Raw genomic sequence first — 70965 nt, forward strand, 5'->3', positions numbered from 1 at the left:
GGGGAGGGGAGGGGAGGGGAGGGGGGAGCAGCAGAGCAAAGCAGCAGGGACCCAGACAGAAACAAAAAGGAAAAAGAAAACAGATTTTCTTTCTACTGGCAGCAGGGAAAGAAGCTTTTATGTTTTTATATAACGAACAGAACGCTCAAAAAGAAGGGACGGGGAGAACGCATGTTTAAGAGTAGCTGGGATTCAGTAGATGGTAATGGTAAATGCTGGACTAGAGACTGGGCTGTGCGTGTTGTGGACAACAGAGGGAGATGGAGAAAGGACAAGACAAAGACAAAGGGTTTTCAGACAGTACGAGAGCTTATGTGCAGTGTTCGTTACACCCCACAATGTGGAAGTGTTACTGGTAGTGGGGCTAGATGTGTCTTTGTCCTGAGGGTGGCGCTAGAGAAAAGGTCACAGGGTCATTAACATGAAATGGGTTCATCCTCCGGGGAGCAGGAATCTACTCGATGAATGGAATAGTCTGAGATGCAAGTATTTGTTGGGCACAAGAGGACATTGCGTCACCCTCATCCTCTGGAGACCTTGAACATCCATACCTAATTTAATTGCAATGGTTTCGAGATTTCTTGCTTTTTGGAAGTGTTGGACGGACAGATGAGCGGTTGGACAGACCAAAATTGCGCCACGCTGAGTGGACCGACAATACAGACAAGTTGCAGGAGAACTCAGCATGGATGTATTAAATGAAAACTATGCTTTCTAAAAACCTGAGTTTTATTTTTGTGGCTCTGGCAATCGGTTATATTGGTTATGGGAACATTGTCTTCACCAAAGTAATTACTGAGCTCTGGGAATGCAGTAAAATCACTAAAAATAGGTCGACCCAGTTGCAATCAAACCAACAGTTTATACGTACATAATCTAAACCACTTTATTTGGAGGTCAAACTGAAAGTGAGAACACCCATAATGCTGCTAATCATTTCTCATTGCACAGGAAAAAGTGAGTGTGCACAACTACGCGGTGCCAGTTCTAGCTTAGGTTGCGCTCGAGTCAGGATCTGACAATAATATGATGTACAGCATTCCAAAATTGTTATGCAGCTCCGAGATATGATTTCATGGTTAAATGACGAAAAAAAGAACTGCTGTCACAATTTAATTTACAAAACGAGACTAAGGCGGCATTCGGACGCCAGTGCTCCCATTCATTTTGAATGGGGGTAGTGCGTTCAGGCTGCGGAGGTTAGGACCACGCAGGACGCCGATCAGACCGGAAGACGCCCTCAAGAAGAAGAACTTTGTTTACTTTTTAACGGCTGCATCTGGCTTGCAAAACAGCGGCTGCAACAAGCTTCTTTTTGTTTGTGTTTGAGTTGAATGGAGGATAAGGGGTTAAAGTTCTTCTTCTTCTTCTTCCCTTTTGTTGTTCCTTTGCTTTTAAGTGCATTACCGCCACCCTCTGGATTGGGGGGGGGGGGTTAATGTTCACAACATGACGTCACACAAATGGGCCACGTAGTGTCACTCCCACAATGCCGCACGACCCTGCGCTAATCGCCGCAACCTGCCGGAATTTGGTCTGAGTGCAGCCTAAGAGTCTACAGCCACGCTAACAGCTCCGCGCTAATGTCAGCATACTCACATGCTCACAATGACAATGCTAACATGCTGATGTTTAGCGCTGATAATGTTTACCAAGGTCACCTTAGTTTAGCATGTTAGCATGCTAAAATGAGCTAATTAGCACTAAACACAAAGTACGGCTAAGGCTGATGGGAATGTCATTAGCTTTGCAGGTATTTAATCATAAACATAAACATTGGAGAAATGTTCACCTGATGATGGCGCTAGAGTAAAAGTCAGAGGATCACCAAAGTCATTTGGATTAATCCTCTGGGGACCATGAATGTCTGTCATGATGGCTTATAATAATTAGGGCTACAACAACACTGCTTCTGTGTAGTGATGTCGCCACATTCCCAGATTTCAGCAACTACTTTGATGATTACAATGTTGTCATATCTGATCAGAACCGCTGCACAGAGCTATGAAAACGTAAGCAAAGTTGGAGCGAACCATCGCTTTCCTTTCAAGGCCAAGCTTTCAGCAGAAAATCTCACGAGAAGACCAATACCAACAATGCAGTGCCAGTGAGCCACGCTGTCACGCTGTCACGTACACAGTCCTGCTGCTGGAAATACCAGATGAGCACCGAATTGTGTGTTAATCCGCCGCTGAAAATAGTCCCCGACACACTCACCGTTTCCTCCTGTTTGAGTAACGTTTAATAAAAACTCCAGTGACCAGCTGCTTTAGGAGATTACTGAGCCCTTTTAAAAACAATGAGACTATATATTTTTGAGGTGTTTTTTGAATATTTACATCTTCAGTAGGAACCAATGGGCTGCCTGTCACAGACAGATTAGGAAAGTCAGAAGTCCTGGAGGACACTCATAATGTTGCACTCAATTGTTCCCATGAAACTTCACGCTACATCTTGCATATGGAGGAAGCACTGCCCTCTGTAGGTTGAAAGTTTCAACACGTTGGGGCGTGGTCAGGCGTGAATGGCTATTAGTTAGCTAGCAATTGCGTTGGAGCCTAGTTTCAGGACATGTGATTGAAAATGGCAATTTCATCAATATATATATAAATATATATTGAATTATCACTACATAGCATTTATTAAAGCTGCACCAAGGAATACTTTTATACTCACAATCGGTGAAATGAGAGAGGAGAATTATCACCCTGTTCTGCAGTTTCCCTCAGCTCTACAGAGCGTTTTAGCATCTTTCAGCTCCTTGTTTCGGTTCAGTCTCACCACTCCCATTCGCCTCGTTTCCAACTACAAACTCAGCACCAAACAGTTAGCAATCAGCTGGGCGACATAGTGAAGTGCTTATTAGCGATTAGAGTATTAGTTAGCCATTTTTACACTTCCGGTTCCCTCATCTGGAAGTCAATGGGTTTTTGATTAGACGCCTGAGATGAGGTCTGTGGTTACACACGAGCTTAAGAGATTTTCACGTTTTTGTTCTATGACATAAAATACGGTCAGTAGATGCCCCCACTCGTGAGCTTTGAAGGTTTTACATGTCTTAAAAAAGGCGGTTGCTTCCAAGTGGCAGTTCGTTTGTTTTTTTCTACTTCTGGCGATTTCCATTTACGCTTCAGAAGTCATAAAAGCTGTGTTCATTAGTGAAGATGATCTCGCTGAACATAACGTGTAAGTATCATAAACTTTTGTTTTGCCACAGAGCTTATTTTCTGCAATAATCCAAAATCCCATGGAAAAAAAAAACCATTGGACTGCAGCTTTCAGGTGTAAGCCTTGTATTAGTGTTCTTCTGTAAAAACTGTGTACAGTGGAACTACGCTGTTATGTAGTGTTACTAGTGTAACACTGCTTCTGGGTTTGTTTTGAACATTCACCATTCACCTCCATTATGTTGAGGTGGAAGGCAAAAGTCTCAAAACATGGACAGATAAAAATCCAAACTCTACTAGTAGTACATGAATGAAGTTTTTGTGTAATTTGGGTGGATTAACCCACATTGTGTGAAGTCTCTGATTTTACCTAAAGACACGCACGCAATAAACGTGTCCTCCCCTGTAAGTTAAGTAGAAATTACTACACGTTTAACAAATCAAACGTTATTTTCTCCCCTTACGCCAATCACTGACACGCATTATTCCCCCGAAGCATCATTAAAATCCAATCACTAGCATCTGATGTATTTTGTGTGATGGAGACGTTCAGGCGTGACAAGTCCCTCCCAGTACAGTTCACTGCCGTCTTCTCTGGGATACAAAATAATAAACATTCACATGAGATCGCATGATTGAACGATCGGCCGCAAAACGTTTGCTCTTCTACGAGACTGAGCAGAACAGCCGGGAGGGAGGGCTGGCGAGAGGCGCAGTAATGAGGCGCTGGCCGGGGGAAAGATACAGAAATAGATGAAACGAGGAAAGAGGTGGAGAAATGTGAAGTGGGAAGCGGAGAGGCATGGGGAGTAATGAGCACAGGGCCGTGGCGACAGCACAGACGGATACCTCTGCGGTCTCCGGTGCTGGCCGCGCACTGCAAAGGGAGCCTGACATTGCGTTGCAATGCTGCACTGGCTCTGTCTCGCTCTCTCCGAGGCGCAGGGAGAGAAACGAAAACAACGCTTCGGAAAAGAAACCGAGGGGTGAAAAATAAGACGTCAGTGGAGTAAAGCAGAGGGGTGGTAAAAGGAGCCAGAGACAGTCGAGCAGTGAGGCTGAAAGGATGAGAGAGGAGGAGATGGGCGAGGGTGGGAGGATGGCTGCGAACGGGGGGGGGGGGGGGGGGGGGGGGGGTGCAGATACAACGAGGAAAGGCTGAAAATAGAAAGAGGCTGCAATATAATAGAAGAATTTGGGGAGAGACAGAGAGCTTTTTGTTCTGATATTGTGTTAATATCAATGTCATGTGGGTTTACTTTTATGGGACAGGGCTGTATGTGTTCACTATATATATATATATATATGCAGATATGTGTGTATTATGTGATTTTCATTCATTTTGTGACCCACAGCTGTCAAAGTGGAACAGTCCGGCGGTGAAATCGCAGACCAATAATTCAAATAGTTCCATCTGGACACACATACGGCCAACTGTTTGACATGTATCGCGTTTGTTTAGTTAGTTAGTGCTTTTTACGCGGCGTCCTGTGCTGAAACGACTTTTCCGAAGAACGGATTGAGAACCAATGAGATCCAGCGTCTTAACTAGCGAGCCGAAGAGGTTTGGTTGGTGTGGTCCGCTTCCGGCCTTTATGCTAAGCTAGGCTAGCCACGTTCTGGCTCCAGCTCCGCGCTGAACACAGACGTGAGAGTGCTACCAATCTCGTCATTTCACCCGCCGAAAGAAAGCAAAGAGGCGCATTTCCCCAATATGTTGAAATTCTCCTTTCAATATTGTGCGCATTATGTTTGACAGACTTACTTTAAAAGACAACACATATTTGAAATGTTTATTAGGTGTCAACAGTTTTCATTGGAACTACTTTCTACCAAAGAAATCATCCCTATGAAATTGTTTTGAAATGAATTCATTCGAAATTATTGTTTAAAAATGAAATTATGATTACACAAAATTCCATTCACCTCCACTGTATTGGAGTGGGAGCCGAAATCAATCTCTAAATAATTAAATAAAAAGAACACAACTTGTAGAAGTATGTTTTGGGGGAGTTTGGGACACTGACCGGTGTCTCAGCCTAACAGGCAGCAGCAACCCAAATACAGTGGAAGTGAATGGAATTTAATTTGTGGTGGTCACAGTATTAGTCATTAAAAAGAAACATTGTCCTGGTTACTCTGGGTAATCCACAGACCACACTGTCAACAGCTTGCATTGGAACAAAGAAATCATCCCTATGAACTTGTTATTAAATCATTATTACACAAGATCCCATTCACCTCCATTGAATCGGGGTGGATGCAGAAATCTCCAAGGCAAATAAGCGTGTTTCCCAATAGGTTGAACTATTCCTTTCAATATTATGCATGTGTTTGACAGGTTTGCTTCATAAGACAAAGTGTGCAACATATATATGAAATGTTCATTCGACGGAAAGTACAGAAAGAGTGATAAAAGAACCAAAACAAAACATCAAAAGAGCGCATTTTTCCTCATTGACCTCTGGCTGTGTCTATGCTTTTTTTCCTGTTTTTTTGTAAACTGCACTGCACTCGTTTTTTGTTCCTAAACGTGTCATTCAAAGGTTGAAAAAAAAAAAAAAATGCTTGAAGAAGATTCCTTACTGAGAGCTTTCCTCGATAAATCAATACGGCACAGTTTACAGTGTAGGGATGCTCTTGCTCCAGCACCTCCAACGAGCCTTTATCTAGGGAGCGGTGATCTTTATACATGAAACTGAAGGGAACCTGTTCCATCACAGGGACCCTCTTGGGGCAGGCTCCCCTTTGCAAACAGCTACCTCCTCTGGAAGAGGAGACGAGTGTCTGTCCCGCTCTGCATCACACACTCATCATTCACAGAGAACACATCACAATCAGGCGTCCTTCAGCCCTCCCTCGGCGTGGTCTCGGCCTTATCCGGAGGGAGTGCCACCTCGGGGTTCATCCCGTGTGAAAATAAATATCTCGTCGCGCTCTGCAGGCTGTAGAAGCACTGTCCCGCCTCAGAATGAGAATTTGGAAACAGTAACAAAGCACTAATCACACAGGGCAGAAAACTAGTGCTGCACTGGCCTCTACAGGTTCAACACAGGTTATTGCACTCGCTTGGCAAGCATTGGAACCTGTGATTAAACCTGTAGAGGCACTGCAATGCTGGCTTCCTGCAATATGTGACTGAGTGGGTTTGGAGCTGTTGTACAGCTCACACTCATGCACAAAACTTGTGTTTCTTTTCACTCACATCCCACCATCCTTTATTCGCTCCAGGCATTCAGCCGGAACCTGGATATTCAGGTTTGAGAAAGCAGAACTGTTTCATGTTCTGAAGAAGTCACTGCGGACATGTCAATCTACTGCGTCGTTTACGCAGAGCCTCGAGCTTGCTGCCATGTGTTCTGCGGAAAAGGAAACGTTGACATGATGTCTGTGATGATGTGTTTGTTTTGAAGCCTCTGGGTTTGGGTTTACTGTTCACTGCCACCTGGAGCCAGAAAACCTTTATTCAGTCCAAGAGGGGGGTGGTCTGAGGGAGACGAGCACGGGGGGGGAGAACCACTGCTGCTGCCTATTAGGCTGAGACACCTGTCAGTGTCCAAACGCCTTCAAAACATGCTTCTGTTTAAAGTTGTGCGCTTTTTATTTATCCTGAGATTTCTGCTCCCACTCGGATTCAATGGAGGTGAATGGAATTTTGTGTAATCATAATTTAATGACAATCTCATGGGGGTGATTTCTTTGGTGGAAAGTAGTTCCAATGAAAACTGTTGACAGTGTGGTCTGTGGATTATCCAGAGTAACCAGGACAATGTTTCTTTTTAATGACTAATACTGTGAGCATCACAAATTAAATTCCATTCACCTCCATTGTATTTGGGTTGCTGTTGTCAGTGTCCCAAAAACGCAAAACGAAACATGCTTCTATTCAAAATTGTGTTCATTTAGTGTTTGGCCACTTGGAGGCAACACAGCGAGGATACAAAAACAACACTGACATATTTTAATTTCATAGAGTTGACAATCGCATACCTGCTTCACGGCATTCCCACGTGTTAGCCGGTTAGCAGCGAATGCTACTACATCAAACTGCCCCTCCCAGTCAGTCGTAGTGCTGAATGAAAACATACCAAATTCAAACAGCCACAGTCAGCTCCTCCTTATAGGGAGTGAGCAGATCGCTGTCCACTGCCTGTGTTTGTTTGCGTGGAAGACGATGTCATCTCCTGGGGCATTTGCTACACTTTTATTTGCAGCTTAATCGAATCGTATATATATAAAAATCGGCTTTGAATCACGGTGTGTCGTTTTTTTTTTTTTGTATGCAGATCGTTTAGTATTCACACAGCCAGCAGACACGGAGGCATCAGCATTCATTTGTTGAGTTGTGTTTCTGGCCGCCTGGTGGATGTCCAAGTCCAAGTCCGGCGAGTCTCCAACTGTGTCTGTCTGCCGTTTGGGGCCGGCAGTGTACAGTGGGGGTCTATCACATCACTTCTCACTGGAGGTGAAGCTGATGTGAAGCATGTTTCCAGAGAGAAGCTGGGAGCATTTTCAGTGGGATCCCGTGCCGCCGGAGTCCTTTTTGGCCATTAGTGGTTTTCAGCCATGGTGGTGTCCGCTTGTGTGTATCCATGAATGAAATCTCTCCCTCCAGACAAAAAAAATGGAGTTTGTTGTCTTTTTATTTTCTTATTTATTGTGTGGGACTTCTGCTTCCACTCCGATTCAATGGAGGTGAATGGGGTTTTGCGCAATAATAATTCAATAACAAATTTCATAGGGACGACCTCCTGGGTAGGAAGTAGTTCCAACGGAAAACTGTTGACAGTGAGGTGTGTGGATTATCCAGGAGTAACCAGGACAATGAAAATACTGGGAGCGCCGCAAATTAAATTCCATTCACCTCCATTGTATTTGGGGTGGAGGCAAAAATCCCTGAGACAGTCAACAGACGAAACCAGACTAGATACCACCAGAGGTAAGCAGGGAAAACATGCTTTTGTGTGTAATTTGGGTGAAGTGACCCTTTAAACAGGTAGTTTCCTCCTGGTCTTTGTGCTTCCTCTGAATACAAAGGTGTGAAACACAGTCGTCGTACGGCGGCGCCGATGTGCCCGACCGCACCAGTCCACCTACGACGGAGGACGACTTCAATAAGTCCTGCCCGCACTTCCAAGCAGTTTTTTTTTTTTTTTTTTATTCTAAACATGTAATGTCTTTATCTTCTTGAAATAGTTGCATGATATCAGCCCCTGACCTTGTCTTTAAAGGATACGGATGGCGTTATCGGTATATTTTTTCCATAAATTGTAATGTGCGCTGAATTAAAGAGCGATAAAAAAAATACTGACACAAACAGAAGACATTTTTATCACATTACATCAGAATAAAAGCATCTATTGGGTTTATAAAAACTATTATTTTTGCAATTCTGCCTCACGGGAGTGCCATAATTTGCAATGTTCCGAGGATTGGGTCGCTATAAATGTCTTTATTTTACTCATTTGTTTCTTTCTTGTCATGTCTGTTAACAACATGAAGTCATTAGTTCAGTGGTGTCGGTCCCAGTCATGGTGGGTGGGGGGGGGGGGGGGGGGCAGCTGAAAGCAGGACGTTCCTGTTAGACAGCCTGGGTGGAATTTGAATAGTACAGAGGAACCGCCTGACGCTGATTGGTCGAGAACCACATATTTCCAGAGTGCCATTCTATCACTCAACCGAGCCCAGGCAGCTGATTGGTTCTCCCTGAAGAGGGCGGACCCTCTGCCTTGCCTATATATATATATATTCCGGCTTTCAGGCCATCTGCAAATGAATGCTGACGGTGAGGGAGGCGGATCGCTGTGTCCAATGTTCCCTCACGGAGCTCACTTGAGCCTTTCTCCTCGAACAAAACCAGATAGCTGAGAGTCGGCTTTCCTCTCCCGGAGAGGAGCTGGAGGTGGACTTGGGGGGGGGTGGGCACATTATAATGATCAACACCATGGAATGCGCAGCAGACGCGCAAAGTCTGATCTCCATTTCCCTGATGAAGATCCACAACTCCAGGACGCAGAGAGGGGGGATCAAGCTGCACAAAAACCTGCTCGTCTCCTATGTGCTGAGGAACGCCAGGCAGGTCTACATCAAGGAGAAATACGCGGAGATCTACAGGATGCAGCAGTACGAGGAGGTGATGGCGGTCTGCAACGAGATCCAGGAGCTCAACCCGCTGGATCTGGACGCAGAGGACGCCGACGACGGGGAGCAGGCTGCTCGCTGCTGCGAGGAAGAGGCGAGCCTGTGCGGCTCTGCGTGCCACCGAGGCGCGGCGCAGCCGGCGGCGCACGGCCGGACAGCGAGCGCTCTCCCCCACTGCTCTCCCCTCGAGGACGACGGCAAGGAACCGGAGCCCCACTACTACCGCAGCTGCTGCATGGAGGCTTCCCCCGTGTCACACCGCGACCAGTTCCCCGCGAACGGCGGCGCGCACTGCAACAAAACCACAGTGCTGGATTTGGACACGCATGTGGTGACCACGGTGGAGAACGGCTACCTCCACCAGGACTGCTGCTGCGACGCGCTCCAGTGCGGCCAGGGCGCGCAGTCCCCGGCCAAGAAGCGGAAGGTCGAGTTCGGTTGTTGCGTATCCGACGCCGAAGAAGTGTCGGATTTTACAGCCGCTCGCAAAAGGGCGAAACGCGAGGACTGTTCCTACACCAGCCTGGACTACACGGACACGTCCAACATCTCCAACCTGATCTCCATCTTCGGCTCGGGGTTTTCGGGGCTGCTGAGCAGACAGACGGACTTGGAACAGATCTGTAGCAAGCAGGTCCTGGCCAGTCTGGGAGCATGGACCCGGGCGATTGTGGCTTTTTGAATCGAACACTTTTATGTTTTAGGGGGGTGGTCAAGGTGGTCAGTTGTAACATGTCCCCCCCCCCCACACACACACACAAAGTATTGGTAAACAAAACCCCAGTGGAGAACTGTTTTCAACCGCCAGTTTGTTTCCAGCTCAGGAGAACGCGGCAAAGGAACGTTCCCACACCGTTCTCCGCTTACGTTTCTACAACGTTTCATGTTGAGAAAAAAGAAAAAAGAAAAAAAAGAAAGAAAGATGTAAATTGTCGAACTTTGCATAGTTACACCTTCAAGGAACGTCCAGCAAAAGGGTTTTGTTTTTATTTTTTTATTCAACAAGAATTAGTGAATGTTCCACGACGGAAAGTTTTCTTGAACCTTCCGGGAAAATCTTTTTTTTCTTCTTTTCTTTTTTCTTTTTTCGAAAATGAATGGGAACGTTACTCATTCAACTGGGAGAACTCACAGTTCCTAAAGTACGGGTTCCACATCCGTTCTATGCCGGTACCGTCGCAACAACTCTCTAACCCCCCCCCCCCCCCCCCCGCCTTTTTTGTTTTGTTTTAAAACATCGCAAATGTTCATTATTCAACCTGCTAAAGCGCCGACAAGGCAATTTTGAGCATTGAGCTAAGTCTGCGTTAGCATACTGTCACAACTGACCCCACAGCCTCAGCTGTAGTAAAAAAAAATACCAGGTGGTAAAAAAAAAAAAAAAAAAAGAGATAATAAATCTGGCGTTAGCGAGCCTCCGTACGTACGCCTAACTCACAGAAGTGAAAATAAAGGAGAGTCAAAGTGTTCGGCAGATGAAAAGAATCATACCTCAAAGCACACCTTTGTCTTAAAACAAACAAAAAGAAAAGAAATCAATAATATATGTGAGCCCGGTTTTCATTGGTGGTGTGCACAGGGTGACATCACTCACACTTGCTTCTGATTGGAGGAAAATGGAGGTGTTACAACGGACCCCCATCTCCCCCTAACAAGGTCTGAACTTTACTTTTTTTTTTTGCAGGACCCCCCCCCCCCCCCTCCTAGAAATGCTATTTAAAAGATTTAGCATTTTAATGTTTTTTTTTTTATTTGGGCAGGGAGAGGAAAGAGTTTGTGCCATATAGTGTGCATCATACAGAATGGGGGCGGGGGGGGGTGAACATGTCCACGTGGGATGAAACTGATTTGACTTCTGTTGCCTTAAAAAGAAAAAAATTCCGAATGCACATACTTAGCTAGCTATCGCCGTGGAGAGTACGTCGAAAGTGACTGAATGTCTCTTGGGAGAACCCCCCACCCCCGCCACCCCTCCCTCTCCGGTTTGAAATGGACCTTGCACATTCGGAGCAGTTTGTCGTCGTCGTCGTCGTTGCGTGAAAAGTTGGAGACCCCCCCCTCCAGAACACCGCCGTTGAGGTGCACGGACTGAACCGGCTTGCATCACTTAATGTGGTGCCAACGCTTAAAAAAAGAAAAAAACACTTTGTTTTGGGGAGGGCGTGTGGGGGGGGGGGGGTGCTATTACTGCGGTCACCACTTCACCTCTCCTCCCAGTGTGTGATAGTAAACAGTCCGGGGGTGACTATTTTCTGGCAGTTCGACTTCCTCCCTTAATCACGGTTGTTGCTCAAAGCCTCCACAAAGCAGATTCAGAATTCCAACATGTCTTGGTTTTGCGAGTTGTTTGTTTGTTTGTTTGTTTGTTTGTTTGGTTTGTTTTTGTTTTTACTTGTTCCGTAAAAGAATGACCCTAGTCCTTTTGTTTTAAAAAGGCAAACTCGTTGATTTAGCCATAACCGGAGATCCCCACGCGTTAGCTTTACGAGCACTATGTGTACCAAAATAAAGAGAGTATTCAGCCATTCTCTACATATTTTGTTGTTATTCTTGTATTTTTGTGCTTACTAAATTGTATATCACCGGGTAAAACTGTTGCAGAAAGTATTTGTTAAGAATTTATAATCTTAATAAAAAATGAAAACCTTAAGCTCAGCTGTTGTGTTGTGATTACAGGCTGATGGAGTTGCCGGCCGGCCTGTAGGACGCCGTTTAGGGGGGAAAAAAAACACACTTTGTGGCTTTATTACCACTTAATAATGTCTTAGTCATTGATAAGAACAAGACCTGAGAGCGGTGTTGATCTTGTGAGTGTATTCCCCCCCCCCCCAAAAAAATGTTGAACTGTCCCCTTTAACAAGATGTTCCATAAATGGATTGGGGTCCAAATTCTGCGCACGCCTCGTCCACAAACCTGGCAACCTCGGAACTCTTTCCTATTAACCATCTGTAACTGATTCATAGATCATTACTGAATGAATTGGCATTCATGTAGCCATTAGCAACAACTTCTGAACCCCAAGAAAGTGGGAACTACTTTGGTAACTACAAGTAGCACTTTTCCCCTGAGCTTTCAGCTGCATGCAAATGGTCTTCCTCAGTGGGCGGAGTTTGCGTAGTCTATATATATATATATATATATATATATTCCGTTCGTCATATTGTAGGATATTTCACGCTTGGGTGGCGTGAGGCGGCGAGGGAGCTACTCCCACGAGCAAACTCTGCTCCGCCGCGAGAGGCAGTAGAAAGCTCCGGAAGTACGCTGTTAAGTGGACCTTGAGTCTTCCTGCTCCCACGGTGGGAATCCCGTAGCAGGTGCTGCAAAGACGCTGCGCAATGATCCGAAATAGCTGAGGTGTTGTCATACTATCTTTGCTAAACGTTATTTTGTTTAAAAAAAAGGCCCCATTCTTCATTTATTAATTTTTTTAATGCCTGCCCCCACAATGCACCACTTGCACTACATGTGACTCAGGCCCACATTTATTTCTCATCTCAGCCTGGAATTCCCTCCCCTGTAGCCAAAAAAAAACCCCCCCAAAAACTTTTCGGAGTCCTGTTATCTCTGCTCTGTGCCACTTGGTGGTGTTCTCTAAAATCAATGAATGAAGATATCAGTGTGTGCAGAGCAGAGCCACCTCAGGCTGACCCTCCCTCACCAGCCCACCCCCCACCCCCCCCCCCCCCCCAACACCCACCCACTCCTCCTCCTCCTCCTCTCTTTCGTCCTCCTCCTCTTCCCGGCTGGCTCGTTTTTTAGTCCCCCCCCCCCCCCCCCCCCGCCTCTTTGCAGAGCTCCTCCAGCTCTGCGGCTCTGCAGTTTGTGAATGGGACGTGGCGGGGTGTGCTCACGCAGTGGATGGGATGCTGGGGGGTGGGGGGGGTAAACAAACAAAAAAACAAAACAAAACATGACATCAGAGACAAAACCATGGTGGTGTGGACAATGGGAGTTTCTTTTTTGTCGAGGTGTATCAACAGCTCCTCCATCTGGATCGGGGGACGACTGACACCCAGCGAACCCACCACAGCAGAATCTTTGCACTTCCCATTCTGGCGTTTTAGGTTTTCTTCCTTCAGTATTTTGATGTTGTTTGACCCTGCTGTAAGCTGCTGCGCGTGTAACACATACGTAAAATAAAAAATATACACACAAAACAAAAACCACAACAAAAAATGATGCGTTCAAACGCTGAAAGTCAACTTATTTTCGTATTTCTTTTATGTATTTTACTAATCACTTCTCTGATTACCTGATCCACACTAAAGGACAATACCAGGTGGCGGGGGTGACTTGGGGGGGGGGGGGGGGTGTGGGGATACTGTGCAAGGAGGAGGAGGGGTAGACGACAGAGGGAGCCGTGATGGGGGTTAGCAGAAGGGGGGGGGGGCATGCTTTGTCAGGACAGGGGGTTGATGTGTGTGGGGGCGGTTTGCAGAGGAGGAGGAGGCCACATGTGACAGCAGAAGGAGGGGGTGGGGGTCGGACTGTAGGGAATAGGTGAACTGGGGAGGGGGAGGCAGACTGTGGCAGCAGAGATCGCACAGGTCAGCCAGGTTGCACAACAGAGGTCTGCAGGGGGTGGGGGTGCAGAGGAGGGGGTGGGTGGAGAGGGGGTTTGTAAGAGGGATCTGATGCAGACCAGGTCCAAAAACCAGTTTCGGTCTTCCACGTAAACCAGGCGGTTTCCTCCCGATTGGATAAATTAGGACCAGCAGCTCCGTGAGGCTGCACTTAGGGGCAGCGGTGCCTTGAGCTGCATGCTAGCGTCACCATGCCAACGCTCTCACTGTGACAACGCTAACATGCTGATGTTTCGCAGGTCATTTTTCACCGAGTTCACCAATCTCGGGTTGGCACAAAATACTACCGAGGCGAGGGCCGGTGGTTGTGTGGGTGTTTGGTCATGAATCGAAGGATTGGACAAGTTTAAGTTTTGACCCGATGATGTCGCCAGACGAAAAGTCAGAGTTATTACTGTTCGTCCTGAGGGGGACGTGAATGTCCAAATCCAAATTTCTATTTTGCAGTCTATCCAATAGTTGTTGAGACATTTCGCTCCAGACCACACGCTGGCGCTACATGACAAGTCAGCGGATCATCAAGGTATAGAGTGTTGCGGGAATGAGTCCTAAAACCCGGATATTGGTTAGCATTATCCCTGCAACGCTCTATTAGGGTTCGTCCCCCGGGGACCCTGATTATCTGTACAAAATAAATTCTTCCAATAGTAATTAAGATGGACCAAAGTGGTGGACGGACTGACCAAGACTGTCAAACCAAGAACCCCCACGTCTAATGTATCATGTCTTTCTAGTAACAATGTGCTTGGTCACTCTGGATAACCCACAGACTGTGAACAGGTCACTGGAACTACTGGAACTACTGGTACTTCTGCTCCATGGCGACACTGTTCACTGCAGTTTGCTGCTTTACCGAAACAAATGCTGAAAGGCTGGATGCCACTTTAAAATATGGCCACGCCCATTCAGGGTTGCGCTCTTATTTGCATACCACATCATATTTACATACAGGCCACTCCCTTATTTCCATGACAAAAGAGTAGACCACTCTACTTTGCATATCAACTAGGCCACGCCCCCAAATTGAAAAAATAAAATAAAATAGACCACGCCTCTTGTGCATAAGGAAGAATTGTTTATGCTTATTGATGAAAAAGACAAACCACGCCCACATTTTAACATTCAAATAAACGAACCCCCCCCCCCTTTTGGAATATTAAATAGCCAATTGGATCCTATTGCATATTGAAAACTAGGTTATGCCCTTTATTTGCATGTGGGGCGCGAGCTATGCTTATTTTCATTATTTATTATTATCATAATAAAGAACTAATTAGGTCACAGTCTCCTAAAAAAAAAAGTAAAACAGGCCACACCCACAAGGAAAAAACAAATAAATGAATGAATTATGGTGGAGAGCAGTGGAGGAAAGAAAATGAAATAAAATAAATCAATCAATCATTTTGCATGTACATTTTAAAATGATAATAACATGGCTTCTTTTCGCAATGAAGCGTTGAACTTACTGGTGACTGGACTGTGCTGAGTTCAAGTCAACTCAGTTTTATTTACATAGCGCCGAATCACAACAAAAGTCAACCCATGACACTTTACATATAGAGCAGGTCTAGACCGACTCTTTATAATGTTATTACAGAGACCCAACAGTTCCCACCATGAGCAAGACCTTTGGTGACAGCGGCGAGGAACAACTTCCTTTTGAGAGGCGGAAACCTCGAGCAGAACCAGGACTCTAGGTGGGCGGTGGTCTGCCTTGACCAGTCAAACTGTTTTTGATGGAAACCTTTTGCGTATTCACCACGTCTAGCTCTTTGGGCAATAACCAGTCCTGCTGAGGTTAGTAAAGTGGCTGTATCTCGGTTGGTTCGAGACGGCCGGCCGTTGACTTCAGGGTTTGGGATTCCTGTCCAAGCAAGACACCGAACCCCAAATCGCTCCCGATGAAATGTTAAGTGGCTTTGGACGAAAGGTGACCTGTAAACGCTGGATGACAGTGGGGGGTGGCGTTGGTGTCAGCGCTACATGTACATACCCGCAATATATCGCCAAGAGCACGTCCGCCCGCTCGTCCGGTTAATGTCTGAAACCTCCGAAAGATCCAAATAAACGGGTCAAAAGCCATAAAGGTTGGGACTGTGTTTAATATATCATTTCATTGTATTTTATAATCTTTTTTAATAGAAATTGACGTGGAAAACAACTGTAGCTGTCGGAGAATTATGGTGGAGTAAAAAGTACAATATTTCCATCTGACGTGTGTGTAGTGGGATGGAAGTATAAAGAAGCATCGCATGGGAATACTCAAGTAAAGTACCTCAAATTCTACCCAAGTCCAATACTTAGTAGTAGTAAATGGTTACTCTCCACCATCTCAAGTCTGCAGCTGCATCCCGTTTCAGAAGACTGCCTCCACGGAAGTCCGCATTTCAAGCCCAGGCATGTGAGAACGGGTCGGCGCAGCTGTCCCATTCCAAACATTCTTCCAAAACGAGGCCTTCCTTAAACCCATGAAGTCGGCGGCCATGTCCTTTGTTCCATGCTAGCGCCGCAGTTCTGTGATACCACCGAAATGACTAGCAGCGGTGTTTCACTTCAACGCAATGCACAACTGGGAAGCTGACTTAGCTTTCGAGGCCTGCTTGTTAGAACGCGCATGTTGAGTATTCGGGAGTCGACTGCTGGTTGAGCAACATGTCCAGGCTGTTGAAAGCATGGCAGAGACGCCCCCCCCCCCCCCCCCCCCCCGATGATTGTCAGAGCTGAAGAGGATCTGCCTGATCTGGGGAGGCTTCGCTCCTCTGAAGGGACCCACCTTTCGCGGGCTGCGTCATACAACAAGTCCCTCGGCCTTAGGACCGCCGCGCTTTACTCCACCACTCTCTGCACTGCGGTCCAACATCCTGTATGTACGGGGGAATTCCACCTCAGTTCCTATGAGGACTCGTAGTAAGCCAGAGGGTTGCGTGTTGTTTTGGAATTGTAAATTTGACATGAATCGGAGTTCCCCCTACTCCTGGTAACCACATCTGTTAAAGAAGAAGAAGAAAAATCCTCCTTCACATGGAGGAGTAGTCAAAGTATCCCCGACTCATGCAATATTCAACGCTTTTCTCCCCTCATCTCAGAATCCATCTGCCTCACTTCTGGGTTCATCTCTGGGTCACACGAGAAAGTCAGGAGTCAAATTCATTTGAGGTCCAGACCTGTCGGACGAGTCTTGCACGAATAGCAAAACACCAGTTTGACCTGAAATCATAGCTCCTTCATAATAATAATATTTTATTTATAGTGCGCTCTTCAGGGTACTCCAAAGACACCAAAGATGGTCACAAGAAAGCAACACACTAAAAACATATGACACACAACATAAATCACACTAGTAAAAAGAACATGGGCAGTTCGGGCGCAGTCTCCGATGTGTTTGGGGAGAGAGTTCCAGAGGGAGGGGCAGCTAGGGAGAAGGCTCTATTGCCCCACTGTCCGGTGGCTGGTCCTGAGAGGTAGAGTCGGGAGGGTTAGCATCAGAGGAGCAGGGAGGGAGGGGGGGGGCTTTATGAGCGAGGAGAAGGACTTTGGAACTGGAATCCGTCGTTGAGTGTCAGGGAGCCCGTGGAGGTCCTGGAGGACAGCGCCATAAAGAACGCTGTTGCAATAGCGGGTTCCGGAATGTGACGAAGGCATGGATCATAAAAGAGAGGGATGGACGGAGAATGACTTAGAGTTCAAATATGATCAATCAATCAAATTAAGACCAGACCTCGCGGTTGCCAATTTACGGGGCATTCTTTTAGATTCAGGAATTTGTTTTTATTGACACATTTCAGCACACACGCTTACATTTCAGTCGTCTCTGTGGACATCCGATCCCCACCTTGGCAGCTGCCTCAGCATCTTAAAGCAGGTCTCTGTCCAGAGTCATCCTCCGTTACAACACCTGACCATCGCCTGCTGCAGGCAACCATGACTTTCACATAGCCACCTCTCATATCAGTCGCGGGCTGCCCGGCTGTTTTTTTTTTGCCTGTCCATTTCCAAACCTTCTTTTTATTGCTTGGTAGATGTTTTGGTAATGAAACACGGCCACACGTGGAGCGGAGCAGGCAACCTTATATGGGAGTTTTTTCGGCCGTCGATTACGCAATTCATGAAATCTAAGGAGGGCGCATAATTCACCCGGCCGGAAGGAGCGATTTACAAGTTTGTGCAGCTAAGGCAGTTGTTGTTCACCAACAAATAATTTAAGCCTGGCGAGCTGAACGAGGACGAAAAGACAAAACAATAGTGTTGCAGGGGTGACGTGTTTTTGGAGGCGAACCCGGGAAGTTAGCGTCGCCCCAGTCCCCTCGACAAAAAGCCAATGGGACTTTGGATTATTGCAGAGAATAAGCTCTGTGGCAAAACAAAAGTTTATGATACTCACACGTTTTATTCAGCAAGATAATCTTCACTAATGAACGCCACTTTTATGATTTTTGAAGCGTAAATGGAATCGCCAGAAGTAGAAAAGCTAACGTTAGGCTATAAAGGAACTACAGCACGGTCGCATTACTTCAACGTCACCACCGCTAAGCTTCACTTTGAAGAGAATATAGATAGATATAGATATATAGACAGACAGATATAGAGTATAAACACAACTAGTGAGTAGATGACTCTCTGTGTTCGGATGTTAAGATGTTAATGTAGTTAGCAACCGCCTTTTTTAAGACACGCAAAACCTTCAAAAATTCATGAGTGGGGGTATCTGCTGATGTGTTTTATGTTTTAAATGTGAAAATCTCTCAAGCTTGTGTTAACCACAGAACTTATTTCAGGCATCTAACCAAAAACCCCATTGACTTCCAGACGAGGAAACAGGAAGTGTAAAAATGCTGACTCATTGCCGGGTATTAGGGCTCATTTCTGCTCTCTTTCTCACTTGAAACCACTTTGTGGTAGTTTTTATGTGTGATTAAAGCATCTTTCAAATAAGTGTGAGCATCGCTGCCTTATTACACTACCACGGGGGGGGGGGGGGGGGGGGGGGGGGGGCAAGTGGGAAACTGAGAACAAGATTCAATTGCCAGACAAAATACAAAATCCCCCCCATGAAATGTATTTAAATCAGGTTGGACAGGTCAATATAATAAACACAAAAAGTGCTTTTCTTTTATTAGACGATTTTGATCTTTAAAACAAATTGAGACACGCAAAATTTAATATTGATTTAAATCTGGAGTTGAATCTGGGGTAAAAAAAACAAAACAAAACAAAAAACACTACAATACTTGAAGTTTGAGAATTTCGAGAAAAAAAAAGCTGCACGGTACAACCACGAGAATTTATTCAAGTATGGTTTGTCAATTTACAATGTCTACTGTAACATAACAGATGAAAAATGACATAAATTTAACTTAAGTCTGGGGTGAGCTGGGACGGGTAAGGGACAGACTGGGAGGGGACAAATAAAACTACCTAGAAAGCTTTCATGCCACAAAAACCGAAACGGACCTTCCATGAAATGATGGCAAAATGAAATCCTGTACATGTCCATTTTGGATGAGCCGTTACGGAAGCTTTAAAAATCGAAATCTCTTGAGCGAGACACTGAGACGTCGGGGCATTTGGAGTTTTAAGGAAGAAACACTCAAACACAGTCATTCCATCGCAAATTATTAATGTGCACACACATGTTGGGTGATGAAGCGGGCAATTAAAAATACTGATGCAATCGGCAACAAAATTAAAACATTTGGCCTTAAAAGCAAAACCAAGAAAACTGAAGAAGAAACTATGACACAAGATTTTGAACACAAAGTCTTATGTGCGTCACCTCACTCTGGGCCTACCGCTCATGAGGATCCAAACTCTGAGGTAAAGTCAAGCATTAAGCATCAATGAGCACACTTCACACTCCTTCCATCCCTCGACAAAACAAAAAAAAAAAAAAAAAAAAGGAGCCGGATTCAAACTCCAAATCCAAATCCATTCTATAAATAAAATGACCGAAACGTAAAAAGATGCTCCAAAAAAGGTCATCCCCAACATGCTCCGCGTCAACGTTGTGGATGACCTGCGAGCTTTTCCTGACCACATGCGGGCGCGCGCACACACGTGGGAACGCGGGCGTCAAACTGCATGTGATTTAAAGATTTGTTCGCTACTCTTGTATTTGCGTGTGAGGATGCCAGAGGAAGGGAGGGCTGTGGGGATTTTGGTCTTTCCGGTCACACGCGCGTGCGCGCATGAGCGTCAAGGCTTCGTTGGCTGGATGGACAGCAGGCTGCCGAATTTGAAGTGCTGAATCACGGGGAACTTCTCCAAGCACTGCAAACGGGAGGAGAGAAGAAAAAAAAAGGAGAAAGAGAGAGAGAGAGAGAGGGACTGTTTTAACGAACATGAAAGAAAAAACAAACAAGCATTTAAACAAAAAGACAGTTAAGGCCTCAGTATGTGGCGGACCTTCTAACAAGCGCCCGAAACCTCCCTTACGTTGATAGATGAGTTGGGCAGGCAGCACCTTTCCGAAATAATATTACAATCATGCCTACCTTTTTTTAATTTATTTAAATTTTTTAAATGGTATTTGCACCCAGAGTGGAATAGCCAATGTGGCTATTTACACCCGGGTGTATGTAGCATGGCAGAGACAAGCACCTGGGGTGGAACCTGACTAAACGGCGACCGTTTCGCACTTGATCCACTCAGCCATTCGCCTGTCGCGATACCAAATGAGGACTTTGTCGCTCTTTATACTATCTCCCCTGACTTCTTAAAGCACATACCCGTGGCTGTCATGCCAGCGCTCAACACCAGCAGCTGATGGTCAACAACCACCCGCGGACGACGCTCACGCCAGGGGTGCAAATATGGTAATAGCTGCTGTGTGACCACTCGTGCCCAAGCGCAAATAGACGCGTTTATTTATTATTCGTACAAATACGTTAGTCATTTTCTCTGTGTACAACTGAATGCAACGCCATGAATGCTTTCAAGGAAATACCGTCCTTAAGTGTGCGCCGTCACGTTTCAAAAGCATTCGAGTCTACAAAGATGCGCAAAGGGCATAGAAAACTTCACACTCCCGAGGTCAATTTTGAGAGAAAACGAAAAAAAAAAAGGAAAAAGAGTAAAGAAATTGGCATTGAGTTTTATCTGCACCCAGCTTCAGATAGGATTTGTCTCAGAATTCTGACTTGAATCGAATTCATGGTCATATGCTCCCAGTGCATCTTCAAATACACCCCAAGGATGATGAAAGTTTTTGGTAACCTAGTTGTGGTCTGACTACAGCGTTTCCTTTACTTTGTGGTACAGAGCGACAACGGTCTAGGACCCATGAATTAACCATGCTGATATTATTTAACCTCTTAAATATTCCTATCAGTGTTGGCCTGAATAATCCAGTATCCGCCGATTCACTGCGATCGCAGCGGCCGTGAAGATGGCAAATGCACTGTAACGTCGCGATAAGGGCTTTCTTAATGTTGTCTTCGCCATCAACTATCTCTACCACCGCCAGTAACTTGTAGGAGAAAACACAAGCAGTTGTTGCCAACTGGGATTGGTCAGCATGTCATTTTTTCGAGTAAGCGCTCATAGCCTCCCGAAGGTACGCTGTAATCCCTTGACGCTGAATCATAAATCCCCCCTTAGGTCATGGGGGACAAGTTTGATCCTGTTATGGGCGTCATTCCCATCGGTGACAGAAACGATGGCCAAAACTAAGAAATTGAGATCAGAGTGGTAAGAAATTGTTTATTTCAGATACGCTGGTTACCTAGAAATCACAATTTATTAAACTGACCAAATGTAAATATCCTGCCGTTCATCACTCAGAGGTTTGCCCCGACAAAATGTGTTGATATAAGCAGGTGTGGAAGTTGCATGGACCGTCCATTGCTTGAGGTTTAGTGAGGGAAAAGCCAGTTGTCTTTAGAACAGTGAAGTGAATCGGTGAAGACCAAACCCAGAGAGTTAACCTTGACCTCAAGTGTTGGCGCAAACTCTTCCCTCTGGCCTTTCAACGTTGAATGTGTTCAAAATGGCCCGTGGATCAACCCAGGGGAGGCCCTTTGTGCGCACAGACACGGACCCAGTTTTTGGGGGGAGCAGCGGTGGGGTGGTGGGGGGGTTTGGGTGTCTGCAGTTGGGGGTTGGGAGGCTGTGCTGCGGGAACACAGTGGAATTGAACTCTTGCGCTCAGTCTGTCTGAGCGGCGACACTATCAGGCAGGATCATCTGGGCAGAACCGTGGAAAAAAAATAAATAAATTGTGCCTCGGAGAACTTTGGTCTACACTGATATCATGTGCCTGTCTGTGATGGTAAACATACTGATTGTCTCCTAACTTAATCCACATTTGTGTATTTGTTCGTGCTCTAGATAAAAATGTAAATGGCCTTCACCTACAACACTCACCAGAGCACCAAATGTGGATTAATCCACCGCTGAAAATAGTCCCCAACAAATGCACTATGTCCTCCTGTTTGAGTAACGTTTGCTAAAAACTACAGCGACCAGGGGCCTCATGTATAAAAAAAATAAAAAAAATGTTCTCAGATTTATACTCGTTAGTCTCATTTCCGACGGTGTTCTTGCGTTCGATTCATAAAAGAGACTAAGCATGAAATAAGTTGCTTACGCAGGTTCGAAGAAGAATGTCCCGCAGAGGACAGAACTTGGACAGATATGGTTAGGGTTGTAAGGGTGATTACACCGTCCGTCTCTTCCTTTCCAGATGATGAACATTTCTTGGGATCATCACGCGCAAAATCGTCAATACGGTCTCTCTCTTCTAATTCGACACAGTGTTTATGGATTTATATACACACCTTGCATCTGGCAATTCATTCGTCACACCTTTAAATTGATCATTCCTATCACATTGTTCATTGGACTAATGCAAAGTTCACCACGGGCTAGCTTATGCGTCCCAAACTGCAGTGCCCCGCCATACCCAGCAGGAGAATCACCTGCGTCAAGTCGAGAGTTGCCTTAGAGACCGTTTCCACATCAAAGTGATGTTTTATAAAGAACTACTTATACGTGGTTTGCTGCTTAAAGTCACACTTTTTTTTTGAAAATGAAACTATATTTGTGAATCTTTCAGGGTTTATGTCTTCAGTAGAAACCAGTGTGCTTGGACAGGGTAGGGAACCAAAGTGTCGAGAGACCGGCCGGACTTTGTTTTGGCCTTTTCACAAGATTCCACGGCGAGAAAAGTCTAGAATGACGCCGGCCTCGTCCAGCAAGTGTTCTTGAATGCGTTGCCTTCCTTCCAGGCAGTCTGGAAAATGAACTTGTTGAGACTTACAGCTGCACCCGACGACAGCGAACCAGACACGGTGTTCGCTGCGATGAATTATCCATCTCAAGGAAAGGTTCAAGTCTGTGCAAGTCGATTTTCTATAGTGCAGTGGAATGAACTGAACCGAATAGCTGCCTGAAGAAAGAAAAAAAAACAACCCACTTATACATGAGTGATAGTAGGGGCCTTTAAAATGAGAGAGCTGGGTGGCTCTTTGGAAGTATGGACAACACATACTGTGTAATTCTGTCCATTCAAGTCAAGCTAACAAACACATCTACTAGTTTTATAGCACAATCCTTAGATTTGAGATTCTCTTTCATGACAATCTAAGAGCTTCTTTTTGCTCCTTTTTGAAAACAGGCGTCAAGGCCCCAGAATCGAACCCTCTCTCTCTCTCTCTCTCTCTCACAGACAGAAAATGGTGGATTCCGCTCTTTCTAGGTCTAGTACAACCCTCTGCCCGAAACCCTGTGTGGGGCCAGGAAAAGGGAGAGAGGAATGCAAGTCTGCTGATGGTTGCTCCAGGCTTGGAGGAAGGTCGGGACAGAGGGAGGGGAGGATTTAATGAAGGGAACGGCAGAGGAGGAGGGAGGAGGGAGGAGGAGGAGGAGGAGGGATGGGGGGCAGACAGCTTGGCCCCTCAGCTCTTTGGGAAGACTCACAGGCTGCTCTGGAAAACACAGGATGTGGGCATGCAGGCGGGGAGAACGGGCTTAGACACCCCCCCCAACCCCAACCCCACCCCCAACCCCAACCGCCCACACACACACACACACACACACACACACACACACACACACAATTCCATTCTCTCCATTCCTCTCTTAACCCTTTCCTGCCTCTCTCCTCTACTACCCAAAGAAGCACTCTGTTAGGGCGTTTTGCTCACAGTCCGTTTTCAGCAGTAACCTGATTTCTTTCTTGTCACGTCAACAAGAAAACATCGTTTCCGTAATCAGGGTGACGGATTACGAGAAATCCAGTTTACACAGCTCCATTTTTGTTACTAGTTTCTTAACTACATACAGCCTAACTGGGTTTGTAAGAGGGGTTTTATTTGAATATATACATTTCAAAGCCTTCAGGCGGGAAAATATCAGTGCTGAGGGAGGAAAGGAAAGATCTATGTATACAAAACGATCAAGGTAAAACTGAAAGCACTAACTTGAAACTTGAAACTCAAATAGTCCACTCAGTCCAAAAGCTCGAACTAGAAAAACAAGACACCTTCAAGCTGCAGCGTAACAAAATATGCTGGTCTTTACTGATCCTCATTTCTAGGGATGTCCCGCTTTTTTGTCTCCGATGCCGATCCAAGCCCTTAAATTGACCTATCTGCTGAGTCCCATCCCATACTTATATTTATGTATGTATGTATGTATGTAATGTTGATTAAAACTAACCTGGCATTGCCAGACCAATTCGCTAACCTCCTAAATTTGGTACATCGGATTTTTCACGAAACTCCTGACTCAAAACTATTAAAGCTAGTGTCGCACACTGTTGGCACTCTGGCGGAGCTGAACATGGAGCTGAAGAGAGGCTCAGGCAAGGCACACTGTTGCTCAGGAGGCTCATATGATAAACTGCTACCGAGAAAATTAGCAGGGCGAGATGAAGACACGCAAGGGAGCGCCCATCACGTCACACCCTTTGGATTTCCTCGGGAAATCCGTCCGTTATGTTTAGCAAATGTACCATTAGCCATGGTTGCCATCTGGGTTCAGTGTACTAGCATGCTAACAATTGCTAATTAGCATGAAACACGAAGTACAGTAAAGTTTTGCAGGAATTTGGTCATGAACCGAAGTACTGGACAAATGAATCTTTTGTACCTTACGATAGTGCTAGAGGAAATGTAAGGGGATCACCAAGTTTAGTCATTATCCATTTTTCTGGAGACAACGAATGTCTGTACCTAATTTCATGGCAATCCATCCAAAAATAGACATTTCAGTCTCACCAAAAGATGTCAACCTGATGATGGTGCAAGAGGAAAAGTCAGGGGATCATCAAAGTCAGACATTCATGCTTCAAAGAGGTTGAATCCTAATGACTTTGTTGATCCTCTAGTGCCACCATGAGGTTGACATTTGTGGTTTTTTTAGTGTAATGTCGCAACAGCTATTAGCGCTGTCATTCGCGGCGGCCTTAGGATTTTGCAATAAATTTTTCAAATTGTCCAGTACTTTGGTTTATGACCGGAAAAAAAAAAGAAAAGAGAACAATGAGAGAAAACCAAGCAGGCGTACCTCGGCCTTGTACATTCTAATCAAGCCCTGGTTGACTTTGGACCAGGAAGGAACGGCGCTGATGTTCCACAGCTGGTTGGAGTGTTCGGCGAACGGTCCCGTCTTCATCTTCAGAACAGAGAAAGAGAAGGTGAGGTGAAGGGGGACAAGTCTGGTGCAACTCATCCACACTGTAATAAAAGAGTACAGGACTTGAGCTTTAATGACAACTCAGATTGGTACTGCCGGCGATGTCGGAGGACGACAAGGGGATGACGCATGTCCGTGATTGCATATAAGCAGACAGAGTGTGTTTGTGTGCAGGCTTAAGCCACGAAATGATGCTTCACAACCATCTAACTTCAACCTTTGATTAGTATCAATACAGGATATAAATCACAGTTCATCTCTTTAGTTAATTCTATTGAACCACGAGGTTCACATTTTTAACAGGGTAGCTTTGAAACCTTCCTTTTTAGTCCTCTTGAAACCATCATTGCAGTAAAGTGATATGTTTGTTTTTTTTTTACTCTCCCTGCAGGCTGGAAAAGTGGCCTTAGAAAGTTTGGAGTTTCTTCAGCGATGACGCTTTGGTCAGCCTGAGTTGAGTCAGCTACATTGGATTCCAATGATGACCCATTTTCATGGCAGAAAAGCCATATTTTGGCAAAACTACCAGTTTCTGGGACATAGTGAACTTATTCATGGGCAGTGGAGACAGTACACTGTGAAAATGGGGTCACTGTAAATGACTGAATTCAAGCCGTCTGAAGCCGCTTTTTTCAATCAACTCAAATTACAAACTTCTCATATCCATCAAAGTCGGGGTTCGGCAAGGATGAATGTGAGACATGCAGTGTACAGTGTAACAGATGCTACTTTCTATAGAGGAAGATCTTGAACTTAAAGCAGGAAGGAATCCAAAGATTAACCCTGCTGTTCGATTTATCGCACGGTGCAGGGCGGGGACTTGACAAGTTTGAGATTCTGTACTAACGCTTAAAGATTTGTTTTGATTTGTGGAGGTCTGAAGACCTTAAAAAGCGGCTATAATCAATATGTTTATAATAAACGGGTCACGTGACTCCGCCCACAGGGAACCGAGAGCTCCGAAAAGCCCTGAAAGCACCGAAACAGTCACACAAGACACAATTAGCGACTAGCTGGTGAGCATAGTGGCGCACTTAGCATCATTCATTACCTATTGCTAATAATAGAAAGCCGATTAGTGCAGCTGGACATATGAGGAGGTGGCCGTATGACAGCATTGCACTCACAAGCAACTCTAAACGTCTAATCGGGGAAGTAATTTTCTTTTATTCTTTTTTTTTTTAAATGAATCCGCCCATTTTACTTTATTTCCACGTAGATATTGAAATTGTAAAAGTGTGGGTGGAAAATGTCACACAGACCCACATTCATGAATTACAGATTGGCGACAGAATTTCGGACAAAAGGTATGCTGCATGTACATGCTTTGACAATGAGCCAATGAAGATACTGCAGGGAGTTCGTTGATGCTGCCGGCTAGCCAGTTGACGTTTGGAAATGCAACTGTGAACTGTGGGAAAACGATCCTTAGAAAGCACACCGGACCGGATTAATGAGCCTCTAAATGCCGCGATAAATGGCCTAGTTGAGGTTTCTGGTTGTTACATTATTTTTTTTTCTTGGCTCATTTTTAGGTTTTTAAAAAAAAAAAGCAGAATTTTAAGAAAGAGAAATACAGAGCAAGACAAAAAACAGGCTGACTGGTTTACCTTATAATGAAAACATGCTAAAAAAACAAGCTTGCGATTACGTCGCTTTATTATCAGCGATACAATCAGGCTGACTGTATCACCTAAATAAACACCATAATAATACAATTCTGGAATCGGCGAGTGTGTACGTCAACTGACAGACGACAAATAGTAAGAATATAAAAAAGGTGGACAGTCACTGTAACAAGTGAGACTGACCAAAGCCGATGAATTCATGAATGCATGGATGAAGTGAGGGCTATATGGTTTTCCCACCATTTTCTCCCAAGAGGCAGTGGAACCCAAACCCAGACCCTGGGGAATCAATCTAACAACCCCCTCCTTTTTCCACCCACCCCCCGACTGCTCGAGACACTTTCCAGGGCCTCGCATGAGAACACATGGGGGAAGGGCATGGAAGAGGGAGGAAAAGGGGGGTGGAGACAGCCCATATTCCCTGGAGGAAGGAGTGATTCACAGCAGTATGTGGGGAAGGAAGTGACTCATGTTTAGGACGACACACACACACACACACACACACACACACACACACACACACACACACACACACACACACACACACACACACACACACACGAACACACACGAGCCTTGTGTGTGAATAAAAAAAACCCAATAAGAAAAACCATGAGTTTGAAGTATTCACATGTGTGTGAACAGGAGGACAATACTTGGTGTGTGCATGTGGAGCGTTGCACGCTTTTACAGGCCTGCCTGAGCAAACAGTAAACAAGAGGGGGGGGAAACAAGTCCGCAGTTTCAAGACCGGATCAGGCGAGGAGCGGATCCAAGAACGGAGAAGAAGAACGCCCGAGTGTGTTATCTTGTTTACTCTGCGTCGCTTACCGAAAGGAAAAATATGGACACCTTTGCGATCAGCTTAACCCACAGTTAGCTTGATTTCACCAGGGAGAGTTAACTGGTGAACTATTGCGCCTTGTGTCGTTGCCATGGTGACCTGCCGTTGAAATAAACCTTGCAGCACTTTGGAACCACGTTTTAACCGCTATTGTGACGGACTGCGAGTGCTGGGCCTTGTTTGTGCTCGTGCGAGCAGGCCGCCGCGGATGTCGCGTGATGCATTGAGGTCGCATCCGTTGCAGTATTCTCTGTAACGCCGGTGTAAGATCGTCATAAACCAACATAGCTGCACTCAGCACTAGAGCTTGTTGTTGCTGAGGAGGAATGTACCCGTTTTTTTATCTATTAAATGCGGCGGCGGTCTCTCTCCATGAGTCCAGAATCATGTGGCTGTCCACTGTGGTCTCTCATGGAAGGTTCGTAGAGGCGTTTGAAATGATGTACGAGTTTCACGGGCGTCCGTGTTGAAATGTCGCGTCGCCCGGTTACAAATATTCAGAGGTGCACGACCACGCGCCTCGACAGCTTGCGGAGCCTTCGGTGTGGCGCGGTGACGTCGTTTTGGGAGCACGGACCCTCGCGCCGGAGACACTACGGCGACCATAAATCACATCACTGAGCTTCTAGAACCAAAATGTTCGCAAAGACGCTTTCTGGCGTGGCCGGGCCGTGGATACGCAAGTTAGCTTGACTTTATTCTCTCTCTTCAAAAGTCTTCAAAAACTAGCTCAAAATGGACCTGGACTAGGGTCTAGGGTATTTTCCGATAGTGGAACGCGTTAACAATCAATAATCGATTAATCATCAATATGATACAAAACGCACGTCTCAGCTTCTCACTTCCATTTAAACGATTCTGGCGGTACATTAGATACGTGAAACAATATTTCTCAACGCGGCTAGTACTTGCACCTCATGAGGGATTGCGATGGCCCGGCTCAAAGTAGTTCAGCAGCTCACGAAATCCCTCACAGTCCGCTACGTTTACCCTTCATCTTGCCTCACGATTGACCCCTGACCGTTTGCTGAGCCAGTAGTTTTTCCTGAACTGCAAAGGTGAGGTGCGCCCTCTTGTGGTACAACCACACATGATCAGTTACTACATTTTTTCGGTTGAATTCTTAACGGCAATGAATTGATTAATGATTCATCATTGACATGCCTCATCTGGACCTGTTATCATGTCCTTAAAAACCCAAACATGCAAAAAGTCAAGCTTATTCACAGTTAACTGGATCACCGGCAGAGTTTTTAGAGCTAACCCGCATATAGGAACTCATTTTCAGATATGACTCCTTTTCTGTTTATATAATCATGATTTTTATATTATACAGCCATCATTTCCATGTGTTGGTGTAAGCATCAAAACATAACTCTTTAACAATGACCCGTCTCAACTTCTGACCAGTGGAACTAAAAAACATTTAACTCTGACGTTGACGATGAGAATTTGTCATTTTAACACTAGGATTGATAAAAATGTACTCACAGTAACAGACTGTATAAACCTGGATTCACTAATGGACACCATTTTTATGATTTTTGAAGCGTAAACGGAATCGCCAATAGTAAAAAAGCTAATGTTAGGCTATAAAGGAACTACAGCACGGTCGCGTTACTTCAACGTCACCACCACTAAGCTTCACTTTTAAGAGAATATAGATAGATATAGATATATAAACAGATAGATATAGAGTATAAACACAGCGAGGCTGTAAAGGCGGACTAGTGAGTAGATGACTTTCTGTGTTCGGTATGACGACGTTTAATGTAGTTGTCTCATTTAGCCGCTTGTTAGCAACCGCCCATTGACTTCCAGGCGAGGGAACCGGAAGTGTAAACACGCAGACTCATTTCCGGGTTTTAGGACTCATTCCTGCAGCAGAGCCCGAGGTGACATTTTCAAATGTCTTTGTTTTGAGTGGCCACCAGCAAACCCAAAGATGTTCAGTTTACAATGATATAAAAACAGACGAAAGCAGCAAAAATCCTCACGTTGAATAAGCTGCAACCAGAGGGAAAAGAAAAAAAAAATGACCCAAACCACCATTATCTAAATATTTGCAGATTCATTTTCTGTCCAATTGTTTCAGCCCTAAAACTCAGTAAAAAGCAAAAGTAAAAAGTCAACAAAAGACGGAGCAAAGTCACAAAAAAATTAATAAAACGGAGTAACGGATGAGGAGAACCTTCTTCACACAACAGCAGCATCCTTTCATGACCGTGAGGAGGAGGGAGAGGTCAAGCAGCAGGAGGAGGAGGAGGGAGGGGGGGCGTCTGAGTGGGAAGGAGGAAAAGGATGTAGCTGCTCCACCAACGCCTTCCTCTACTTCCCTCCCCTCCTTTTCCTCCGAAACCCCAAAACAAAGCGCACGGTTCCTGCTCTGGCGCTCTACCAATGGAATCCATCTGCCGTCACCCTCTCATCCTTTTCCCGGACAAGAACCACATTCAGCGGTCCACCACTTTTTTTTTTTTATTCCAACAGCTACATCAGTACGATGCCTAAAAGTAAACACTGACTGGATACACGGGAATTAGTTGCCAACTATGTTGATAGTCGATAAAATCGTTTCAGTCTTTTTTTTTTTTTCAAGCAAACATGTCAAACGTTTGCCGGCTCCAGCTTCTTAAATGTGACGATCTGCTGCTTTTTCTTTGCCGTTTATGGCGGTAAATGAAGAGTCTTTGGGGTTTTTCGGAACGTATACTGGTGTTTCAGTTTTACTACATTTGTATCACTTAAAAAGATTTTCACTTGGCACTGAATGTGATGTCACCAAGTGCTCGCTCATGGTGGGAACTGTTGGGTCTCAGTAAATAATAGCATAAAGAGTATGGCCTCTACGGTCAACAGTTCCAACAGTGGAAACAATTCCAACTGAAGAAGCAGTTTGGTTGACAGTGTCTTCTGTGGATTATCTAGAGTATCGGGGACACTGTTTCTGGAAAGTTAAGCGTTAAATTATTTGAATGGCAGGAATCTCAGAGACCGATCCGAGGTGAATGAGAAAATACTTTTGTAATTAGGATGAATTGACAAGGAAAATCGTCACCTTATAAAGTTTTCATGGCGAGTCTCGCATAGCTCAGACCTGTCTCCGCACTTTGGAGACAGGTCTGGCTCAACCCAGCGTCGCTCTGGGACAGGGAGCGGGACCAAAACGCTCTGGCTTGTTTGTTTTTCTTTAAACCAATCACAGTCGTCTGGGGAGGAGCTAAGCCCGGGATTTTGCGAGTTGCAAAATAGTGTTATGTTACTGACGAACATAACTTGATCCTCGGCGTCCTGGAGGTGAGGCCTACCTATACTTAAGCTCTGGAGGAGCTCACTGGACCCTGGTCCTCTTAAACCTCCATTCATTATTGTCTTTTGGCCACTTGGGGGCAGCGCAACAAGCTTTAAACAACACACTGACGCGTCACCTTCTGAAGTTCTCACGGCGGATGTGTTCGCAAACGTTTCCCTATACGTCCACCTGACAGAGTGCTACGTTACCATTCAGCTAGAGACTCGCTCCTCTCTGATTTTGGTTTCCAGCAGCTCCTGAGAAGAATATCTGGCTCTTGAGCTGCTGAACGCTCTACTTTCTTTCACTTGCTAACTGTGTCAGCTTTTTTTTTTTGCCAAAACAGTAAAGGTGCGGATTGTAAAGCCAAAACAATGAACTGAAAGAAGCAAAAAAAAAAAAAAAAAAAACTTTTCACACTACACATGGTCATCTGACCCATTGAAAATATAAAAAACATATTGATTAGAGCAGCTTTTTAAGTATTGCATCCTGCTATTTTTACTATATTACATACGTAACATTTTGTAAGGTGAATATGTTCATGCAGAATATATGATTCAATTGTGCAAATAAAAAAAAGGGAAACCAAATGCGTCTTTCCCACCTCATTTATGAACTTGATGCAGTCCAGAAACATGTAGTCCTGGTGATGCTCGTTCACCACCCTCTCGTCGATGAAGTGCCGAGGCTCCAGTGTCGGGTGATCTGAAGGGGAGAGCGAGCTGTAAGTGCGCATGTTCACCACCGGGTGTCACTGCTCACCTTGCCCACTGACCTCCCAGCTGTTGTGGAGATGCGGGGGATGTGTGTGGGGGGGGGGGGGGGGCGCACGCACAACTACGGCAGCGACTTTCGAATCAGCAGAGTAGAGTTGTCGGTAGGACAAGAATAAAAACGAGTTGAATGGCTGGATTCCATTTGGCTGCTTCGGTTTCAGGGTCCTGGTGTTGTTCATGCTGGCTCACTGTCACACCGTCATGGCTCACTTGAACAGAGCCATTGTTAGTGTTTTTAGCTACACCCGTGCTTTTCCCTACAAGTCCAAATGACAGCGGTGGTGGGGGGGGGGGGAAGTCATATTGTCTAAAATTCAAATCTAAAGACCACGTTAGCCCTGTTTTAGCATCCCTAAACTCGTCACCCATTTCAGGGACCTTCCTATGCGTCAGAGCTCATGCAGTCGTCCTTGGACAGGGACCTCTAAAAAAAATAAAATAAAATAAAAGGTGCTTTCACATCTAAACTCATCATCCATCATTTGGGGCTGCTTGTAAACAGTTATTCCTTGGTGAGCTCTTTGTGACGCCAGAGGAAGGTCCTTAGGTCCTTAGGTCTGGGGCTGATCGCTCGGGCCACATTCTGGGCTGGGCCACATTATTTTAGCAGTGTGAACGTGAACGTCATGCTACAGCAACAGGTTATTGATGTAACCGCTAACTGGAGCTGTTGTGAGCTAGTCCACTGTGCAGCGGCGAGCGGTCCTGTTAACGCTAGCTGACTCTGCCTGGACTGGGAGCTCGGGGAGAGCCCTGGGGGAGTGTTGTGGTCACATCGCTAGCACAGTAATGGGCCGCTAGCTGCACGACTAGCCAAGCTAATAAGCTAACAGCAGCTACAGTTAGCGGTTACTTTAGCAACGTGTAAAGCACGTGAAGGCAGAGCAGCCAGAGGACATCAGAGGGAAAACAGGGAACGCTTTCTCCATAAAACACGATCACGTTTCGCCAAAATCAGTGAATAAAGTTATAAAGTTGTGTTTTTGTACGGCAATCAGTGAGGCCCCCGGCCCCCAGAAACACTACGCTCCTCATCCTCCTCTGATAAGAGACATGCTTGTGTTCTACAGTGTTTACTGAACCGCTGTGGCGATGCTCTCACCTATGAACTGGGAGCTCCCCCAGATGAAGGGCAGGAACTGGAAGTCATCCAGTCCCCATACACCTTGGCTTCCAGCTGGCTCCATTCGGTAGGTCCTCTGCAGCTTCCGCATCACAGAGAGATACCTGCAAAAACACATTACACCACACACACACACACACACACACACAGGGAGAGAGAGAGCAGGATGTTGCAAGAGGGTCAGAATAGAGTAATATTAACAGTTAAGCTAATATCGTGCTGGCTACAGTCTGGGCTGGGTGATGTCTAGCTAATGCAGTGAATTAAATACCTGACAAATCGACGTTAATTCAATTCATTTTCAATTCAATTGGATTTGTCACAACAGCACCGAATCACAACAAAAGTCATCTGATGACACTTTACATATGGAGCAGGTCTTGACCGCACTCTTTATAATATACATTAAAGGCCCCACATTGTAGACAGTGAGAGCTCTATGTCTTGTTTGATTATAAAGCAGGTCTAGGTGCTGTATAAACATTGTGAAAGGATCAAAACGCTCTGTCCACGGAGAAATGCAGACACTGTGCCTTTAGAAACGAGCCATCAGGACTTCCGTAAGGTTGTGATGTCACAACTATACAGCAGTTAGCTACAATAGCTAACTGGGGGGGGGGGGGGTTGTGTTCACTCTCAGATAGGCTCGGAGGCATTGTTAGCAGGATTGTTAGCAGAAAGTAGTGTACATATCATGGACAGCGCTTTTCTTAGTTCCATTGTTTCCATTGGGAGTGATTGTGGACACCATAATGACTGTATATACAGATGGCCGACGCATCTCCATTCCCTCACACTGGAGGGAGCCAATGACGTTTCACCCCCCTTTCACACTTGAACAAACCTCAGCATGGTAACGACTACCTAAAATGACAGAAACCGTCTTTGGGAAAAATTTGACGTGTATTTTGCTAACATGGAGGGGGCGGGGCTTATGGCCTATACTGCAGTGGGCCACCAGGGGGGGGGGGGGCATCGAGACGTCATGTCGTCCATCTTTGTATACAGTCTTTTTTAAAGCCATACAGCCAACTCTGTGAGGTTGGAATGCACACTGTAAAGTGAACCGGATGAAAAGTTAAGAGGATCACCAACATTATTAGGATTCATCCTCTGGGGAGCACAAATGTCTGCACAAAAATCTCACGGCAATCCATCCAGTGACTGAAAGATTTCAGTCCGGTCCAAAGCGGTGGACCCCGACTGACAGCCAAGACCCCCAATATCCCATTATCTGCACAGCAGGCCACAGCACAGTAACAGCTCACCTGTTGAAAACCATAAAAACGATGGCCAGCTGATCATCTACCCGGAGAGCTCCGACCTTACAGAGACAGCAGAGGAACGCAGCGAAAGCAGCTTCGTGACCTGAGGAGAGAAATATACACACATAAAAAAAAGAAAAAGATCTTCAAACGTGATCCAGGATCTGTGCGCAGTCGGCTTTAGACATTTCAGTTTAGATAACACTACCACGTGCTTTAACTTCTGCCGGGATATTTGGCCTTTTGTCCGAGTGTCGTCTTTGCTCAAGCTCCAAGGAACCAATTTTACATCTCTTGACTCTTCACACTCTCTATGCACCATTCTAACCTAGTTTTTTTTTTTTTTTTTTTATGTATTTACAGGACATGAGACTCACACATGACGGAGCTGCAGCGCATCACTGATTCGGTTTGACTGATCTGATGGATTAAGTAATATACAGTGCATCCGGAAAGTATTCACGGCGCTTCACTTTTTCCACATTTTGTTATGTTACACCCTTATTCCAAAATGGATTAAATTATTTTTTTTCCTCAAAATTCTACACACAACACCCCATAATGACAATGTGAAAAAAGTTTTTTTGAAATTTTTGCAAATTTATTAAAAATAAAAAACTAAGAAATCACATGTACATAAGTATTCACAGCCTTTGCCATGAAGCTCAAAATTGAGCTCAGGTGCATCCTGTTTCCACTGATCATCCTTGAGATGTTTCTGCAGCTTAATTGGAGTCCACCTGTGGTAAATTCAGTTGATTGGACATGATTTGGAAAGGCACACACCTGTCTATATAAGGTCCCACAGTTGACAGTGCATGTCAGAGCACAAACCAAGCATGAAGTCAAAGGAATTGTCTGTAGACCTCCGAGACAGGATTGTCTCGAGGCACAAATCTGGGGAAGGTTACAGAAAAATTTCTGCTGCTTTGAAGGTCCCAATGAGCACAGTGGCCTCCATCATCCGTAAGTGGAAGAAGTTCGGAACCACCAGGACTCTTCCTAGAGCTGGCCGGCCATCTAAACTGAGTAATCGGGGGAGAAGGGCCTTAGTCAGGGAGGTGACCAAGAACCCGATGGTCACTCGGTCAGAGCTCCAGAGTTCCTCTGTGGAGAGAGGAGAACCTTCCAGAAGGACAACCATCTCTGCAGCAATCCACCAATCAGGCCTGTATGGTAGAGTGGCCAGACGGAAGCCACTCCTTAGTAAAAGGCACATAGCAGCCCGCCTGGAGTTTGCCAAAAGGCACCTGAAGGACTCTCAGACCATGAGAAACAAAATTCTCTGGTCTGATGAGACAAAGATTGAACTCTTTGGTGTGAATGCCAGGCGTCACGTTTGGAGGAAACCAGGCACCGCTCATCACCAGGCCAATACCATCCCTACAGTGAAGCATGGTGGTGGCAGCATCATGCTGTGGGGATGTTTTTCAGCGGCAGGAACTGGGAGACTAGTCAGGATAGAGGGAAAGATGAATGCAGCAAAGTACAGAGACATCCTGGATGAAAACCTGCTCCAGAGCGCTCTTGACCTCAGACTGGGGCGACGGTTTATCTTTCAGCAGGACAACGACCCTAAGCACACAGCCAAGATATCAAAGGAGTGGCTTCAGGACAACTCTGTGAATGTCCTTGAGTGGCCCAGCCAGAGCCCAGACTTGAATCCGATTGAACATCTCTGGAGAGATCTGAAAATGGCTGTGCACCGACGCTTCCCATCCAACCTGATGGAGCTTGAGAGGTGCTGCAAAGAGGAATGGGTGAAACTGCCCAAAGATAGGTGTGCCAAGCTTGTGGCATCATATTCAAAAAGACTTGAGGCTGTAATTGCTGCCAAAGGTGCATCAACAAAGTATTGAGCAAAGGCTGTGAATACTTATGTACATGTGATTTCTCAGGTTTTTTATTTTTAATAAATTTGCAAAAATCTCAAATAAACTTTTTTCACGTTGTCATTATGGGGTGTTGTGTGTAGAATTTTGAGGAAAAAATGAATTTAATCCATTTTGGTATAAGGCTGCAACATAACAAAATGTGGAAAAAGTGAAGCGCTGTGAATACTTTCCGGATGCACTGTATGTAAATCATGAACTGGTTTTAATGTCCTAGAGGTGATCTGACCCCTTGCAGATACAAATTTCTGGAGCTGACGGCATTGAAAAAAAAAAAAATATATATATATATATATATATATATATATAATATATAATTAATTTCCTAATGACTCCAACGCTACATGCGCAATTGTAAGAACCATGAAAACCATGAAAGTTTGATAGTTTGATACGATGACTGACAAGAGGAGCGCTGCTGCGGCATTTTCGTAATAAACAACCAAGATGGCTGCCGCTGACGTGGAATGCTCTGTTGAATTGAACTGAACTGGGCGGTATGTTTTTCTCTACACCATCACAGCTCGTCTATGCGCGCCGCAGTCCGTTTACATTTTTTCCGTCGCACAGCGCTACGTCGCCAGCTTCGTTGCTTTGATTGGTTGTCGGTCTATCCAATTGCGTCCAGAAGGCATTTTGGTCTGCGCCCGCTGGTGAACGGCGATGCCAGGCTAATAGAATTTTTTAAAAAAAGGGGGTACTGGACCGAAATCAAAAACACAGACACACAGCACTATTACCTGTTCCGTAGTCTATCCTGGTGGCGTTCCCCACAGACTCTTTCAGATAGACGGCTATTTCTGGAGCTGCAGCACACTTGTCAGCGGGGAGCACCCCTGACACCAAGGCCTCTGCTTCCTAAAACACACACACACACACACACACCAAAATCATCTGTCAGCTGCAAGGCATCTACATACAGAGCATGTGGTCGTCATGTGTGAGAAAGCGCTAAGTTAAATATTAGTGATGCTCAGGGCTGATACTAGGTCACTTCCTGCATGTGCCTGTCAATAAATGCATTTTAATGTGAAATCAGGGTGTCCTTTACTTTGAAACTGGAAGTTTTGACAAAGCTATTGGCTAAAATTATTATTCTAGTTTTTTTTATAATGGAGTGTTTGTAAAACCAGATTTAGACATTTTCCCGCACTTTTGGACAAGTGGCAGTTTTAGAACATGGATGAAATATGCAATTCAGGTCGTCACATGATTAACAAAGCTTGATCAAGAGAGCAAAGGCCGATGTTACAATTAATTAACAATGAAGTTGCGGCAACTTGTAAAACACTACGGAGGAGCTACGTTGTTTTGCAGGTCGGGTTTTCGTTTGTGATCCATGAACAGGTTTTGGTGAAGAGATGTAGGAACCTTTCCCACCGGCCACGTGGACCACAGACCGTGACATCACCCATTGGTTTGTGGACTACCGTTTTGAAGCCTTGAGTTCAGGCCGTCGCCATCTTGGTTTTTTGGAAGCATACTGCGGAATGATTTTAATCATTACCACACAGAGAGGTTTACAGATGGTATCAGATCAGTACTTGGCATCAGACATTGGAAAATCGGTTAAATGTTGCTCTGTTTGAGCTCTTGTGGTGTGTGTGTGTGTGTGTGTGTGTGTGTGTGTACACTACTAACCTGGTCTAATTTGGTGTACCAAGTTCTGTAGGCCTTATTACCAAAGCGCGACGGCTGGTCAACAGGAGGGGTCTCGTTTATCCATCGGTCCAGAGTCCCCAAAAGATCTAGTAGCTTCTCCACCGTCTGTCACACAACAAGGCAACAGTGACTGCAGCGACACTGTAACTGATATCTATCATCATCATCATCATGTGATGGGTTTAACGAGCACAAAGAGAAATAAAGGGCAAACAAATAAAGTAGCAATGTCGATTGACATTCTCAGACAAATGGCCAAGCATGAAAGATTATTTCTTGGCTCATGACTGCCGCTTGAAGGAGAACAGAGAGTTTCACTAGCTCCGATTCCTCCACTGTGGAGAGAGCGTTCATAGACCCTTTTAATGCAGACGTCATGATTACGTTGCGGCGTCAGCTGGAGGCAAAAACACCGGAGGGAAAACACGAATCACCAGAGTGCCAGAATCGAAGGAGTAATGGCTCCAAATTGAAATCTTATCACATACGAACTGCCACTGCCAGTCCCCCCGCAAAAAAAATCAAAGACTTGTTAAGCAAACAGTGTACAGAACCACGGTTAAACGTGATAAGACGAAAGGTTTGGACTGAGGCCATGGACTAAAATGTAAGGTAAGGTTAAATAAAGTCTTGTAAGGTCTGTCATGCCCACCTCATCAGATAACTCTGAGGAATAGGCGATTTATCTCGTTTCGCTAACTTTAGCGCATTAGCTAACTTTGTTAGCTAGTGGTACGGCCAGAGACAAAACTCATCTGTTAAATCTTTTGCATTTCAAGTCTTGTACATGACCATTCAGGACATAGTTATAGGCATGTAAAGATTTATACGCCCTCAGGTTCTGTTTGCTATACACGCTTGGTTTCTCTATCAGGTAGGTGCAATGCTAAATGTCTGGCCATTCCGCCATAGGTAAGCCTGTCAGATCGTCCATCCACATGAGTGAGCATGTACGGGTTGTTAACGTTAACTTTAACCGAGTGAGTGACCATACATATTCAGAGGAACTCGGATTTTCTTCAGCCATAGTTCGAAAAACAAGCCAACAGAACTTGCTAGCTAGCGTTAGCTAACATGTTCAGGGAATTATTCTGCCTCCACCTAAGCTCCGCCCACAAAAAAGTCATAATATTTACAGATCAGAAAAGGGGTCTCTTGAAAAAGCTCTCTTTTGAGAATGAAAAACACCAACTTCGTGTTGACAGAAGGCCAAAACTAAACTAAAACTACTATTACCAAGGTCAAGAATGATCTTTAACACTAATGTTGTACTTTACTGAACTCTTGCTGAAGGATATAAGCTGTGTGATGTATTGTATATACAATTCAAGTCATTTAACATACTTAATAAAAAAAAAAAAAAAGATTGGAAATATGTACTCTTTCAATAAAACACTGGCACGTGACTGTTGTTTTCCTATCCTTTCACTGCCAATGATAATCAACCTTATAAACATAAAAGGCTACCAGTGCAGGCTTTTAGGCCACTGATTAGAAAGGCAACATACCTCTGACACTTTATATTCGCACGTGAGCTTCTTTCCCTTCACGCCTTCGTTCAGTGTCAGAACGAAGCCCATGTAGTCAGCATATGCCTGTGGGGAGGAGAGATGTGTTGAGCATGGGATGTATCAGGAAGTGTGTAGTCAGACGGACTGCTACAACAACTGAAATACTATGATATTAAACAGGAATGTATATGCAAAATTGATATTGATCACGGTGAAGCAAATGTTCACTGTGATGGACTGCATCAGACGAAACTGATTTCCCTGGGTTTTTTTTATTAGAATTTGCTTGGAATCAATCTGAGCAGCAGCATTCTACAAAGCATAAATGCTAAGAACACCTCTATACAACTACAGGAACCAAACTACAGTGCGTGAACAAAGCCTATTTCTGTCTTTTTTTTTTTTTTGCTGTTAAGACACCAAATTCACTTTTGACGAATTGAGAAACATGGGCTGGTCCCAGTGTCAGTAGGACACCGAGTGAGGCCCACGCGTGATTTCTAACCCTGTTCTTGGTGTGTGTGTGTGTGGTTTGGTAGTTTTTGCACACAACTTGGGAAGCCAGACAAAACATTTCGTGTGTTCACACAGCGACAGGCAGCAACCTACTTGAGATCTCTTCCACTTGCCCATGTCAGGCACCATGCTGATTTCTTTCTTGGGCACCATGAAGGCGTCGCTGGCTGTGACTTCAGGTGCTTCATCCTCAGGAGTGGATCCTAAATAAGTTAAGGAGAGACAGTTTTCTTAATATTAATATCAATGGCAATTGATTTAAATCAACCTAATCTGAGACCATTCCAGTTTACGGTATGCAGCAGATATCTTGTAGTTTTGTGTGGCAGCTAACTTTAGGTTTTCAAATTCAGTATGACTGAATGTGCTATAGCTAATTTTATGCACTTTCTACTATCTAATATAGATTCATCACAGGAAGCCTGAATTGCAAACTGGGGTGTAAAAGAAGTGGATGTTTTACCAGGCAGGGGTCCTCTAATGAAAAGATGCCACTGAGTTGCATTATGGGAAATGTATTGTATATAGTTTTAGAGCTGGACTGAAATTCAGTATATTTCGCCCTCTGCAGCTTCAATATTGACAATTCGCGTGGAAATCGTTCTCCTGCGACTCGACCAACTCTCTGGGAGCGAAATACAAAATCAGAGTCAGCCCTTTAAATGAGAACGTTTCATAAATGGCAACGTGAATACTTAGCCTCCATTCGCCACATCAGCCTCGGTTTGGTTTGCGTTTGCAAAGCGCAACCGTGGAATAACTGAACCCTCCGACTTTTAAATAGAGTTAGTCCCGATGATGCTCGTAATAAATGGGCAAAAGGCAGCGGTGCAACGCTGCAAACTGCCTCATCCAAATTCACTCTACGTGCTAGCTAACGCCTCCCGGACGGCAAAACAAGCAAGCGAGGCTTTTTTGTTTGTTTGTTTGTTTGTTTGTTTTGTTGTGCGACACCGGCTGCCAACGGAACAATACAGAGCACGAGCTCAAGTTGGCCCGCAAGCACCACAACGAGCCCAGACTGCAACTTCGGTTATTCAAAATGTATGCTTTACCTGACTGCTGCTCTGTTTCCGCCATGGTGATACCAGCAGCCTTCTTCGTGGGCTGGAGGCAGAATTTCACACGGCCGCAGCTGACCACTGCCCCCCGCTGTTCGAAAAGTAAATGACAGACCCAGGTTGTGCGCCTTTTCTCTTTCTGCGGATGCCTATTATCACAATAAATAACATCTATATTATTCATATTTCACTTACTTACTTACTTAAGCACAAAAGTATTATCAGCAAAAGGTGTACTGAAAGTATCAAACATAATTTATTATGCAGAATGTCGCCCTTTTACTCCCGATTAGTCCCTCTTTTTCAGACGGACATATCATATATCATATACTATGGATATTTCAAATTACAACGCTGTTTCCCTCGGTGTTCATGTATTGAATCTGACTGTAAACGCTTTACATAACAAGACTCAATAAATGACACCCTTGGATACAGTGGTCACACCCACCACTTCTTTAAGGGCAGCCGCGGGGGGCAACCGGCGTTGACAGCTGAGAAACTTTTACCCTGCAGTTGTGTGTGGCTAGCTTCCAGCCTGTCTCTGGTGCTGACAGAACGCCAACAAAGACACCTAGCTAAAAGCTAATCCTATATGCTGGACTTCGAGCACTGACGGACCCGAGTCTCGGTGGGCGTCTCTTTGAAAGCGGAATGTGGGGCATTTGCAGCAGAACTATGGTAAGTACCGGTAGCGCACCTTTAGCCGACCGTGCTTGTTCACACTGGCCAAAAGCCAACTTCACCCTTATAACGTGTTAATAACTGCTGTCGCCGACGTGAGGCAGCCGTAACGATTGTGGTGACTTGTCAGTCAACGCTGGTTAAGCAAGCTAATTAGGTGGCGAACGCCGTTTGCTAGCTGTTAGCAAAGTTAGCCAACTTTGAGCGTAATGCACTGAAGTAACCTAGCGGTAGTTAACAGTTAGCTCACCTAACTGGGTCAAAGGTGACTTGGGGGTTAGCTGAGCTTCAACATAGCTAAACGACACTAAAGGACACGCCTGACCGAGCGTGTATTACTCACTTTTATTCGGTCTACCTCAAAGTAGTTGTCTGTGCAAGTTAGTGAATCACAGTTGTGACAGGTTAAGGTTAATAAGAAGTTTACGTGACGTTCTCATCTGACGGATCTTGCTGTTCGACAAACGAACTTTGGAATGACATGCCCGAAGACCATTTAAACGTCATTTGACCTAAACATGCCAGAGCTGTAAATGTGGCTACGTCTCTACGACGCTAAGCTAGCTGGATGACATGGTTATGACGTTTTTATATCTCGCCGGTCCGTACTATAATAACAGCAACATGTGCTAACGTCACACGAGACCATCAGATTCTTTAGAATATAATAATTTAATACGCGCGCCTTTTTGTTTTTTCGAAAAATAGCCTCTGAATACTTTTGATGGTCGTTTCACCGATGTCATGTACTCTCGGTACATTTGTTGACATTTTTTTTTTTTATCTTCCCCCGTGCTGTAGTCCAGTTGAAAATGAGCACATACTGCCCCCTATCGGCGGTACACGTCGCTGACGCGGTCACGCGAGAGCTGCTGCCAAAAACCACAACCTCAGTTTTGGTTGGTTTCAGGTAGGAATAGCTGTCACAGTAGCAATAATAGGTAAACCTTAATAGGTTTATTTAGCAGAATGACCTGCGTTTATCAGACTCATGAAGAGGATTGTTTTCGTTGTGGCCAGCAGAAGGAACCATCTTAGGTTCAGCTGATGAAATAATATAATGACAACAGCTGCTATCTCCATCTATTGCACTCTTTCAGCAAAAATGACGCTACAAACATGTATCTAATCTGCACTCCTCTGCCTCGCAGGTGAAGGTGGGCATGGCGAAGCCCTGTGGCTTAATGAAACCCTGTCACTTGGTGAAGCCCGTATCGGCGACCCGGGTCACTGGCAGATACCTGACCCACCAGAGGGGGCTGCCCGGCCTGCCTGTGCCCCCCCTGCAGCAGACCTGCGAGCGCTACGTCGCCGCCCTGGAGCCCATCGTGGAGGTGGACGAGCTGAGGCACACCAGGGAGCTGGTGGAAGAGTTTCAGAGAGCGGGAGGGGTCGGGGAGAGACTGCAGAGGGGCCTGGAGAAGAGAGCCGGCAACACAGAGAACTGGGTGAGCTCGGCAGCTGGGCCGAAAAGCTGTGGACTATACACTCAATATGGGAACATATCGCGCACGATGCAGTGCTTCCCTGACACGACTTGTCCGCTTGTATTCCGTGTCTGGATCTTGTGTGTCCTTTTTGTAGTTGTCCGAGTGGTGGGTGCAGGTTGCTTACCTCGAATACCGGATGCCTGTGGTGGTTCACTCGAGTCCTGGGTTGGTCTTGCCCCGCATGAACTTCAGCGACAAGCAGGGGCAAATAAGGTGACCAACAATTATGACAACTTTATTTTATGGGGGACCCCCGCACCACATTTACAGCAGCCTCTCTTTAGAAGGCAGGGATGCTGCGCCTGTGTTGCTGTTGACGCTTTAAAGGCATTTAAACTATGCATACGCGATGAGCGGCTTTGGCTCGCTTCCGCACAATATTGTTTATGTGACAACGCCACCAAAAGTGACGTCTTTATAGAGAGCGAGTTAACACTCAAATGAATCACGTTCTCTCTGTTTAGGTTTGCTGCCAAACTGATAGCGGGCGTTTTGGACTTCAAGACAATGATTGACAAGTGAGTACCGATTCACCTTATTGACCTTATGCGGCCCCATTTATTTCTTTCGTTCCACTTCCTGTTTTGACGCTTAACTTCCTGTTGTTGTTATTGTCTATAGTAGTAAAAAAAAAAAGCCCTGATTGGATCCGACAGCCTAAGACACATTTCCCCCCCATCATTAAAATAGTCAAAGATTACCTTGGTGAATCAATGTCAGCAGTGTCGACACTTTTGTTACAGAGTCCGTGTAGTTGCAGTTCGACAAAAACCTTCACAGGTCTTCCACAGTTAAACATCCAAAACTGTGAATGTTGCTTGAACACACGTCTTTAAACGGCCACGTACCGACAACTTCCGTTCCGATATCATATTCCTGTAAATGCATAATAAAACAAGACTCGATTGAAACCTATTTGACTGGACCGTGATCTGTGCCGGATCTGTAAAACTGATTTTTACGGCACTGGGACAGCTACAGAGCGGATTAGGATTCTTTTGCAGTCATTTGGCTCAAAGGTGGGCCGAATCTGGATCAGCGCTGTGCTGGATCCGAGCCAGAGCCTCCCAGCTCCGTGAAACGGAGGCCAGGCCTCCTTTGGCGCAACAGGCCAGCTCCAGATCGGGTGAAGATTGAACCCCCCCAACCCGCTCTACCCATCTCTACCTCCCGTGCGACAGTGCTAACCACTGCGACACCATGCCGCCCAGACGCAAAAGTGTCTCCGTGACGCCATTGGTCGGTCGAGTGTTGGGAGTTTCCCCATTGGCCAGTTTCCAGTTCAGATTCTATGAGCCCTCAAGGCTACCCCTAACGTGCGGCCACTTACTTACGCGGGCCTCACCTCAGTCTCACCCTGTGTGTAAGTTTAGCCGAGACCGGACAAGTGACTCCCAAAAACTTAGCTTAGAGGGATGCGCCTATACTCACTGGATTTGGGGTTATGGTACCCAACTAACGTTCTGTTTTCATATAGGCCTCTAAGGCTAGCGCTAGTGTGGTCCATACCCCGCCCCACCACTTCACGAGAAATCAATACCCAGTCCGCACCTCGCCAATGCATCACAGCGTCGCTACTCATTCCTCAAAGCAGTGCATCCTGCAAATGCAGCAGGTCGACTATTGCGGCGATGAGTGAGGGTTTAATGGCTCGCATGTGCTTGCAGTGAGACACTACCAGTCGAATATCTGGGAGGGAAGCCACTGTGTATGAATCAGTACTATGAAGTGCTGTCGTCGTGCCGCATCCCCGGCCTGAAGAGGGACTCGATAGTGAACCACGCCAAGAGCTCCAGGCCCCCCAAACACATCACGGTAGTGCACAACTTTCAGGTGAGGCGCACCGGTCAGAGTCTCACGTCTGTGCCTGAGCTCGAGACACTTTTGTCCAACTTATTGGATCAACATTAATCAGCTACAAAGCCCCACAAGTGTCAACTGATGGTGAGAACCTTTCTCGTCTCTCCTCCTCGCGGGATCAGTTCTTTGCGCTGGACGTGTACAACGGCGACGGGACTCCGCTGACGGCCGATCAGCTCCGTGTTCAGCTGGAGCAGATCTGCAGCTCCTCACTGCAGACCGGCATGGAGCCTGTCGGCATCCTCACCACCAACCATCGCGACTCCTGGGGCAAGGCCTACGTCAACCTCATCAAGGGTGAGCTAAAAAAGACCACCGGCGCGCCCCTAATATGGAAATCATGACTAGATCCAGACATCTATAACATGGTGTTTGCTTTGCGCACAGATAAGACCAACAAAGAATCGGTGTCGGCTATCCAAAGGAGCATCTTCACGCTGTGCTTGGACGGAGCGACGCCTCGGGGGTCTGACGAGACGTACCACAGCTGCGCTGCCGTCCAGATGCTGCATGGAGGTGGCAGCCAGTGGAACAGTGGCAACCGCTGGTTTGACAAGACGCTGCAGGTGACTCACCAGGGGCTTTTTATATACGTACACGCATACGTACATACATACAGGCTCCGGCTTACGCTTGAAAGTGTGTTTCTTTTAGCCTTTCTTTTTTGCTTTTTCTTATTTCCTTGCATAAAAATGTGAGTATCCAGCCCAATAGAAAGGCTTTATATTCACTGATACATTTATATTTTAGGCCTACATCACAAGAGAAGATTAAACCAGGCTTATTTCTGAAAGTCAGGCTTATTGAAAAAAAAAGAAGTATATATGTGTATATATATATATATATATATATATATATATATATATATATATATATATATATATACATATAAAACCGGCATGGCAGCAATTTACCTTATCAACAGATTCCTCAGGTGGGGCGTTTCATGTCTCACCTAAATGTGTCACCTAAAAGTTTCCGGTCTGTCATTCAGTTCATCGTTGGAGAGGACGGGACATGTGGCGCAAACTACGAGCACGCCCCAGCCGAGGGCCCACCCATAGTGGCCTTGATCGACCACGTTGTAGAATACACGTAAGTGGGTCAAAGATTATTTAGGCTCCGTAGGTGTTTTTAAAGGGCTTATGATGCGATTCAGGGACGGTGCATTTTGATACCGAAGGATTTGGTGCGATTCGATGCAATCTGAGACAGTTCTTCACATTTGTCTAACGTAGGCATTCATTTTCTGTTGAATAAGCCAATTCTATAAAAGCTCACCTTCAAATTGATACTGTGTGTTTCCTAAAAGACAAGTATTTCTGTTGCTCAAACAGACCTGACAACAAATTCTGTGACAAGCAACGTTCAAAATGCGACTGAGTGTTAGCCGCCTACGTGACACGTTTCCTCAAACAAGACTCCAAAGGCAAATAGGTGTGTTTTGAAGAAAAACTTAACAAAGGCATCTACGAGGACAGCTACATGTTATCTGGCCGTTTTCAACAGCTGTAGTAACTACGGCGACAACAGGCGCCAGTTAACAGGGTCCCTCGTTAAACCGAAACACCCGCAGAGGTTTCACCATGCCGTCTCACCAGCACCAGAGTGTTGAGATGTGTCGTGCTAACAGCGGTACTTAATCGCTGTTCTACAGACCTTACAAACGGCCAGACTTTGGTCTAATTTTCCCGTTGTTCTTATAAAAATTTTGCAAGATTTGATGGCGCACTGTAAACCGCGTCGGACATGTTTTGTTTTGACCTCGCAAGCAACGTGACGCTAACGTTCCTCTCATGGTGCCAGAGTCCCGCGTTGATCTTTGACCTTTCACAAAAGTGGAGAACGCCGTGCAGAATTAGCATCAAAGCTAATCGATGTAGTCGCATCTTTGACGTTAAAGCAGAGCTTTGTATCTGTGAATCGTCACACCCCCCAGAGACCCCCAACAAAATCTCTCATTACGTTAAGCGTGATTTTTCTGTCTCGTTTTGCGGTGACAGGAGGAAGCCTGAGCTGCCGCAGTCTCCCATGGTGCCTTTGCCCGTGCCCCGGAAACTACACTTCAACATCACCCCCGAGATCAAGAAGGACATCGAGGAAGCTGAGCACAACATGAACACGTGAGGGCAGATTTAAAAAAAAAAAAAAAAAAATGTATACAGCGACACTCAGTATGACCAGTATAGTACGTATACGCATGTGTGCACTTCACTGTCCTGCCCACTTCTCCCACCACAGACTGGCCCAAGACCTGGATATGAAGGTCATGGTATTTGGCCACTTTGGGAAAAGTGTTCCAAAGGCCCACAAGATGAGCCCCGATGCTTTCATACAGATAGCGCTGCAACTGGCCTACTACAGGTGAGATGCTTAAAAAGTCGGGTGAAAGTGACGCTTACAGCTTAACTGAGATGATCAGGTGCTTATAATAATAATAATAATAATAATAATAATAATAATAAGAAAAAGAAGAAGAAGAATCTGGGCTGATACATACAGTGTAAATAATGCTCCTAAACTTTGATTTATGAGTCAAAAAAGTATTTTCCTCTGTGCATATACTGGCATGCTCATTTAGAATAAGCTCTATTATTGTCATTTTCTACATTTTCCCTATTAATTATTGGTCTTTCAATGCAACGCTGACCTTAGTGAGGAGTTGTTGGTTGACCCCGTTGCTAGGTATGACTCCTGTATGAAGGCGTGATTGGTTGGTCGAACAGAAATAAGGAAGTACAAGCTCAGTGAAGTCGATGGGCCTCCCGTATGTAAATAAACCGGCAATGGGAGCACTGTTGCATTTTCTCCAGTTGCCAAAAATCTCGTATCGTGTTGTGATCACACATTTCTGGCGTTAAGATCGGCCACAAACATTATTCCGGCACGATCTAATCTGCAGCGTTTCGTGAACTCACTGTCGTCCAGCCTCTTTGTCTTTCCGCCGTTTCCTCCTCCTCACTCCTGAACAGTTTTTCACCTTAGGAGCTCTCTTAAAGGGGACCTATTATGCTTTTCCTTATTTTCTGTCGTATATAAAATGTTAAAATGTTGGATATTCACACTAAACGTTGCCAAAGTTGCCAAATAATGAGGTAAACGTATGTAAAAGTAATCCCTGTGAGCCAAAAGCTCAGGCTTCAGACTGCTCTGAACGCTCCGTTTCAGTTTTTTTTCAACCGCCGGGTCTATCTGATGTCAGAGAGGCACGGATGTCCTTATATGGTATCTCTGCTCCAGGCACAGACCAGATGTTTATGTTTATGTCAACGTTGCGTTAGGTTTACATTTTACCTTTTGGAAATTCTTCCAAAGACTTCCAGAACTTGGCCAGCCAATCAGAAGAAAGTGGGCTTTTAGGGAAGGAGGGGGACCTTAAAGAGACAGGAGCTCAGTAGAAGGCCAGTAGAAAATAAATCAGGACTTTTTTTGAACTGTGAATCATGCAAAGCTGCTCTAGTGGAATCGCAAAATGAAAATATAGAGCTGGAAATGAGCAGAAAAGGGCTAAGGTGCTTTGTGAATACATTTGTCTTAAATGTAAGGGAAAATTGTTAGAAAACGTCATAACTCTAAGAATTTTCTGAGAATTTCGTCTCTGCACGAGGAAGCTTCATGAATACGGGGCCCAAGTGTGTTACAGACTTTCCTCACACTGCCCCCCCCCCTCCCTGGTCTCTGCAGGATGTACCAGCGCTGCTGTGCCACATACGAAAGTGCCTCCCTGCGCATGTTCAGGCTGGGCCGCACAGACACGATCCGATCCGCCTCAGCTGCCTCGGCTGCCTTCGTCAAGGCCTTTGACGACCCCGGCAAACAGGTCTGACGATGGGTGGGGGGCGGGGGGGATTTTGAACGACACGCATTTGTATGTATGACAACAGTTTTTTTTTTGGCGGTGAACTTGAGCTCAGATCCCAACCCCAAACTTTCTTGACACGGTAATACTGGGCTTAATCACTCAACTTGAACACTAAGTGATGACAACAGTCAAAAAAAACCAAAAACAACCTCTAGCTGTGTCATACTCATGTCATATGACAGAAACATCACTGGAAACCTCACTTCAGAGATAAGAGCCAAAGACAAAGTGCTGAGGTATAATGAGTATTGTTTATTCTTTCGGGAATTTCAGTTTTACACATGAAGTAGGTTCTTGGTTAAACGACTTGAAACTTTTAAGATGTGTCCTAACGTTCCTGTCTTCTCCCTTTTTTGTTTTTTTTCCCACAGAACACAGAAAAGGTTGATCTCATGGAGAAAGCTGTAAAAGCACACAGGTCATATACTAACATGGTGAGTGGTCGGTTAAAGACAGGACAACAATGAATGTATCTACTAGCAAGTACTGTGTGCGTGCGTGCGTGCGTGCGTGCATCACATCACATTTTTTTTGTTTTTTTGCTGCCCCCCAAATACTCACTAGAACCACCAAATGTGGATTCATCCACCGCTGAAAATAGTCCCCCCAACAAATCTTTAGGGAACGTTTTGACTAAAAACTACAGTGGCGAGCTGTTTTAGGAAATACTAGTAAAAAGTAAGCTTTTTTTTTTGAGAAAAAAATCTAGATTAATGAAATATATATATATTTTTTTGTAGTTAGCATCTGGTGACTAATATGAATTCTCTCCATCCCCACAGGCAATCAGTGGCCAGGCCATAGACAGACACCTCCTGGGCCTTAAGATGCAGGCCGGACATGAAAAAATCTCCATACCTGATATCTTCACGGACACAGCCTACGCCAAAGCCTTACACTACCAGCTATCTACAAGTCAGGTCTGAAGAAGAACATTGCCACGGCATGATGGCAAACATGTTTTCTTCCATATGCCAAAACAGTGGTATAAATACACATGAGCAGTCCAAAGACGTAGTAGATGGAAGTCAATGGGGAAAATATGCCTCAAGTATTTGACCATACAACCAAAACTGTTTTCGCTAACTAAAAGCTATGTTCTCGTTCCTTCACAAGGTGCCATCCAAGACCGACTGCGTCATGTGTTTCGGCCCGGTGGCACCCGACGGATACGGCGTGTGCTACAATCCCATGGGCGATCACATGAACTTCGCGGTGTCGTCCTTCAGCGCCTGCGAAAGCACGAGCGCGGCGCGTCTGGCCCAGGCCGTGGAGGGCGCACTGCTGGACATGAGGACGCTGCTGGAGCAAACCCCGAGAGCCAAACTGTGAGCGCCCCCCCCCCCCCCCAAGACTTCGCTGGCGTCTATGCTAACGGTGGCCATAGCATATAGCGCTCTTAGTGTGACTGAGTGACATTTAGATTGGCCTGGTGCGAGGCCGCCGAGCTGTTTTCTTATCATGCACTTTAAATGTTGCTGTGATGCCTGCTGTGTAATGGCCGGGTGGTGCCATTCCTCCGGCGCACAGGCACATTATATTATATAATGTGAATGTATAATGATGCAGGTTTTCAACAGACGTGTAACACTGAAAAATCATCAACAGAAGTGATCTTGCTGATGGATGTTTAATAATAATAATTACTGTCAACCAATCGCCCGATGAGACCACACCATAGGCTGTATACAAAGATGGCCGACGCGACCTCCACTTCCTCCTCCACTTCCTCCTCCACTGTACAAAAATGAAAGCCAAACTCTCCCGGGTTACGGCCGCTCGCCGTCTTGCGCTGGTGACGATGTTTGGCGCCAGCGTCTTGCGCAGTGGTGGTCGGGGGAGGGGGACCGCAGTCAATCGCAGCTGTCAATCATGACGTTTCACCCCGTTTTTTATAGCATCAAATAACGAATTAAAACCAAACTGATCAGAAGAAAATGAACACTTATACTGCAGCCAGCCACCAGGGGGCGATTTGGCTCCACTTTTTTTGGGAGTTGTCACGTCGTCCATCTTTATATACAGCCTATGGACCGGACCTACAATCAACTTTGCAGTGAACATGGCCAGTGTGGCTTATTCTGACACAGTCTGACTCACTCACCGGATGTAGGCTGTTGGGATAAGTATGGCATTAGTCAGAACCTACAAATAGGATTATTGATTTTTATCAGTTTAAAGTGGCAATGTTCTTTTTTTTTTTTTTGCAACGTGCCTAAGTGACGTGACGGTTTGTTATTCAAATTGTTCAATGCTTCCTCCCAAATTAAATGCATATTTTTCAAAGCTGTAGCTTATGGCTGGTTTTTGTCCTCACAGTAGCATTTTGTCTGCGTTGTAGTGTGGCCACCATCCTCCTCTTCAGCCCCGTCGCAATCCGCGTAGAGACATCCTGACCGGCGTCAAAGTGCGATCTGCGTCTGGGTCAGCCAGACCACATTTGGAGTTGGTCAGGCTCACATTGTGAACCTATAGTGAGTGTCGCAGGGATGACGTATTTTAGCATTTAGCGCGTATTTTAGCCGGAAGTTAGCTTTGAAAAACGTCGAAATCCCTTAAGCTCGTGTTAACCGCAGGCCTTATTTCAGGCATCTAATTAAAAACCCACTGACTTCCAGGCGAGGTAATCAAAAGCGTAGAAAATGCAGACTCATTCCTGCAGCACTCCCATTACCCTCGGAGCCAAGGCAACCACCCAGCTTCTAGATAAGTCACTCTCCACTTTGCACGCTACTGCAAACACACCCACATGTAGTGTGATCGACTGTCTGCGGGGCAGAGAGAGCATCCAGTCCATGCTCGCCACGCTCTGACCTTTGGTTCACACTTTCACTTCTCTGTCTGCCCCCCCCCCCATCAGTCTCTATTTCTAAGAGCCCTGTTTTCAACTTTGTGATGATGCATTTTCCAGCTAATCCAATCTCAAACAGGACCCATGAAGGAACACCTCATCCTTCAATTAACACAAAATCACCGCATTCGGAGATACGTGGCTTTCGGAGGAAAAAAAATGTGTAATCTGAAAAGTAACTAAAGCTGTCACAGCAAACGTAGTAAAGTTGTTTATGCTGCATTCTCTCTATACTTATTCATATATTTCCCTCGGAGATGCCGTGGAGTCGAAGTAGGAAGCTGCATAAGATGGAAACACTCCCGTGAAGTGCCTTAAAGTACCTCAAGTGCAGTACTTGGGTAAATGTACTCGGCTACCCCGACGGCCAATCGCATGGCTGCATCCATCCACCCGGTTTGTCTTCGTGGAAGTGGCGGAAACGGCATCGTGAGATACAAACTGCTGCAATCGGACAAAAATGGCCTGAAATGTCAATGAGGGAATGACCCACATACCTGCCTGCGTTCATTCCAATGGAATTCAAATGTATTCAGTTGAAACGTGATCATTTATTTCACAATGCCCTGTTTATTTAATATTGACCACTTCGGGCCCTCATAGCTTGCGAGTGTTGTTCCTGCTGTGCGGAGTGATGCTCGATTCCATCGTTGCTGTCTGGTGACAGTTATGGACTGCCGTGCTCTTGCGTGTGAAGGCCGTGTCGGTTGTGAAAGGCTCTGAAATCCTGAAGTCGGCGCTGACAACGTTTTCCCTGACCGTCTTCCTGTAGCACCTCTGTGACCTCAGCTTCCTCTTCTTTTTTTTTTTTTTGAAACTTTCTTCTGGTAAACTGCCCACACTGATTGGGACTATTTTGAGGAACACATTTAACGTAACTCATACTCTGGCTTTTGGTCTTTGACCACTGTGTATGCTTTAGAGCGCTGCGCTCCCAGAATGCAGGGTTAGCTTGTGGTTCCTAGAGTCTCCAAAAGCAGAACGGGAGCCCAGAGCCTTCAGCTATCAAGCTCCTCTCCTGTGGGACCAGTTCCCAGTTTGGGTCCGGGAGGCAGACACACGCTCTCTACTTTTAAGAGTAGGCTTAAAACTTTGCTTTTTGATAACGCTTATAGTTAGGGGCTGGCTCAGGTCCTGCCTGGACCAGCCCCCCTAGTTATGCTGCTATAGACCTAGACTGCTGGGGGACTTCCCATGATGCACTTTCCTCCTCTCCCTCTCCATCTTTACACATTCATGTCCCACCAATGCATGTTACTAACTTTCCATCTTCCCCCGGAGTTTCTTTGTGCTTTGTCGTCTCGCAGGTTCCTGTGGACCGTGGTCCTGGTACGCCTGACTCTCATCACTACAGTTATTATGTTTAGTCGTAGTTCTGTTACTATTAAAGCTGTAACTACTATTATCAGTCATATTTCCAGTATTATTATAATTATAGCTGCTATTTCTACTACTAGTGCTGCCATACATCTCTGCCTGCCTGTCTATGTCTCTCTCTCTCTCTCTCTCTCTCTCTCCAACCCAACTGGTCAAAGCAGATATACCCCCCCCAGAGTCCTGGTTCTGCTCGAGGTTTCTGCCTCTTTAAAAGCAAGTTTTTGTGCTTGCTCATGGTGGGAACTGTTGGGTCTCTGTCATAACATTATAAAGAGTCGGTCTAGACCTGCTCTATTATTTTGTAAAGTGTCATGAGATGGCTTTTGTTGTGATTTGGCGCCATATAAATAAAGTTGAACTGAATTGTTGTTGTTGTTGTTCCCTGTGTGGACATGATTCTGTCATATTATAAATCATTATAAAGGGTGCGAGGAAAGACTGAGAGGAGGACACATTTTCAGAAAGTCGTACAGTGTGATATTCCTGGTTTCCGAGGAAGTGAATCAGATCAGATAAAGTGCCCCCCCCCTCCAAGTATGAAAAACACTCCTGAGCGCAACTTAGGCACGTCTGGTCCGGCCGACTCGCGGTGACTCACGGTTACCAGAAAGCGGCCTCCCCTAGTTTCGCAATCACTCCGCGGCTGAAACGCCAAATGGATTTATTATTATTATTTTTTTCCCATCATTGGCCGCCCGCCCCTCGGAGGTGGGGGGAGTGCCGCCTCCGGGAGTAACCCGACACCGCGTGGCTGTTTGATTCCCGGCCCTCAGAGAAAGCTTAACATTAGAAGTGAATCGTACCGGCCGGGCAGCTCACCCTCCCCGCTGACGGTGCTCCTCAGTGAACATCACGCTCACCGCGGAGGAATAACGGCTGCGATGATCCCGTGGTTGCTGCTGGTCCCCCTGCTCTGCGGGTGTGTCGTCCTTCAACTCCCGACAGGTACAAGAAGACAGTTCTTTTATTTAGTTTACACAGCTGTAAAGAGTATTAAGAGCATCTCTCTCAGCAGCCTGTTGGTAGTAAGAATAATAAAAAAATTAAAAAAAACAAACAAACACAGTTGTTGGTCCTCACAGTTGGTTTTAAACTTGCACTGATATGCCTATAGGCATATAGGCAAGACCTGAGCCAGGCCTAACTTTAAGCGTCATCGAAGAGCAAAGTTTTAAGCCTGCTCTTAACCAGGTCTGGACCTGGTTCCACGGGAGAGGAGTTCCCGTTCTGCTTCTGGAGCCTCCAGGAACCACGAGGTAACCCTGCGTTCTGGGAGCGCAGCTCTCCAGTGGGGTGATAAGGGGTACTATGAGCTGCCTGACCAGTGAGAGCTTTGTAGGAGAGGAGGAGGAGGAGGATTTTAAACTCTGTTCTTGATTTTTACAGGGAGCCAGTGCAGAGAAGCTAATGCAGGACAGAAATGTGATTTTCTCTTTTCCTGGTTCCTGTCGGTACACGTGCCGCAGCGTTCTGGATCAGCTGGAGAGTCTTCAGGGACTTGTTGGGACAGCCTGATAATAAGGAACTGCAGTAATCCAGCCTTGACGTGACAAATGCATGGACTAATTTTTCAGTTTGAGACAGGATCTTCCTGAGTTTTGCAATGTTACGGAGGTGAAAAAATGTTTTATGTGAGAGTTAAAAGGACATGTCCTGATCAAAGACCACTCTGAGATTCCTCACAGTGGCGCTGGAGGCCAGGGCAATGCCATCTAAAGTAAGAGCATCCTTAGATACCGTGTTTCTGAGGTGTTCTGGGCTGAGTTCAACATCAGATGATTGCAGATCATCCAGTTCTTTATGTCTTGGAGCTTAACTAACTATGTATGTATAACTATATATGGAACTAGGAAGAACGTTCCCCCCGACCGGGAATCGAACACGGGCCACGGCGGTGAGAGCGCCGAATCCTAACCACTAGACCACCAGGGAATTGACTCAGTCAGTCAATATAGAAAGCAATAGAATAGAAGAGAAATAGAAAGCAGGCAGTCAAGACGGTGTGCAAATGGACTGACAGGGAAGTGAAACTAAAAATGTAACTTTTATCTAATAATTGGAGGTCATTTTCAGATCAATCAGTGAAGTGTATGGACGGGAATACAGATATTAGCCGTGGCATCTCCTGCTTCAACATCCGAAAACGTCCTCCGATTGCACACTCTGGCCCCTTATCTTACTGCGGCTTCCATCTTCCATTTCATAATTTCTTATATAGTGCTTCGCCCAGTACTTGGTGTTCTACAAGGTCAGGCTGTCCTGGGTTTTCGTGGCCTCTCCTCTGTGTGTAACTTCGTAGGGGCCACAAGCGTACGGGTTTCCGTTACAGATCCCAAAAACAAAGCAAAACACACACAGGAGGTGGATCCTGAGCCGGACGCCCCGCTAAGCCTCCGTAAACCCAGAGGACGGGACGGGATGGTTGACCAAAGGGCAGAATTGAATTTGTGCTACTCAAGTGATTTCCAGTAGTAAGATCACTGGATCCAATGACTTACCCAATGGGTCTAATAAGAATGTGGGGCATCCACAGGGCCGGCCTAAGGCTGCATTCAGACCAAATCAGGCGATGCGGCGGTGTGGGAGCTCTGATCTCCTCCAGCCAACCGTATTTCGCATTTAAAACCAACGTATATATAAACGCTGGCATTGTTTTAAACACGCTATACTAAAGCTGTAAGCGGACATGAAGCCACTTCAAGGGTTCGTTAGTGTATATGCTGACGATTAGAACCTGTCCCATGGAGAAGTCAATGATTGGTAACATAGTATGGCATGGCTGCAATCATTTTTCATTTCCAATAGGTATTTGTAAGCACATAAAGACTCCATTAATAAATGCAATAAACAAATACAGTGGAAATGATAGATCTTCACGTGAAGACACATCTTACATGATTACAGCTCTGTTATATTGTCAGTCATTTAGTATCTGTTTGTACACTAGTTACTGATGCTTCAGAGTGTTTGTTGTGGACTAGTACTTTAACAAACACTTAAAATGTCTTCATATCTGCTTACAAATACTTCATAGTATGTTATAGTGTGTTATGAGCCATTCATTAAAGCTACTGTCAGCAATATTATTGAATTTTGGTTGAAATAACAAATTGTGACCACTGCATGTCACTAACAATATTTAATTGAGGGGCTCCTTAAAAAAAAAATGTGTGTCTGTGAGCACCCGCCCCCCTTTGTATTTAGTCTTTTTAAAAAACTGGACCAGGTCTGAATCAAACAACCAATCCAATACAGAAGGTGGAACCTTCTGTAGAAGTCGATGTGATTGGCCAGTTCTGTGCTAGCTAACCCTGATTGGTTGTTTGATTCAGGCCAGATCCACACTGAATACAAAGGGGGCCGGGTGTTCACAGACACACATTTTTTTAAAGGCCCCCCGTCCAATTAGACATTGTTAGTGGCATGCAATGGTCAAAATGAGTTATTTCAACAAAAATTATAATTCAATAATACTAAGCCATCAGGACCGCTGTACTGTCGACGATGTCCTCACCGCCGTTTGTCTCTTTGCTTCTCGGGATAAGGCAAGTCCTTTAAAATGTGCTGATCCTTTTTCCTCAGGTGTCTCGGGTTGCGGACCTCAGAACCTGACACTCGCCACTTCTGAACAGATGATCCTGGTAACATGGGAGGACGACCCTTCGTGCTCCGCCGTACGCGACGCGCTGGTCTATGAGCTGGCGGCCCTCGTAGCAGACAAGCGAGTGCACGATGCAAGTGTTCTTTTCATTTGTGGTACACCAGACATTGCCGACTTCCATAACGATAACCTCAGCTTCTGAGTAAACGCACCTCTGATGTGCTTGTGAAAATGCTTTTAGGAGGAAGTTACTGTGACGCCTGACCAGATAGGATCCACGCACTCCTGGAACTGGACCTCCTATTTGGCGTTGGAGTGCGCTTCCCATTCAGTCAGGCTCAGGTCCCTATACAAAAACCACACCAGCCCATGGAAACAAGAACAGCTTCTTCCTGGTTAATGTTCACCTTACGTGTTTTAATCATCAAAAACATTCAAGCTGACCTTCTCACGCACTCCTTCAGATGCTTATTATTATTATTGTGCTTTTGCAGGGATAGAAAACTCAAAGGTGCCAGAGGTCTTTCCACGGGACAAAGTGTTTGAGGTTGGCAGTACAGTCACCTTCTGCTGCGTTCTGCCGGTGGGGAAAAGTCTGGACAAAATGTATCTGAGCGGTGGGTATGATGGTGCCAATATGAACACCAGCAGGATCAGCAATCGGACGTATGCCTTGACCGTCCACCTGAGCAGGGAACCCCAACACAGTTGCACTCATGTAAAATGTCAAACAGAGACATCTGACAACGGGGCTTGCGCTTATATCGGCTGTAAGTATGACTCATTATTGTGCTGAATTTTTGTTTGTTTTTAGAGGTTTAAATATGTCTTGTTAATAAATGCTTTTATTTTTTTATACTTGCCATGACTCAGACCCACCTGGAGACAGGGATCTTCAGTGTGAAACCCGAGATCTGGAATCAGTCGATTGTCACTGGACAGTAGGAATAAAGACACACCTACGCAACAAGAGAGCAACAGTTTATCAGCTACTTGGACGGTAAAAAAACCCAAAAGTACTTATTTGATTTAGCGCTGCACTCCTCCTGCACGTTGTTGGACTCATGGTGGTCAGTTCAGTCAGAGATTCAGGTGTGTTATGCTAGTAGTGGCTAATGTAGCTTGGAGCCTTTAGCCACAGAGGTCTGGCCAGCCTGCTTATTTCGAACGTCCACATTTTCTAACTTCATTTTCAAACTTGCAGTCTTCAACCGATGCCGACATTTATCAGACAGTAAAGGCTTTATACTGCTTTTAAGACATACGCAATAGAACTCCCCAACACCTGGAAACAAGAGTTCCCTTTCAATGTTGAAATCTAAATACCACAGAATTTAAAGCGTTGAAATATTTTACTTTGAAAACCATCTATCTGATTTTAAGTGGTTTGTCCTGTTTTAAATGCCCAGGTTTGTTTTATATTTATATCAAGTTGTGAAACTTCCAAAACGTCATTTTAAGTTTAAAATTCAGATTAAAAAAAAGAAAAAGATATTCAAAGCAAGACAAAGAGTCTCCCAGCCATGCCGGTTGCTCTGTGAGGCTGTGGTGACATCAGCATGCTAACATTGCTCACAATGACAATGCTAACATGCTTATGTTTAGCAGTTATGACATGTCTCCATGTTCATCTTCAGTTTAGCGTGTTAGCATCCTAACATTTGCTAATATCCATCCGATAGTTTCTGAGATATGTCACTCTGGACCAAAGTGGCGGACCAACATTGCCATCCCTAGAGGCAGAGCGTCTAAAACGTCCCAAATTCCCAAGTTAAGCTTAAACAAGAATTAGCTATGGACCCTAAACGTAACCTGATCAGACCTTTGCCCTATCAGGTTACAGTTTTATCAGTCACATGATCCAAGACGAGAGAGGTTCTGATGAGTGACTGGAAAACCTTAGATACATCTGAATCAGTAAACTAGAAAACGAAAGAATAACTGTAAACGTACGTCGTGAAATGACCCTCTCAAATTTCAAATGTATGGCCTTCCTTTGCTTTCGTAGTGGCGGTGTGGTCCCGGTTGCCTGCATGTTTGTGTTATTGGAAATAATGAAGCAATGTCTGTCATGCATCAAACTCAACGTTTGCATTTCAGTCCGTGTGTAAATGGGTCCGAGGGGAGATGCTCTCAAAAAGTGCAAGTGGATGTCGGTGAGAGGACGTGGACATTAACAGCCCAAAATGAGCTCGGGAAGGTGGAGCTCCCGGACATTGCGGACCTGACTAAAAGAGGTACACATTTATAAAAAATGAGCATTTCGCGTGGCGACGTGCTCCCGTGGCCCGTCGACGTGTCTTTTTAATCATTCAATTCTTTATTCGTCTTTTCTCTCAGTGCACATGTTTGCTCCAGAGGGAGTGAAGGCTTCGACTGTGAATGCCAGAGATGTCAGCCTGAAGTGGGGGTGGAGGGTGCAGCGGTACACTAATCTCAACATAACATGCCAAGTGAATGTCAGCCACGGAGACACAAGTACCACGGTGAGTTGACGAAAGGAGGAGGTTGAGACATTAGCAAGGTTTTTAAAGTAAGAGCCTTTTCTGAACTACACTAGCATCATTCGTACGTCATCGCACCTCAGGTATAGACCCCTTTTCTGTTAGTGAACATTATGACCTCTTTTTTTGTGGGCGGAGCTTAGGTGGAGGCTGATGCTAGCTAGCAAGTTTTGTTAGCTTGTTTCTCTGAATGCTCACTCACACCACTTTATGCCAACGTGATAGAGAAACCAAGTGTGTGCAGTAAAAAGATACCGAGGGCGTGTAAGTCTTTACATGCCTGTAACTATGCCCTGAATGGTCACGTAGGCCCACAAGACTTGAAATGCAAAAGATTTAACAGACGAGTTTTGTCTCTGGCCGTACAGCTAGCTAACAAAGTTAGCTAATGCGCTAAAAGAGTTAGCGTAACGAGAGAAATCGCCTATTCCTCAGAGTTTCCCAAGACTCTATTTAACCTTACGTGATACGTAAGTGTGAGCAAACAAACACGGGCATTTTAGTCGATGGCCTCAGTCCAATATTATCCATAGTTGATTTTTTTTGGACTGTGGCAGTGGCAGCTCATATGTGATAAAATTTCAATTTGGAGCCATGACTCCTTCGATTCTGGCACCCAGCGGCGCAGCACGATGATGTTTTTCGGGAGGTTATGTAGCCTGCTACTCGGAGGTGATTCGTGTTTGCTAACGCCATGACGAAATCACGACGTCCCGCACTAAAAGGGGTCTATACACATCTAGCTTAATGCCTTACATTACGTTACTACCTCGCACATTGCACATATTCTTTACACCTCATACTGTACCCTGGTCAATATTTTGCACATTCTCCTCAGATTTATAATTAATTATAATGATATATGATTTACAATAAACCGGATTCTTGCCCATGTTGTGTTTCCAGAGTGAACACTTTGGGGTTGGCCTCAAATTTGCGGTTTTGAATGACTTGATACCAAATTGGACATATAACGTGACAGTACGATGTGGAACAACGCAGCATTTGTGGAAATGGAGTGACTGGAGCTCGAGCGGCAAATTCCGCACAAGGGGTGATGGTAAGTATTGGGGGGGGGGGGGGGGGAGCAAACAACAAACCTTTAAAACAATATGGGCACGTTTGTAGATACCTGCATTTGCATTTTGTCTCGTTGTCCCACAGTTCCAGATGCTCTTGATGTGTGGATGCACGTGATGGATGACCAAATTATAATCGCTTGGAAAGTAAGTCAGATGAGTTGGTACCACTTTCTAATAAGCTGCTCTTTATAAAGTCTTCATTAGTTGTCATGAATGGCTTCATTCATAGGTAGTAAATCCTTCACTAATACCTAATAGGTCAGATATAAGTTGTTAATAGGCACATTTGAAGTTGCCAGGTTGTGAAAAATCTCTCTGGGTAATAAAGGTCTTTTTAGCTCCTTAGTTCATCAGGTGGAGTCACTCCCAACGGACTGACTGACCTTCTGGAAAAGTGCTGCAGAGCATCTGGACCAAAATCCATTTATCAACTTATTGATATTTACAGTTACTATTAACACATTCATGTTTATAATTGCGGACCCCTTACTGACTTTTGCTGTTGACTTGTTAGAAAGTGAGAAACCAGCAACTCTTATTATTAAGGACTTACTAACATTTATAGCTGCTGACTTGATGGCTTGCTAGAAAGTGACTTCATTAATACCTAAGCTTATGATGAGGGCATGATCTCCATACACGTGCTTTGCCAGGTAAGATAAAGTCCTGATGTCCTCTCTGCAGATGCCACTGGCCAACCAGAGTCATGGAAACATCCTGGACTATGAAGTGACCTGGACAAGGACCGCAGAGGGAGAACGACAAAACAGGACCACCGTGGCTAACGCCAAGCACAGTCTTCCCCTCAGTCGAGACCGTTTATCACCTATCGTCACAGTTACCGCTAGGAATATAAACGGCAGCTCATCCCCATCGAGCATCACCATCCCCAGCCTCCATCCAGGTACGAAGCTTCCAGAGGTGCGCATTTTACGGTTAGGGAATTCAGGCTGGAAACCTGCTTTGGCATTCGGTTGTTGAGTCGTGTTACTGTCCTCGTTTTCAGACGGAACCCGAGTGAACACTTCTCGGATCATTGGCAGCAAGGGTAGCTTCGACCTGTCCTGGTCTGCCAGTCCTACAGCCAGCTGCGGCTACGTAGTGGACTGGTGTCCTACCTCGGGGCACTGCAGTGTGGAGTGGCTGAAAGTTCCTCCCAATGAAACTAAAGCCCGTATATTTTCAGGTAAGTCTCATTCTTTGCCCACAAAACAGTTCTGCTACACCTATGTGACATGACATTTCCTTGTGTTACAATACATCCCTCTTGTCATTTCCTCCCAGAAAACTTAAGCGACGGAGTGAGGTACTCGTTGTCCATATTTGCCTGCACCCAGGGAGCTCCAGTGCTACTAGACAGACGAGAGGGCTACGTCAGCGAGAAAAGTAAGACTGAATCGTTTGACTTTCCTGCGGCGCACCGTTTGCTCAACAAATGTGTCAGTACCGTGAAAAACATAAACCAACGGTGTTTCTCCGATGTTTTCGCTTTGCCAGGAATAGAAGACGGCCTGTTTAAATCATTGAAGTGGAAGCAGTCCTATTCAGATGTTGAGGTATCGTGGGACCGCATACCTCTAGGAGAACAGAGTGCTTTCATCCAAGGCTACGTTCTGTATATTTTGGACAACAACAGCAATGTAGACGTCAATGTGAGCGAAGGTATTGTGACTTCCAGTTCTTTACTGATGACAAATGATGTGAATGTGACTGCTGTGGAAGGATACAGACTCACTCTCACCCTCTGAACCTGCTAGCATACATAAGTAAAACCAGGACTCTAGTGGTTTAACATTATCACCTTGCTGCAGTGATGTAGCGGTGTACCCTTAGGGGGAGTGTCAGTACACCGTGACGTCACTGTTGGGTGTGGTTAAAGGTGTAACAAGACATGAAACTTGCTTTTCATCCTGGTTAAGTTACTTATAAAAGTTCATTTAATGAAAACCAACTGTGCGACCTATGTGATAATAAGTGAAGTGTTGTCGCAGCTTGTCCCGTAAGAACAGGAACGATGGTGGTCGGTCAATGAATCCAGTTCACAAAACACACACACACACACACTCATTGACATGCCACTCATTTATTAGCCGATAGTGTAGGATATGCCAACGTGAATGTGGTTACTGCAATAAGAACATGTACAAACATTAATAATATGCAATAGAAAGAAACATCTGGTCTGTGCCTGGAGCAGAGATACCATATAAGGACATCCGTGCCTCTCTGACATCAGATAGACCCGGCGGTTGAAAAAACTGAAACGGAGCGTTCAGAGCAGTCTGAAGCCTGAAGCTTTTGGCTCACAGGGATTACTTTTACATACGTTTACCTCATTATTTGGCAACTTTGGCAATGTTTAGTATGAATATCCGACATTGTAAAATTATATATGTGACGGATAACAAGGAAACGCACAATAGGTCCTCTTTAGCCATGTGGTTATTATTGTAACCATGGCGACGGCGGTTCCCTAACCTTAGCTATGTAGTAATTCCAACCCAAACCATGATCTTTCCAGAACCCTAATCAAGTTGTGTTTGTACCTAAAACCGTAACGAAAACTGTAACCAGTGTATTTTCCAACAATGATTTGTAACAGTTTGAAGGCACAGATGAATCATGAGCGGGATTTTCCTAAAAAATGACTGTGTAGCCCACGGCCAATAACTATAACCCATCCTGCCAGCACCCATTCAGTGAATGGAGGCTGCTGTGTAAACAGATAATGAATGACAATACAATAAATAGACACTCATTATAGTGTGTTCTAAACCATTTATGAAATGTTTGTATACTGAGTATGTAGTAAATGTTAAATATGGGGACCTAAAGTAAAGTGTGTACTTAGTGGACTCTTGAGTGTTAAACTGTGACCTTGAAGGTTCTTCAGGATGTTTATTAGTAACGGCAACCTCTTTCTCTTGGTTCAGACCCCGAGGCCACCAGCCTGACAGCAAGAAACCTTAAAATCGGCACCTACACATTCACGGTGAAGGCGCGGACCGCACTTGGAGAATGCGGCACTTCGTCCATCACTGCCACCTTGAATTCACAGAGTATGTTGCTTCTTGTCCCTTTTGGTACATTATTTCTGCTTTGCGTAGAGATCCATTTTCTTCCAAATCATTGCATTTGTTACTTTATTTGATTCACTCCTGTTCTCCCTTGCTTACCAGCTGATGACTTGATCAAGGCGGTCGTGGTTTCCCTGGTCATCACTTTTTGTCTCCTTTCCTTCATCACTATCCTTTGCTACAGACACTGGACATGGTGAGCAAGTCAGCACATTGGTTTTGCGCTATCGTTGCCTCTGGCGTTGCCATGTCTCGTTTAAGATGTCTTTTCATGCATTCCCATATCCAACAGTATCAAACAGAAGGTCTATCCTCCCATCCCGAAGCCAGTGTTGGACAAGTGGTTGACATCACCGGTAGGTTCTCGCAGTCGCATGTCTTAAAGGGGCACTCCACTCATTTTACACTGTGAAAACAGTTTGTACAGTGTCTTCTGTGGCTATGCAGGGAGTTTTGAAAAGTCTGAGGAAAACAACCCGGATGATGGGCTCGAGACTTAACGGTTTTTGACAGAAAGCCTGCGTAAGAAACTGAAGTTTGAAAGACATGGGCATTATGGGAAGTGTAGGTTCCAGGGTTTTTGGGACCTGACCGATACTAGAGAAGAGAAAGTCAGACTATCTCTGCTTCTGATTTTGACCATTCTTTTTAGCCATGTTAGCGGTGCGGCTCTCTTGATGGCAATGCCGGTCTGTTGGTCCACCACTTTGGTCCTCGACTGAAATATCTCAACAATTGTTGGATGGGATTGCCATGAGATTTTGTACAAACGTTGATGGCCCTCAGAGGATGAATGCTAATGGCTTTGGCGGTCCCGTGGCTTTTCATCCAGTGCCACTATGAGGTTGACACTTGGTGGTTTTGAGTGAAATGTCTCAACAAATAGATTCCTTGAAATTTGGTTCACATACTCATGTCCCCCTCAGGATGATCTGTAATAATTTTGTTGATCCTCTGGCTTTTCATCTTCAAAATTTCAATTCAACCAATAGTCCTACTTTGGTTTGTTACCAAATGCTAACGCTAGCATTTGACTCAAAGCTCCACTGTGCCTTAGCAGCATCACAGAGCTGCTAGCCTGGCTGTTGACTTTTAGTCTTATCTTGTGAGTCCCCCCCAATGAAAATAAAGTTGTTTTCCTACTATGGTGCATCATTGGTTCACTGCACACCCAGCTACCGCCCATCTTTTCTGTTTTCCAGGGTGAACACAATTGCCGTCCTCTTCCCGTGGATCAGGGTCCTCACAGTCAAGCAGATATCACTGATGTTCCGGAACTGATTTGTATCACAGGAGCACTAGTGAATGGACATGTCAGCCAGGAGAACACGCCAAAGGATTACTACAGCCAGCCCCTGAAAAAGCGCACCCCACCACCCCTCACTCTACCCACTACAGCCATCCCATCTCCGTCAGGGTTACCATTAAGTGTATTTCCTAACCCGTCATACAACCTGATAATGCAGGCTGAGTATCAGCAATCCAACCCAGGTCCTGAGCGTCACGAGGGAACACCTTTAGAGAGAAGCTCCAGTGGATACCAGGCTCAGAGTAACACAGAGGCCTCCACCATAAACCAGACAGAAGAGGATCCAGAGAGTCCTATGTCTTGTGTTTCCACTTACATTTTGTTACCACAGTCACCTTCCAAATAGCTGCTGCATGCACAGCTCCAAATTCTCGATTGGATTGAGATCTGAGGCCTGTACTATTACGAAGCAAGTTCTACGTACCCAGATACCCTTCCGCTATCTGGCTTCACTAAGACTAACAACCGCGATCCCGCTAAGCGGTTACACGACGTAAGATGATATCGGTATACAAAAGCACAACGAAATGGCTTTGACATACGGCTCGAGAAGCTAACACACATAAGCCATTCTCTCTGACCAGAATCTACATCTCTCATACAAAACACCGTCAGGGAAAGCCAAAGGGCTTTGCCGGTCTCTTAACACTCCCTAAGAGACCCTCTCACAATCCGCACCGAGCTCCACAGGATCTTCTATGATTGGTGATGCCATTTTTCCAAGAGAATTGATTGGTCAGTAGGCGGTGCTTTTATACGAGTTGAGCTGTTGTCTGGAACAGGTGTGCAGCATAAGTTACCATGGCGATGTACCCCCGTGAACCACCACCCTGGGTTTTCAGGGTTGACCCTGAAGTTACCTCTCTAACCCCAAATCCCGCTTCGTAGTACAGGCCTCTGGTCTCTTGACTCTTCCACTCCCAGACATTAATTGTTGTTTTAAGCCTGTGTAGCTTTAGCTTCATGCTTGTGCTCATTGTTCTCCTTGAAAACAAAACTTGGCAACTGTCTTGCAGACTGCATCAAGTTTTTCCTGGATTTTGCTGCATTAACGTTACCCCCACAAGCCTTCCAGGGCCTGCTGCAGAGAAGTAACCCGATTGCATGATGCTACTGCCACCATGGCTCACGCTGGGGATGCTATGTCATGACGCTAGTTGTTATGTTTGATTTTCTTTTTGTTTTGGCACTTTTGCAAGAAACGGGGGAGGTAGGGTACGACATGCCACAAAGTAGGTAAGAAGGTATCAAGCTATGGACGGTGGGGTTTAGTTCCACGCACCCTAATGTTTTGGCTATCAAGACACTCATGTGGATATGTTTAAGAGTGGCTTTCTCTTTCTCTTCTCCCATAAAGCTGTGACTGGTGGGGTGGCCCAGTAGCCCACCTGGTTTAGCGCATATCATTAAGGCTGAGTCCTTACCGCAGCGCCCCAGGTTCGATCCCAGAAACAACAAAAAGGTACACAAGCTTACGGAATGGTGAGGCAAGTAAAGGTCCAAATCCAGAGAAAGCAGTCCAAACAGGCCAAAAACACATCTAACGGGGAGCAGGCAAGGATAAAAATAAAAAAAATCCAATAAATGGGCAAGGTCCAGGAAAATAAATCAAAGATCACAGGGTACAAAGATGAACATGTAATGTTCTTTTGTCTTCATGGTGGAGGTTTTTGCCGTGATACCGACCCACCAAAAGCTGTCCATTCCAGAGACCAGTGTATTTATACCGCAGATACAGATGTATTTATGCTACAATCAACTGAAACCTCTTGACTACAGACTACAGTGATCTCCGTTTAACTTGTCTTCTGAAACCGGTTGGCTGCACCAGTGATGATTTAGGTGTGTCCTATTAAAGGTGAATACTTGCAAACATTTTTGTGTTTTGTAATTGCAGTTCATTTCGATAACTTTGCAGAGATATGTTTAAACTGTGCCATTAAAGGGACTTTTGCAATGTTGTAAAATAACAAAACACAAAAACGTTCAAGGTGGGGGTGAATACTTTTTATAGGGAAAGTATTTTAGATGATATGGGCCAAGCCATACCTTTGTGAATGCAATATAGTCCATTATTCCACATTAAGTTACATCCTGACTGATGAATCATTCATTCACTCCAGTAAAATCTCTGTTTCTTTAAATCCCGCCATTTTCCTGAGAAGGTCTTCACTGGACCATCAGCTGGTTTATCTTTGTTCCTGAAACAGGAAGCAGGTGCATTTATCTGATATTCATTAGGTATCATGAAGAATAATGTGACAAACTGTGCTGTTGTCATTCCCTGTAGTGAGCACTAGAGGGAGGCAGCGCTACATTACTGTTGAGAGGATCCTGTGTGGACTGAGACTGAACTGTTGCATAGTATCGGGTTAAGTACTGTACTTCAGTGCAATTTTGAGGTACTTGTATTTGACTTGTGTATTTCCATTTTATGCTACTTTATACTACTCCGCTACATCTCATAGGCAAGTATTTTACTCTTTACTCCACTACATTTGTTTGCAGGCACAAGTCGCCAGTGGTTCCTAATCTTTTGGACTTGTGGGCCCCTACAAAAAAAAAACTGTGTCTAGTTGAGGCCTCTTGTCATGTTTCAGATGTCTATGAGTTGCTCATTTCAAGAATCATTTCTCTAATTTTCCCCTCTAAACCTCTTTAGAGGGAAAATAACATAGTGATAACACGTCAGGTCAGTATTTTACAAAAACACTATAATAATACCAAGATAATGCCATGGCTCTACTAAAGACTATATGGAAATAACATACATGTGATAACAATATGTAATAAATTATTTGTAAACCTCTCGCCAGTTTTTCATTTTGGTTTCTCTTTATTCTTATTTTCTTCATTTCCCTGTCCTACATCATCTTTAATCTCTGCCATTAACCTACATCGTTATTAATCATCTTATTATGTATGAATATATTGTGTTGACCTTGCTACCGAGCTTCATATATTATGAAGACATAACACTATGTAATATGTCTATTTTATTTATGAAATACATTGCGAGAGGTAGTTTTACATCAATATACATACATTTGTGTTGGTGGCTAAAAGAAAGCTAACTAACACCCGTTGAATGTAACGTTTGTTGAATGTAGCAAATGTTAGCTGCATTTGTCGAGCAAAGCTAGCACCGCAAAGTCTGAGGTATAAGTCACAGTGGACTTTGCTGTAACACAACTGGCTTATAATGTAACATTTTATGTTGACCTTGCTGCCGAGCTATATATATTATGAAGACACAACAGTAGGGAAGGAAATTTACTATTACAGAAGAAACCCTTAGTTAGTTGTAGGCTTACATGTAACCTAGATGTATGGACTGGGGGACTATTTTCAGCGGCGGATTGATCCACATTTGATGCTCCAGTGGGTATTTGAGGGCGGCAGGGCAGCATGTGTGGGATTAAGTCAAAATAAACTACAGCGTGTGTGTTCATGTCACCCAGTGCAACAGTGTGGCCCATTGACGGTCTCACGAGTACTAAGACAAGACAACCTATCCTTAACTCCAGGTTTACATGATGTTTCTCCTTGTTCAGGCGTTATTTCATACAGTCATACAGAAGCCTGAACGGTGTTGCTTGTTTGGTATTTGGAACACGTGCAGATTACAATGACTTTCTGTTTGGATGTCTCGGATTTAAAGTGGTTTCAAGTATGAGGAGTTAACTCTCAGTCTCCTCTTTATCTCTTCTCCTCTGGTCTCTCTCTCTCTCTCTCTGTCTCTCTCTCTCTCTGTCTGTCTGTCTCTTGCACAGTATGATGTCATCACGCCTGTTTGTTCAGATGATGTCATCGCGGCCTGATAACTTTCAGATGTGTGTGAGAGAGAGAGAGAGAGACATTTTTTTTCCATTACAGTCATCGTGCCTCAAACAGCCAAAATAACCTCAGAGTGAAGTCAGTTTCACTCTGAACAGTATCGGCTGTGTGAAACGGACCCACTTCCCGGCAACCGGCCAGGACCCCGAGGAAGTCACTGCACCCGGCCAAGAAATAGTCCCGCACCTAACTCTCCCCATAACACCACAGTTAGTCTCCTATGCACTCCGGTTTGATAGCAGGACTGCAGACGGTTTTGTTTGGTTAAAAGCTTTTGGTCCAGAACATTTACTCTGAGGACGTCACAAATTCACATGTCACATTTCATCGATATTAAAAAAAAAAAAAAGGATGCCGAAGTGAAGTGAAACAATGTGTGCTTTTAATTTCATGATTGTTGTTTTGTACAGTTGTTTTTTTTTCCCCTCCAACAGGTGCTAATGGACAACTGCGTTCAACTGTTCAACCATGAACACATCTGCTGTAATTGTGTGTGTGTGTGTGTGTGTGTGTTGGCTGCTCCACCTACAGTAAGAACTGTAATTACTTCGCCCTGCCACAGTAAACACTATGATCTGTCTTTACCCGCCCCCCCCCCCCCCCCCCCCCCCCCCACCACCACACACACACCAGCCACCGTTGACCCCTCACTGAATAGTGCACTCGTTAGCTTGTGGACTATTGCACTAGCTACTAGCGAGGCCACGGGGGGGGGGGGGGGGGGGGGGGGCACGTCCTTTGCATCGTTTGAACTTAAGAATTTCCCCCTCATATTTTGCACATTGGTGTTTCATAATCCAATTCATGAAATGAAAGGACTCTGTGTGTGTGCGAGACGGCATTTCAACCTCCACGTAAAAAAGAGATTAAATTGTAAAAACAATTCAAACATAATGTGGGAGTGTCGCGGGACAAATCTGTTGTCCGATGATGATTATTAGGGACTGTAAGTTTTTTCCTTTTGCTAAAGGGAGGAAAGTTTTTTTTTTTTTTTTTTGCCGGACTGCAGAAAAGTGGAGTCACTGGTCGGTCGAGTCCTAAATTATTGGTTGGTTTAAACCTTTACAGTTCCAACTACAAAGCTCACGTGTGCTGGCTGCACCTTTTGCGTTCGGTGGTCGAGTCCGTCCTTTGAAAAGAGAAAAAGTGAGCGCCGTCCCGTCGAGTGGCGTTGGAAGACCAAATGCAGCGTACACCGCACTTCCCAAGGGAGACGCGCGAGCTCCTGAGGACTTCCTAACAAACGCACGGAAGGGCCAAAGCCACAAATAAACCTCTTCCATACATAGACTGGCGATAGGCAGGATATTATCGGGAAAACGGAACACGTCCTATCTGAAAAATTTAGGTTGAAAAGGTTAATTTAACCAAAAATGATAGAAAGTGTAGCGTTTATGCGTCTGTACGTTTGTACCATAGGCTGTATATAAAGATGGCCGACGTGACCGCTCCCCAAAAGGGAAGCCAAAACGTCTCATTAGGTCATAAGCCCCGCCCCCCCTCTATTTTAGCAGATGGGACAAACTAAAAAAAATCTTAAAAAGTACAAACAAACATTTTTCCCCCCAAAGATGGTTTCTGCCATTTCAGTTAGCTCTCATCGCGCTGATGTTTGTTTCAGGTGCTCGTTTTTTCTGATCAGTCGTGACGTCACACCGTTATAAAAGACGGTGTGACGTCACGACTGACAGCTGCGATTGACTTGAGGCGTGCTCGCGATTGGGTCGAGGCTGGTGTGTGGGCGGGACCTCGATATCGCAGCTCCACCCACCCACCCACCCACCCCGCCCCCAAACAACAACAACAACAAACTCTGGCTCCAAACGGCGTCACCAGCGCGAGATGGAGGCGGCTGCGTCCGAGTTGGGCTCCATTCTTGTACAGTGGAGGAGGAAGTGGAGACGCGTCGGCCATCTTTGTGTACAGTCTAGCCAGACTGTCGAGAATATGAATATTGAGAAAAAATAAATAAATAAAATAAAAAAAGAAGTAAAACATCCCACTATGTCAAACCAGGCCAAAATTTCGTCAACCCACCCGGAGCTAATTTCAACCGACACGATCCACCCCAAAGCAACATTCCTTCGGGCTGTAAAATTCTCCATCACCCAGAGCCCAGTTATTTTTTCTTGTATATTGTGTCAACCAAATCGGAGGGGGGGGGGGGGGGGGGTGAACTTATTATTAACCCATTAACATAATAATAATAATAAAAAAAAGTTTAGATTGGAGTTAAAAAAATAAAATTGGGGGGGGCGGGGGGGGGGGCGGTGTTATGTGACTTTGTCCCTTCAGCCGAGCAGCAACATCACACACGTGTTAATGAGCT

At 45.2% G+C, this 70965-nt stretch overlaps 4 protein-coding genes across 6 annotated transcripts; 3 read left to right on the forward strand and 1 right to left on the reverse strand.

Moving 5' to 3' along the window:
* Window positions 1-9099: 9099 nt before the first annotated feature.
* Window positions 9100-11958, forward strand: ier5l (immediate early response 5-like). The gene has a single exon (XM_070924650.1). The coding sequence runs from the start codon at window positions 9100-9102 to the stop codon at window positions 9988-9990; it is 891 nt and encodes a 296-aa protein (XP_070780751.1). The 3' UTR covers window positions 9991-11958.
* Window positions 11959-19162: 7204 nt separating this feature from the next.
* ptpa (protein phosphatase 2 phosphatase activator) lies at window positions 19163-41130 on the reverse strand. Of its 3 annotated transcripts, XM_070924791.1 has the most exons (10): window positions 41097-41130; window positions 40135-40244; window positions 39523-39609; window positions 37994-38119; window positions 37093-37210; window positions 34464-34563; window positions 33175-33299; window positions 31901-32001; window positions 25401-25508; window positions 19163-20162 (listed from the first exon to the last, which is right to left on the reverse strand). In XM_070924791.1, the coding sequence occupies exons 1-10, from the start codon at window positions 41119-41121 to the stop codon at window positions 20088-20090; spliced, it is 975 nt and encodes a 324-aa protein (XP_070780892.1). In that variant the 5' UTR covers window positions 41122-41130; the 3' UTR covers window positions 19163-20087. The 3 variants fall into 3 exon arrangements, with proteins under 3 accessions (XP_070780892.1, XP_070780891.1, XP_070780893.1); XM_070924790.1 differs by lacking the exons at window positions 37994-38119; window positions 41097-41130 and having other exon boundaries at window positions 40135-40240; XM_070924792.1 differs by lacking the exons at window positions 39523-39609; window positions 41097-41130 and having other exon boundaries at window positions 40135-40191.
* A 535-nt stretch (window positions 41131-41665) lies between these two features.
* Window positions 41666-51267, forward strand: crata (carnitine O-acetyltransferase a). The gene is made up of 14 exons (XM_070924363.1): window positions 41666-41783; window positions 42938-43234; window positions 43371-43489; window positions 43741-43794; window positions 44944-45109; window positions 45259-45433; window positions 45524-45702; window positions 46131-46231; window positions 47140-47259; window positions 47378-47500; window positions 48821-48956; window positions 49370-49432; window positions 49781-49918; window positions 50115-51267. The coding sequence occupies exons 1-14, from the start codon at window positions 41757-41759 to the stop codon at window positions 50328-50330; spliced, it is 1914 nt and encodes a 637-aa protein (XP_070780464.1). The 5' UTR covers window positions 41666-41756; the 3' UTR covers window positions 50331-51267.
* Window positions 51268-54107: 2840 nt separating this feature from the next.
* On the forward strand, window positions 54108-65145 carry LOC139301688 (leukemia inhibitory factor receptor-like). Its single transcript, XM_070925132.1, has 17 exons — window positions 54108-54171; window positions 56809-56960; window positions 57069-57222; window positions 57292-57597; window positions 57701-57827; window positions 58928-59064; window positions 59168-59313; window positions 60238-60391; window positions 60496-60557; window positions 61098-61317; window positions 61420-61599; window positions 61698-61799; window positions 61911-62075; window positions 63347-63472; window positions 63593-63686; window positions 63783-63846; window positions 64693-65145. Exons 1-17 carry the CDS (start codon window positions 54108-54110, stop codon window positions 65143-65145), a joined length of 2706 nt encoding a protein of 901 aa, XP_070781233.1.
* Window positions 65146-70965: the final 5820 nt, after the last annotated feature.

This window comes from Enoplosus armatus, chromosome 18 (assembly GCF_043641665.1).
Source record: "Enoplosus armatus isolate fEnoArm2 chromosome 18, fEnoArm2.hap1, whole genome shotgun sequence".
Lineage (NCBI taxonomy): Eukaryota > Metazoa > Chordata > Actinopteri > Centrarchiformes > Enoplosidae > Enoplosus > Enoplosus armatus.

Excerpts from the sequence above, each read along its gene's own strand:
- LOC139301688 (XM_070925132.1), top strand. The coding sequence starts at position 54,108 with ATGATCCCGTGGTTGCTGCTGGTCCCCCTGCTCTGCGGGTGTGTCGTC. Across the intron at positions 60,392-60,495 it reads ATTCCGCACAAGGGGTGATG|TTCCAGATGCTCTTGATGTG; the intron begins GTAAGTATTGGG and ends GTTGTCCCACAG. Across the intron at positions 61,800-61,910 it reads GGGCTACGTCAGCGAGAAAA|GAATAGAAGACGGCCTGTTT; the intron begins GTAAGACTGAAT and ends TCGCTTTGCCAG.
- ptpa (XM_070924791.1), bottom strand. The coding sequence starts at position 41,121 with ATGGCGGAAACAGAGCAGCAGTCAG. Across the intron at positions 37,211-37,993 it reads GGTACACCAAATTAGACCAG|GAAGCAGAGGCCTTGGTGTC; the intron begins GTTAGTAGTGTA and ends TGTGTGTTTTAG. Across the intron at positions 32,002-33,174 it reads GGGGAGCTCCCAGTTCATAG|ATCACCCGACACTGGAGCCT; the intron begins GTGAGAGCATCG and ends TCTCCCCTTCAG.
- crata (XM_070924363.1), top strand. The coding sequence starts at position 41,757 with ATGTGGGGCATTTGCAGCAGAACTATG. Across the intron at positions 45,110-45,258 it reads CGGTAGTGCACAACTTTCAG|TTCTTTGCGCTGGACGTGTA; the intron begins GTGAGGCGCACC and ends TCGCGGGATCAG. Across the intron at positions 48,957-49,369 it reads TTGACGACCCCGGCAAACAG|AACACAGAAAAGGTTGATCT; the intron begins GTCTGACGATGG and ends TTTTTCCCACAG.
- ier5l (XM_070924650.1), top strand. The coding sequence starts at position 9,100 with ATGATCAACACCATGGAATGCGCAGCAGACGCGCAAAGTCTGATCTCC.